Source organism: Lytechinus pictus, chromosome 12, assembly GCF_037042905.1.
Source record: "Lytechinus pictus isolate F3 Inbred chromosome 12, Lp3.0, whole genome shotgun sequence".
Taxonomy (NCBI): domain Eukaryota; kingdom Metazoa; phylum Echinodermata; class Echinoidea; order Temnopleuroida; family Toxopneustidae; genus Lytechinus; species Lytechinus pictus.
The window spans coordinates 24,662,356-24,732,843 of NC_087256.1; the positions used below are offsets into that span (position 1 = coordinate 24,662,356).

Below are 70,488 nucleotides of genomic sequence, written 5' to 3' on the forward strand. Positions count from 1 at the left end.
AAATATCGCTTTACGTGAAGTTATTTTGAAAACCACTTTCGTGTGATCAAGTGGGAACACTAGCAAAGCGATCTTCCAAACTGGTTTCCTGAATCTGTTTCCAGTAAACCAGTTTTAGAAAGCATAATGAGAACAGTGTCTTAGACTTTTTAGCTCGCTCCTTTAAAAACTGGATTCCCTGCAAAATCATTTGAAAGGTCAAACCCCTTTTGAAACCAATACAGAAATTAACTTTGTTTCATTTCTATAAATAGGCTGTTAGTTTTACTCTCTGTTTTCATGTTCTATACAAATAAACCTTATTGGTAGTTAGCCCTTTGCACAATGCAAACGAAATGTAATAAAGGAATTCTTTTGTTGTAAATGATCAAACACTGAAGACAAATTACCTTTCAATAAATTTTTAAGTCAAAGTCCAATGATCAAAGTCCGAAAAAAGAAGATATTGCAATGGTGTCATTTATAATAATCATGTGCATCCACTCAAGATCTATTTTATACCAAAAGGAAATAGCTATCCATAAGAAAGTAAATCAACCAAATGAAAAAAAAATCACATAAAAAAGAAGTCCACCTGAATCTAACTCAATATACACTGTAAAAACATTGTTAAAAATGTCAATGGCATTGTCTAATGGTGAGTTACAAATGCAAATGTGAAATTTCAAATTAAAACAGTAACATATGAATCATGACTGAAAATGCTATCACAAAATGTGATAAAAAGAATAACTAAGGGTGTCATGGTCCAGAGGAAAACGTCAAAAATTATACATTTGAAAACGTGATCAGCTAAGATTTTACAACCTTAATCATCGCGAATGCAACATAGAACACGATTGAGTATTGAAACGTCTTTAAATCTGCTCTCGCAGTGGAAGACTGCACAAGCATCATCAGAATTGACCTTTCTTGTAGTGGGTCTAACTGTGCAGTAAGCCACGTTAAACGAGAGCAGGAAATTTAAAGATGATCAACATATAATCGTGTTTGTGTCCTGTGTTTGTAATTGTGTATTCAATCATGATTCATGTTGCTGTTTAATATTGAAAATCAACACTGAACCCACCCCAAGCCTGTTACTCTAGAAACAACTATTGTTTAAAGTTTTAAACACGGATATTTGGTAGCCAAAGGACTGACTGCATGCGATCAGTTAAAGGTCAATTCCACCTAAGAAAAATGATGATTTTAATGATAGAGAAAAATCAAACTAGCATAACGCTGAAAATTTCATCAAAATCGGATGTAAAATAAGAAAGTTATGGCATTTTAAAGTTTTGCTTATTACTCACAAAACATTGATATGCACAACTCAGTGACATACAAATGAGTCGGTCGATGATGTCCATCACTCACTATTTCTTTTGTTTTTTATTGTTTGAATTATTAAATATTTCATTTTTTACAGATTCGACAATAAGGACCAACTTGACTGAACCATATAGTATCAAACAATGCTAATTCCACATGTTCAGGGAGTAAATTTTAATCATTGTATCACTTGACAATAAGGAGAAATTTTGAATATTTCATATAACAAAATACAAAAGAAATAGTGAGTGGGTAACGTCATCAGTCTCCTCATTTGCATACCGACCAGGATGTGCATATAACTGTTTTGTGAAATTAAGCAAAACTTTAAAATGTCATAACTTTTTATTTTACATCCCATTTTGATAAAAATTTTGGTGTTTATGCTTGTTGGATTTTTCTATTTTTATTCAAATCAACTTTCTTGTTGGGGTGGACTTGTCCTTTAACAAATGAAGTTCAAATGTGCACAATGCACACTGAAACCTTAGTATGATGACAAAGATGAATAAAAAAAAATTGTGACTCCCATTCAGGTGTGGATTTCTGATTTCTCTTATCAGACCAGATTATACTCCAAAGTTCAAAGTTCTGAAATATTGTATAGGTATACCTGACAGATGATAAAAAGTAGACTAAACAGGCATTGAAAACAGAGCAATTATCATTGTGGTGTTATGACCAAGTAATCCAAGGACACAATGGAGCAGCTATATAGACATAGCCATAGACAGGTATAAAATTGTCAATTCATCTACTGCCAACTCGTCCACTCCCCACATGGAGCCCATCAACATTTTGTCTAACAACCATTTGGTCGAATCATCAAATCTATGACCATTTCGTCTCATAACCAGTTGGTCTTATATATCCATTTTATTTTCATTCATTTTGCCCAATTAACACTTAGTCCAATTTAATAGACTGAATGGAATTGGACTAAATGGCTATTGGACAAACTGGTTATTAGACGAAATGGTGAGAGGATGCAATGGCAATTAGACCCTGTGGATAGTGGACGAACTGATGGTAGACCAATTGATAGTAGATGAGTTGGTAATTGGACGAAATGTCAGTAGACCGATTGAAAATAAACCCATAGACACAGGGTTATCAGACACTTATGGTTGAAAACATTCACATTCAAGCAATTCATTATAGTTAATATGCAAGTCAGAATTTACACCTTTCAAAAAAGCAACAGTGGAAAGTTGCAACTTGCAAAATATGTGTTCTGAAGCACAATTCTGCAAAACTATTCTGTATACACAAAAACGATGGATATCACAATTTCATTTGGTGAACGACATTATCAATGTGGACTGCCTCCAGTTTGGACATACAAAGACCGATAATTCCCAAGTCAAACCATAGAGTATAGTGATATGTCATGAAATCAGAGATCATTGATAACATTTTTCTTGAATGATCTTCTGTAGTACAGTGTTAATGTGAGCATATACTGTATATGAGATATGTTTGTTATTCCAGCTGAAGCTACAAAACCAATTCTTTTTCATTAAAATCTTATTGATAGGCATACATCTACATTGTTATGATGAAAAAAATAATAAAATGGTACTTAATGATATTTTGAAGCAATTTTTTAATGCTATATTAGAAGAATTTATGTCAAGAAGATTCAATATTTACCTGCAATTCATTGAACAGATTTGCTATTGATTGCATAAATATGTATATTACTTTATGAATATCTAAGTTGAATGTTCTCAATTATCATGTTGCAATTTATATAGATCTTGAAGTATTTATAAACAGGATGTACATCCTGAAAGATGCATAGAATTTAATCAAATTTCAAATTCAAATTTGTATTATTTCTACCAGATATAATTAGTTTATAAGCCATCAATTGCATGCACAGATGTATTTTAAAAAAATAAGCACAATTACATACAGGCTTATTTTCCTAGCAATTTAACCCAATGTATAAACATGAAATCTACATAGCTGCAGAAATATGGATTTTGGAAATAATTAAAAAGGAAAACAAAAACAGTGATTAGAGAAATAATTCTTAAGAAAAATTTCTTTGAACTTCCACCTCCTTTTCAGCCACTGATTTCATTACAAGTGTTATGAATACCATTATGTGATGGTATCCTTTCCCATTGCTGATACTATTATTTTTCCTCAATTAAATCAAATTTCAAAACATTTCTGTTCTTATCTGATATATTAGAAGAAAATTTACAATTACATCATGTTACCGGAAAAGAGAAGGGCAACAAAGTGAAACGTCTTAAACCACACTTGTCCGTGAAGTCGGGCCGACATGTTCGTATTGTTCTAGAGAAACTGTGTGGTATTTCCCTGTCAATGTCAGCTTGTATATTTAACTGCACTTCCTCTCTTTATCATTTTGTTGTTGTTGTTACTATTAAAAATTTTCCATTTCAGAAACCAGAAACTAAATATCACTTCCTTGTATACCAGTAGCTGGTCACATATAGCCAACATCATGATGTACAGGAAAACCACGGTATAATATTATTTCCATTTCCCTACACTTTTTCTGGTTTACTCTATAGTGTGTGGCGCAAAAAAGGAAAATTATGACCGACTGCCAAACACTAAGAAATTAAGAAGCGGTGTTGGCTATTTTACCCAACTGCTTAGAAATCATGAATGCTAATTAGTACGCAATGACGGTACTGATGGTTTGAGGTCCTATCCGAGGGACTTCATATGGATTCACTGCATTTCCAAGGGACACTAGAACATCAACTTGGCTTTAAACAGGGGAGTGTTTAGAAATATCCTGGTACCACTAATCAGCAACGTTAAAGCTCTGCCATATCTCAATATTCAATTTCTAAAAATATGTACTCTCCTATTTTTCTCTCTCAAAATCAAAGAATATTTGAGATAATGTATGAAGGCTCCGAAGAATGTTACAAACCAGCGAAGTAAATACGTGAGGGTCGCAGTCTATTTCATCCTCATTGCATCCTAAATTGCATGCTTTCGGGCAAGCATCTATCAAAGCGCTGCTACAAACAATACAATATTAAAAATCAATATTCTACATATAGCAGAATGTTATTTGCATCAACTACATAAGTGCTCGTTGTGCATATGGAAGAAATCACGGCCGTTCGCAACAGAGGGCAGGGTGAAGTTGCCCCATAGACATTTTTTACTGAAAATTTTCACAAAATTCTATAAAAGTATGGACAAAATCCTTCAATTTCACTTTATGGAATGCAAAAGTGCCCAAATATTCGCTCCCTCACTTTCAATTTTTTTTAAAGGTTTACGCGTCCTGCCCCCCCCCCCAAAAAAAAAAAAGCAGCAATCACCCAGTAATTATTTCCCTGTTATGAACTTATAAAACCTTACCTTTGTGGCAAATTTCTCTGCTTCTTCCCTGCATTGTTGTTCTATATCTAGCTTGGTCTGGACATCCACAAACTCTTGTACCACCTGACCAGATACTGGAAGGTGAAAAAAAACAAGTAAATAATTCTTAAGTTAATTAACAAGATAACAAGAAAGTAAATAAAATACAAATAAACAAGTAAACAACATTTATAAAGAAAGCAACTAAACACGTAAGAAGATAAATGTATACGTTTGAAAAGAATTTTGCAAACAAATTATAAGAGTGAACAAATTATGAAAACAAGAAAGAAAGTTATAAATCTAGTGAAATTATAAACATATAAATATACTAGAAAATAAATAAAACAACATAAACAAAACTATACTGTAGCTTAATTGATATAGTTTGAATACAAATTATATTACAAATCAACAAAACAGCAACTTTGATTTATGACAATATTGCACGTAAAATACCGAATGGTAATGATTGCCCAAGTACCAATCTATAAAGGAAAATCTGTCACTGAGATGAGAGGGCCACATGCAAGGTGGTGTTGAAGGGGTACTCCAGGCTGAAAACACTATTAATTGAACATTTAAAGAAAGATCAGACAAACAAAACACTCAAAAGTTGGACTGGGAATAACAAAGTTATGCCACTTTAAAGATTTGTATTATTTTGTTGAAACAGTTCTACTCATGTCTTCATGAATATGATGATGATTTGTGATGTCAGATTTTTCTTCCAGACCTATGGGCCCGTATTCTGAAGTCGGGTTTAAGTTAAACTCAGGTTTAAAGTTGTGGTGTAAGTATGGGAAGCCAAAAGTATCAAAATTTTTATTAAGTTGTATGTTTCTTATGTTTACTGTGCTCTTTCCTGATACATCGATGGTGAAGACAATCATCTATTATACTTCCTAGACAACTATGAATGATTTGAGAGCCAAATGAGCTGAAGTATGATATTTCTACTGTTAGTGATTTATGTAACAATTGGCTCGCCATACTTAAACCACAACTTTAAACCTGAGTTTAAGTTAAACCCGACTTCAGAATACGGGCCATGGAATATAACTGGTTTCCATGTAGCCCTTTTTTCCTTTTGGCTGCTATTACTCAACCTTTTTTTTTTTGCTTATATAGTTTGCCACTGCATTTGTTTTTCACCACTTTGTCTTATCCTTAAATTGTATTCATGTCTAAATTTTGTTATGACACAGTTATAAATTTGTCACATTGCAATGTACTTTAATGTCAAACTACAATTATGTTTATGTATTGTAAATTTATTTCGACTTTACAATAAATGCAGAAACTCCTGCAAAAAATATATGTATATACATATATATATATTTTATTAAATGAGCGACCTGACGATGTCATATTCCTACTTGTTTTTTATATCAAATTATGTATACTAAAAGTTTGTCTGACAAGAATTTAATTGGATTGACAACTGATTAAATGTATGATTAGATATTCATTGCTGCAGCTTATTTTATTATAAGGGAGACTTTCCATACCCACATGTATGAAAATATGAAATATTTATGGTGAATGCAATAACAAAAGAAAAAGCAAAGTGGAGACATGACATCATCAGCAGACCTAAAGAATATACCGACGACGTGCATATTACTGTTTTCACAAAATATTGCTAAACTAAAAATAAGATAACTTTGTTTTTCCAGATTTTGATGAAAACTTCAGCATAATGCTTGGTGAATTTTACTTTATTTATCTAGATATAATTAGTTTCAGCCCGGACCACCCCTTATACCCCTTTCATAAACCCAATTTTGCGGCTAATAGCAGCATAATTTGGTCGTAAAATCGGAGGACCAGAGTTATCCGCATTATTTTGATGCTGCAATTATCCGCATAATAGCAGCATCAGGACCAGATTTTTACTTTATGAACGCATTTCAAAGTAATGCAGATAATTGCCTTGGTGCGGTCACAAGGTCACGTTTTTCCAACACAACCGCATCGGAGGGGGTGTGTGCGGTTGCCATGACGATTATCCGCCTTTTTTCAGGATGGGCGCTCCTAAAAATAGTGCGGATTATTTTCGGAGTTTGTGAACGCAATTTTTATTGATTTATCCGCATTACTCTTAGGCGGCTAATTGGAGGATGGGTTTATGAAAGGGGTATTAGAGTTACAAATGAATTTAGATATGAATTTACACGCAGTACTGGGCCCCGTCTTACGAAGAGTTGAGATTGATCCGATCAATCGCAACTACGTCAGCAACAGCCACGTCAACATATAAAATGCATGTTTGTTCAATTTTTTTTCTAGATATGAATGTATATATCCATAAATTCATTGATTTCTTGACAATTTGGTGTGTTCTCCTTTGTTTACACAGGACATTTTACAAATTTCCTGTAGAAGAAATTATGACACTGATGGATTTCCATAGAGTTACGATTGACTGGATCAATCGTAACTCTTTGTAAGACGGGGCCCTGGTAACTCTTTCTTTTGCTATATGTAACTGACTTATATGCTTTTCACACTGCACTTTTTGTCCTTAACCCCGGGAAATCGGTGGGGCTAAGGGGGGGTCTTAGCCCCACCAATTTCCCGGGGTTAAGCTTAGCCCACTTCGTTTTCACACTACGTTTTAGCAAAGTGGGCTAGCACGGTAAATAGTCCGGTACTATCTGGCCCTGCAAAAAAGCAGGGTTAGCCGGCTTATTGTGGTGCTAGCACCACAATTGCGGTGCTAAGAGATGCAGTGTGAAACGAAACAGGGCTAAGCAAAAGCGGGGCTAAGCATTAGCCAATCACAGAAGTCGAAATTGCACATTAATCACGCTCTGTATGGTAAAGTCATCAATATTCATGAGCTGTGGGATAGTCCGGGGTTAAGGCGTTAACCCGGCTTAGCAGATAGTATGGGGTTAAGAAAGACAGTGTGAATAAAAAAAAAAGATAGTATGGGGTTAAGGATAGTCCGGGGTTAAGGATAGTATGGGGTTAAGGAAATGCAATGTGAAAAGCATATAAGAAAATGTTCCAGTCAAGTTGTGTTTGTAACTTTAACGACAGATGTATGAAACACCCTCCCAGAATGAAAACTGCTATTTCCTCCCTTCTAGTTGACACAGGTGATGAATAAAATCATAAAAGTGATGAATGAAATATTTTACTTCATATCAAAACAATCCAAAAAAAGAATAATCATACAGGTGTACTAGCATCTTTACTCATCCAATTATGTTGTGAAATGGTTATCTTAAATATGTAATCTAATAGCCACAATTTTGAAAGTCAATCCTATAAACATTCTCCTAAAAAATAGCAAATAATATGGAAAATAAACATGGCAAAATTTAGGCCTACACCTTTGTTGAACAAATCATGGAGTGAAACAAGATCAATATTTGGTGCCAGGTCCCTGCTCAAAAAAGGGGGATTTCCCCTAAATCAGCCAACTCGAATGTTTACCATCTTTCTCAGCATATACATATGCACACAACAAGGATATGGACCATTGAGAATGTCTACTAGATCAATACAAAGATCTATGGTCTACAGAACAATAGCTATATAGACAAAATGTCTGGCTGTGCCCAGTAATGGTCCTAGATAAATATATCCTTCTTGGAGTTCTACAAGCACTGTTTCCCCCCCTCAAAGTTAAATCGTATATATGCTCCTTTTTTTCTCTCTTTATCAAATAGAACATGGTTTTCACTGGTTCCTAGATAAATACATGCATATCCTTCTAGGAGGTTTTTTTTCTCTCAAAGTGTGGTCCTGTATGCTCCCTTTTTCTCTCTTTATTAAAAAGAACATGTATGGTTTTAATTGGAGACAGCTCAAACATGAAGAAATAGCTAATGGCTAACACTTGAAATATTCAAGGATGTAAATGTGTAAGAACTATTTTCAACCTTTGCCTAACGATCATTCATGATTTTATTTACTATTATGTACATGTCATGTACATCATGAACAATGCAAGTTTTCAAATTTACTTAAGCACAAGAGAAGTGAACACTAGATATATCATACTTCATAATCACATAAAGCAGAAATTTAAAAGGATTTCAGAATATAATATTTGCTTCCAGCCTTCTAGTATATGCAATCAATACATTGTAAGATTTGCTTTAAAATAGGGAATTTGTAAAGGGAAAAAAATTAACATTTCTGAAAGTTGGTGATAAATATCCTAAAATATTCAATTTAAATTTTCACATAGAATCAACAGATATGAAGGACATTTTTGTAAGATTGGGATGCTAGAATGTTGAAACTCCACCAAATATTAGGACAGGCTTTAACTTCAGACACCCAAGAATACCCATTCTTACGTATCAGCCTATCAATCATACCTGTTTGCCTGTCATGCAGTTTTGTTTGATTTTATCATTAGTTGACTTTAGAAATAACTGTGAATCAGAGACATACCAATGATAATCTTCAACTGATTCTGAAGGTAAATTGCCAATTCGTCTATTGTCAACTCGTCCACTCATCACGCGGTCTACCTTCATTTAGTCTAATACCATTTGGTCCAATCACTACTTCATCTAATCACCAGTTTGTCAATGACCATTTCGTCTCATAACCAGTTGGTCTAATAAGGTATGTAAATACCCATTTCATATTCATTCATTTCACCCAATAAACACTTAGTCCAATTAGACCAAATGGTACATGTATATGGACTACATGGCAATTGGACCAAATGATTATTATATGAAATGGTGAGTGGACAATATGGCGATTAGACCATGTGGATAGTGGATGAACTGATGGTAGACCAAATGATAGAAGACAAGTAGGTAATTGGACGAAATGGCATTAGAGCAATTGAAAATAAACCATTCTGAACTTCTTACAGGATACCGGTAATGAAAGGGACCCCAAATTGAAGTGCCTTGTTGTTGTGAATGGAAGAATTACCGGTACTAATTCCAGTAACATATTAACAAATTCATCTGTCGCTTTAATATACAAAGTGAACAAAAAAATAATATGTACATATTAAGATGAGATACTGGGAATATTTTTTTTATCTTTCAGTTTCACCAACAAATTTGTGCCATTTTTGTCACTATTCCAAAGAGGAAAAACAAATGTCCTTCATCTCATGTTTGGAGTCCATGTATTTCACTTTCTGTAGTTACTTTTTAATCATTTGTGAATTTATTAAACTCAATAGTTTGTGAGAAATAGCAGAATTTGATTTTGATTTTGAGTTGATTAGATTTGTTGGCTGATAGATTGGATTAACTGACTGCCTGACAGATCAATTACATGTAACTAGTAGGTTGATTGAATGATTGATTCATTAATTGATTGAAAGTTGGTTGATTTATTGGTTGATATGATTGATTATTGACTGACTGACTCATTCATTCATTTATTCATTCAGTCAGTCAGTCATTCATTGATAGATTAATTGATTGAAACAATTATCAATTGGTTATTTTGACATCATTCCACGTTATTCCATGTCATTTATTTACAGAGGTAAATATTTCAAATCAATCTGCAATGCCTAGAAGAATATATGATTAATAAGGAACTTCTGCCCAATCCCTTTGTGTTTGATTCAGGATAATTCCTTTACAAAATGAAGGAAAATACAACATCAACTTGAAGTGAGTGTTTTTGAAGGTCACAAATAATCAATACATAATTATGTGCTGCAATATTATCCTTGGCATTATAGTTTGGATAAGCTGCCAATATACAAATATGTAGCTGGGCTCTGTTTCATGATCTTCATCACACTAGTTTTCAAGTTAAAAAAAGTGATAGCTATCATAAGCTGCTCCTGAAATAATGGCATTTGATTAAATGTATGAAAATTTGTCACAGAAATCTAGAATTCTGTGTGTTATTAAAAAACAACATATCCAAACAATGTTAAAATAAGCATACAGGTGGATACATGTATATCTTCCAGTATTATATGACATATCAGCACCAATGCTGTTTAAGTTTAACCACAGTACTTCATAATCATTTCTCCACCAGCATTTATGCCCTAAATAAGAGGGATTTGAAATTAATCCTGTTTGGCTGTGGTTGATTAACAGTTAATTAAGCACATGATTGGAATTCAAGTTTTTGAGATTTAAATCTCAATCCAAATCCAGTGTTTTACTAGTCATTAACCAGTTGATCAGAATTCATTTCAAATCCTTATTTCAAATTTTCAGAGAATGAAACTCTTGAAACCAGTTGAATTTATCATACTAAAGAGAAAAATCAAAGAAACAGATCAATGAAAGTGGGAGGAAGACAGAATGTAGACCCTTCCATTGGCAATACGACCAAGATCTGTGATGTCACACACATACAACTTCCCCATTACTTAACTTTCACTTTAACATACTCTTTTATCTAGTCTCTTGCAAGATTGCAATAATATCATTATTTCCAATTACTAAAACTTATGCTCATATTATTCTTTAATTATTCTGCTTTCACTCAAGCTTATATGCTCCAAGGTTTTCAATCTCCTTTATAACTGCACCTGGTACGAAATGCACCTCCTGGGATCCATGCTTCGCAAAATAAATTCAGGGCTAGATTTGAACCCTAAACTTTGTCTGGCAGTAAAATGAATGAATCATAACAGTTAAAGAGATCATTTTAACTTCCCCCTTTTAAACCCTTGCCTTCGGGAAATTGAAGGTCCCTATTCAAAGCCTACAGGAGTTACAGAAATAAGTTTATCTTTAAAGGAGAATGAAACCCTTGAAACCAGCTGAATCCATATCAAAGAAAAAAAATTAAAGAAACATATTGTTGAAAGTTTGAGGAAGATTGAATGAATAATAAGAAAGTTATGAGCATTTGAATATTGAGATCACTAATGCCATGTAGATCCTCCCATTGGCAATGCGACCAAGATCTGTGATGTCACACACGTACAACTCCCTCATTGCTTTAGTACTTATTTCACTTATATTCTCACTTTTATAGAATCTATCACAAGGTGAGGTGTTCTCTTTATGAGAGGACAAGTACAGAGGTTTCACATTATATCATTGATGAATCGTTTGTCATATGATTAGAATGAGCAAAAAGAGATGTTTTGGGGTATATTTTCAGTGTCCAAAAGGGGAGAGTTGTTCATCTGTGATATCATAGATCTTGGTTGCGTTGCCAATGGGAGGATCTCCATAGCATTAGTGATTTTGACGTTCAAATGTTCATAACTCTTCTATTGCTAGTCCTATTTTACTCATTCTTTTGTTGATCTTATTCTTTGATTTTTCTGCTTTCACAAAAGCTAACTTGCTCCAAGAGTTTCATTCTCCTTTAACTGTAGAATGATAAATTTAGATTTAGTCTGAAATTGTATTTTATGTAATAACTATGGTTTGTTATACCACTCTTTAAAATGGAGCCCATGGAAGAACTGGGGAGCGTTTCATGAAAGGACTTGTCGGACAAAACGTTGGACAAGTCCAGTTTTATTAGACAGTTACCATAGTAATGGTGGTTAATAGCCAATCAAAATCAAGGAAAGTTGTTAGATCTGACAACTTGTCGGACAAAAATGTTGATGAAATGCTCCCTAGAGCTGTTATGCTATTAATAGCTCTGAAATGGGCTATTGTTAATGTCTTGTAAGTTTATATTGTGTATGTTATTGTAATTTTATGATTTCGGAAATAAAACCAACAAGTACACAGACTAAAAATGCTGTTTAAAATTTCATACAATTCTGTTTACATATGAACTTTATACAAATATGTTTTTTTTTAGATTAAATATAAACAATTAACCTTTGTTCTTTAAGATTTTTACACTTGTTTATATACTGTTAAACTACTGTAAAATTCACATAGTAATGCATGAAAATTTCAAACAGCATTTTAACGGGTATTAAATTGATGAATAACTAACCTGACTCGAGCTTGGATAGGATTTGTTTCGTTTGCTCAAGTTCCTCTACAAGTTGCTTGGTTTGCTCTTCCTTCTTACTGTACTGCCGCTGAAGTTCCTTATGCTCTGAAATGGCTGTAAAAACAAAGAAAACATGATTTTTTTTTAAAGACAGAATATTCAGTCACTCCTTTAAAATGCAATATTTTTATGTTCTGCAATGGATTATGCAATATATTCTGCAAGAGAGAGTGCTCATTAATTCCTTCAGTTTTAGGCCCGTATTCTGAACTCGGGTTAAGATTAGACCCCGGTTTAAAGTTGTGGTTTAACTATGGAAAGCCAATTGGAGCACAAACCCCTAACAGCACACATTCAATTTATTAAGTCATATGACAACCAACTTGTTCATAATTGTTTGGGAATGATAACTGAAGTATTTTTCTTCATAATGACAGCAAAATGAAACAAAATAGTAAAACATAAGAAATATACAATATAAACATAATTTTTTAACTTTTGGCTCCCCAAAATTTTAGCACAGCGTTAGACCGTGGTCTAATTTAAACCTGACTTCAGAATACGGGCCTTGGTGTCTTCTGGTCTCATAATAATAAAACTATTTTATTTATCATTCCCAACAGTTATGAGGAAGTGACCACCAAATGTGCTGTCAAATTGAATCTTTTGACCAGACTTTGAATTGACCGCGAGTTCAGAATATAGGCCAATGGGGGTAATGGCTATATATAACAAACAAACAAAACAAAAAATTTTGTAGACAAAATAATGATATGAAATCCTGTGAAATTTGAATTCTTTGTTCTGCAATGGCTGTAACAACAAACTTTGACCTATAGCCTTGAAAGTTTTTTTTCCAAACACTCATTAGACTAAACTTTCCATTCTATCTTCTTGTTTGTAATTCCTTCAAATGTTTTATTATATACATATATATATATATATATATATATATATAAATATATATATAAGCAAATAATGGTGTCCTGCGTCATCTGTTGAGTTGGCCTCGTTTCATCTCATCATATATATATATATATATACACTTATATTACATAGGTTTTGTAGATTCGAATCAGTGATAGGTCAATTCGCCATCACGTGACCATAGCTGCGAGGATCGCATTTGATATATTCTTGGTTTTTACGTCACCTCAGTGAATATAACTGCGTTGTATTGTCAATTGCGGCGTTATATTCACTAAGGTGACGTCACTCGCTGCTTACAAGTTGCATAATCAGGTAGTTTGACATACGCGCTAGTGTTAACGCGTCGATTGCATGAAGAACGCGCTTGATGTATTTTCAAAAAAATCTATTATGACGTAGTGGAACAGAGCTGTAGCAAGAATTTTGGGTTGGAGCCAGATGATGAATGCAATCTCCGATGGCGAATCCACATAGACTATACGATATAACAGATATTGCCTGGTCTATCGTTTAAATAAATAACATTTCAACTTCCCTCCGAAGCTATATTTTTATCTCGGGAGAATATTTTACCTCAGCGCTGCGCGCTTCGGGCAAAATATAATCCCTTGGGAAAAATATAACTCCGTCGAGGAGAGGAAATGTTATATTCAAACTATAGGTAGGCAACATCTGTATAATATAACCATAAACCTTAACTTGTCTTATGCCATCAACAATGCTTTGTGTCCTCTGGAAAAAGCGTTATATAAATCTAATTATTATTATTATTATATATATATATTACATATATGTTCTGCAATAGTAATAGAATTGTATGATAGTTCTGACTCCTTATACACGTATTATCTTTAATTTTTACAGTCTGCACTGGCTATATATTTTTTTTAAATCAACAAAGAATGTGTTTTAGTTGTTCAGTTGTTTCTCATTATACCAATTCTTTGCGCTACTTTAGATGGTGATATCATGCTATCAATTATGATTATGTACATTGTAGGATAGGGGCTCCATGTCCCACTGGCAGTACTTGCTATTTCTGTGGAGTCCTTTTACCAATGAAGTTTATATGACAATTTAGTTTACCCTGTATCAAATGTGTATTTTGAAATTATTTGGTAATAAATTCAGATCAGTTCAGTTCAGATTCTTAAACAAAACAAACATCAATCCCTTAAATAAAGGACTACTTATGTGATTGTTGGGAAACTCTATGTGTACATTTGTGGCTCATTGCATTCAGTGACTATTGTTATACATCTAACAGATGTAATTACATGAATATATGATTAATTATGAACACAATTGAGGCATGATTGTGTTCAAAGAGGATTTCCTTGTATAAACAATTTCCCTTATTTGTCTAAAGGGTGAAAACTGAAACAAAACTGACCATTAAAGTTTTATTGTTATTAAAAACAAGTGAAAGCATTGAGAGTCTATGGGAAATATTTCAAATTATGTGCACAAAGCAGTGAAAATGAGAGTGAAATTCAAAATCAATTTAAAGATAAAAGTGATATTAAATACTTCAATGGTTTACAACTAGATGGGTAATTACAAGTACATCGGCCTCCCACCTCAACTCTGGGTTAGGTGACACAGAGTGTAGTGACTGATCATTGGGATGATTTTTATAATTGATTGCATAGGACATAATATGAATTGATTATAAAATCCAACAGTACGATCAATTACTTAGCTTTGTGTGGAGAGGACCAGATTATGAAGCAGGCATTAATGTGAAAGCTATCAAAAACACGATACCACCTACTATTCTTTTGTAGTATAATTAGTCATCATCACTTGTATAGGTTCTCTAATACCATGACAGCGTATTGATTATAAATATCATGTTGCTAATCCTAAGTAATATACATGTAGGCCTACTATTTTAATATATATAGATGATTGTTCTACAAGACAAGGAAGTATTTCGTTTCTTATTCTCAGTGATATGTACATCTATAAGTGTGTCTACTTATGACAATGCTCGATTGCACCCCTTCTCCCAACTGCTTCCCGCTCCTCTCTCCCCCTCTCTCCCCCTCTCTTTCTATTCTCTCTCTGCCTGCATCACTGCTCTTCCTCTCCTCTTTTTCTCCCTTCTCCCCCACTGGCTCTCTCAGTGGTGTAACAAGCCAAACATTTTGAAGGGGCTAGATATGGCGTATCAGGCAAAATTCATTAAAAAAATTGCGAGCAGGCGAAAATTTCGACATTTTATTACAAAACTCAAATTTTCTGATAGACTTTGACATAACATTCAGAAAAAAACATCATGTTTCACCCTTCTCTCTTTCCTTTTTCTTTTTTTCTTTTTGGTCATTAAAACTTTTAAATTAGGGTCTATGGCCCTGAAGCCCCCCCTCCCCCCATCTGTACGCCATTGGGTTCTCTTGGCCTGGTGAGACATCACTTTATACACTACAAGTAACATGAATTTGTGGGCACAATCTTGTTTTTTTTTCTCACTCAAGGAATCACAACGATTCACATTACCATTGCAAGGACAATATACTGTTGGACGATACAAACTTGGTGCCTACTGTATATCAAGGTATTCCTTGCTCACTGAGCCTGGGAAGTGTAGGTTTGTAAAAAGCTTGATCATAAACGTCCCACCATGGATGGGTGGGTTCATTTAGGCAGACAAGCAGACTGATTCCTCTGAACACAACAAAAGCTTCCATATGGCACATCATATGTACTCAGTACCAGTGGCACAAAACATCCAACTCCACCCCTCCCTCTCTCCCCTCGCCCTTCCCTACAGAACCTGCCCCTCCCCCAGCCTTCCCAAGCACCCCCCCCCCCAAAAAAAAAATATATATATATAATTCCAATAATCCTACATCATGCAGCCACTACAATTCACGCTTCCATGCAACAGAGAGAACAAACATATTCCATTGACCACTACTCCACCAAGAAAGGAACTACATCTCAGGGGCAACAGCTAGCCGGGCCGGGGGAGTGGATGAGGGGGGGGGGGGTGGAGGGGCTTCAGCCAAAACAGTGAAATGTCATACCTTTTGTTATAATTTCTTATTCATTTTCAGTGTTTTATTTGTCAGATTTTACTCTCCCTGTTCAATAATTTTTGTACGTATCACTCAGCCTAGCTATAGGTGGAGACCTGGAAAACATCTGCAGTGTATATTAATGGAAGCCCGATATACCAGAAGACGACTCTAGAAGATCTCGGTGTGGTTTTTTTTCTCTCATCTTATTTCATTATCAACAATGAAATAAATCTAAAAGTTACAGTTAATGTACAAAATACATGAAAAAGCCGATCTACATCAGATGCTGTAGGCCTACTACTTTTAAAGCTGAAGTTGCAAACCCAAATGAAAATAAAATCTTCATCACCACCAAGATCACAATCGAAAGACATCAACATCATTATCTTCATAATATTCATTTAAATCAAATTCACCATCATTCCTCTTCTGTACAATTTAATTGTGATATGCGCTATACAAGAACTGTTTATTATTATTATTATTACGATGCACCTCCTCTTTCCCCTAATCATGGTTATGAAGACGGTTTAATAATTCTAAGTCGATGTCAATGTATCAACTACCACTACCAGTAACACAGCATTGCCATTAGCACCAAGTTTCAATAATCATCCTATTGAGATAATCCTACCTCAATCTGAGCAAGGTGGCAGAATGGCAATGGAATAAATTAACAAACTAATCATTAAAATAAACAAAAGTCAAAACACACAATTTCATTATCACGCACTAATTAGTTGCACTAGGTTTTAAAAAATCCATCTCATCTTACACCTGCAAGGACCACCATGTGAAAACGCGGAAGCTACATGTATTTATACCGGGGAATCACCGGGAGCCAACCCTGTTAGGAGTGCATGGTAGAAGGCCCAGATTGGTAGCATGACGCATTATTAACGTCCCTTGGCCTAGTAAATACAAACTCGATTACCTTTCTTTGCGACTTCTTTGATCTCTCTAACATCTTTAGCAGAATGATGAGGAGGGTGGCTATCATCCAAAGACTGTTTCCGAGCAGGTGGAGTTGGTTTTTTAGACATGGCGACAATTAGCTGGTATAAAAATCTCCAAAATGCGGAAGTTCACCTTAATAATTCCACAGTCCGATTTATACACCTGTGGCTCGGTTTGATCAAAGAGATTGGTTTCATATGAACTGCAGCTCGCTGCATGAGCTGCACTGATAAATCAAAAGACCAACCATAGAGCTATATAGCTCGATTAACCATAACAAACACTAGTTGCAGAACTTTGCGAAAGTCTTGGTTTGGCGACTAGTTCATTTTATGTTAGGGATATGATTCCGTGGGGATTCGAATCTGTAGCTTATTAGTACGTAATTATGTAAAATGAAATTCCAAAGTATTCAAATTTTCAAACCATAAAACAGTATTAGAAATAATATATAACCGAATATTAAGGGAAAAAAAACAGGTCTCATAATTCATAAATTAATTTTGTCCCTCACACTTAACATCCCCATCTGTAATAGAGTCTTCCACACGTGGAGCTAGCTAGCTAATAGCGCATAGCTGAGCGATCGAGAATGGTGGCGATGACAGTTGCGATCGTGAAAATCTAGAAAAAGATGTCTTTCTGTGAAACTTGTCGGGAGACTGTTCAATTTTACGAAAGTGATGGGTTGTTTTACTGTAGTCAGTGTGATGGCCAGTCTGAGGTACCTATTTAGCTTGTTATTATTGGTTTAAATGCATATTTAAGATCCTTGGTAAGGGACCAGAAATTTGGAGAGTAGCATCGGGACGGAAGGGTAATACCGCCCCGAAACTTAGGGGCTGATACTGGGATATTCCGCTGAGGAGTTAAATACTAACTCGCTACGGCTGATCAGTGATACTGTACAGTGTAGCTCAGTCATGGAGCTACAAGTAATTTACCATGGCATTACCAAGTACGATGACGGGTTGGGTTTTATTGCAAGATTTGTCTGTCGATTATAATCTTGAAAGAAAAAAAAATGAAAGATTTGTTTACTGTACGTTCTCTCCTGTCCTGTGTTTATTTGTTAGTGATGTTACTGTAGATCTGCAAGAATTCCCTTTCTCTTTTTCTTTTCCTTGCCCCTGCCATTTCTGATTGGGTGTTGGCTGACGCTGTGACCCAGCACTTTCTTTTTTGCTCCATGTATATACATGTCGATCTAGATCTACTGTACATTTTGGCTTTCTCTGCTTGAAGTTTGGAGGCCCTGACTAGTTCGCCTGTGGGTCATTGAAGCTCTCAGCTCAGCGGATTGCTGTGTGGTACGCTGACTTTGTGGGTCTCAGGGACATGGCGGGTGTACGTGGCCCTCAAGTGTGAATATGCATGCCGGGCAAGAGGGATTTTATTATCAAATGAATTTGGTTTTTCTCTCATTAAAAATAATGTTAATCCTCTATAGAGTCATAGAAGATGCTGCTATAATAAATTGCATCATAATGATAATATAGAATTTGTATCCACCTTGCTAGGTGCTCATTCACTCCTATATTACCCCGGCTAAGCTAGTCTACCAATTCCAGTGAGCACAGCTTTTTCAGGAAATACTTCCTGTTGGTACCCATTCACCTCACCTGGGTCGAGTGCAGCACAAGGTGGGTAAATTTCTTGCTGAAGGAAAACACGACATGGCTTGGAATCGAACCCACGTCCTTAAGATTGAAAGACGAGTCTTAACCACTAGACCACGATGCCCCCATCTGCATAATGCAGGAGAGACTAGCCAGGAGGCTCCTAGAGAATAAAAATCATTCACTAGCATGTGCTTACTCTCCGGCACACGTTAGTGAATGATTTTTTTCTCTCTAGGAGCCTCCTGGCTAGGAGAGACTGCCAGAAGCTTGCCATTTGTCTGACAATATAAATTGTAAGTCAATGATGAATATACATGTATACGTGTACATTGTAGGCCTACATTGTATCTATTTTCATATTTCCGAAATGTTTAACTCATGTCGTTAGTCCTCAGACAGACTTTTTGTTTGAGTACTTTTAAAGGGGAATCCAGCCTTGGCCATAAAATGTTGTGTTGGGAAGGAGAAAAATAAATTAAACAGAATGGTGAAAGTTTGAAAGAAACCGGACAATCAATAGGAAAGTTATAGCTGTTTTAAAATTGAGATCACTAATACTATGTAGATTTCAAATTGGCAACTGGGGAAGTAAATTATGACAAGGGACAAGGACAACTTTCCCATAGGCCATGTACTTTATTATCAGGGAATTGTGGTTTTCTCCTAAGTACCCATTCCCCTGGGGCAGTAATCTAAATATAACCCAGGTAGTATATTGTTTTATGTCCTCATGAAAGAAAATATAATTTGAAATAAAACTTTTAGGAAAGATGACATTTTAGCCATAATATGTATTGGAGTACATGAAAGAGTAGTCCTTGCCTTTAATTACATCACTATGACATTCCATATGCGGCCAATTTGAAGTCTCAAAAATTTCTTGTTGTTTGTCCAATATTGTTCAAACTTTCAACTTGTCCGATTTTTTCTTTTCCATATAAAAACAAGTTTTTATTTGGGTTGGATTCCCCTTTAATTTGAACTTGTTCTCCTGTCATCAGACCATGCAGGTGATGGAGTACTCTCATTTTGAGAGTCAACCAAGCCAGAGTAGTTACACTATGAGAGCAAGAACCATCAAAAGATCAACAGCTTCTAAAACCAAGGTTCCCAAGCCAGGTGAGACCGGCGGAATATTTCGTCAAACATCTTCTCAGTGATTCTTCACTGGCTGCTCATACTCGAATGTTTCTTACCTAAATAATTAGTCAATTTTTATCCTTATTTTCTTTTTATCATAAACTTGCTAATTAGGCCATCAATGATACACTGTACTTCACAGCCTGTTCATAATTTTTTTCATAGTTTAAAGGCACATTTCTGAGGGGCAGTGCACTTTTATTTTGCGTCCTCTGCATGTGCGCATTGAGATCTTGCGCGACCATCACTGCATGTGATAGAGACAGAGGAGCTCAAAACTCATTCATTATAACTCTAAGGGCTGAAGCAATCAGCAAAAGACAAAAATTCCACCATTGCAGGTGATAAGTGACCTGATTGATGGGGATGCTATATTGACCTTCCACCAATCTTCCAACAAGATTCTTGATAATATGGAATATAATCACAGGTTTGAGTGATAACGAATAAAAATATCTAAAAAAATGAATAAAGCTGAAATTAAAAGAGTTTCTATACTTTTGGACAGAGAAAAGCTAAAATAGGCTGAAATCAAGCTATTTTTTGTCTAAGCTGAACTCTCACACCTCTGCATAATTCTGTGTATGTTCATAGAACAGGCCAAAAAAAAAATCATTTTTAATTGTCGGGGGCTACTTTTGACAACTTTAATAGTACATGTACCTGAATCTGCAATGTTGAAGCTTTAACACTGCAACAAAAAGGGATTTTACTGGGCTCCTTTTTGTGTCGCTTTTCCGACAGCGGCGGCGGCGTCAACACCAAATCTTAACCAAAGGTTAAGTTTTTGAAATGACATCATAACTCACAAAGTATATGGACCTAGTTCATAAAACTCGGACATAAGGGTAATCAAGTATTACTGAACATCCTGCCGTGGTTTCAGGTCACATGATTAAGTTCAAAGTTCATTTATGGTCAATGAACTTTGGGAATGTTAAAGGTATTTGTTGAATTGCCATTGTAACTGTGAAAGTTTATATATCTAGTTTATAAAACTGAGACATTAGAGTAATCAACTATCACTGAACTAGTGCTGCAAGTCAGGCGCCATGTTCGGGTTCGGTTCGGTTCGGCAAGGTTCGGCAGAAATTTGCCGAACATTGGTTCGGTTCGGGGTTCGTATACCGGTAATGATAGACTGATAAAGCTATAGTTCATCAGGTATACATAGCGCGTACCGGTAGACAATTTGTACTTGATTGACTGCATGTGCTCGCGCGTACCTCTGTCACATCAAACCATTTTATCTCTATCTTGTTGACATGAAACTATGAAAGTTATAGCGCTCAACGAATCAACTGTTATCTCGAATTTGATTATCTGATGACAGATTTATTGGGTAACTCACAGTTCTAAAATGGCGACTCTTCCTAGTCGTCCATACCTGGACCACACTTTGGATACTTGCCAAATTAACTACGCTCGCGATCGCACTCGTACCCGTACCAGCTAGGCCAGCGCATGCAGTCCCCTTGTAGCGGGACTCTGAGCTCATGAATATTTATATATACAGTCCGGCCAAACGTGATTGGCAATTGCATCACATACGAGGCGGCCAGCGCCAGTGCAGTGCACTGAACTAGGCATAGTAGGGCCAGGGGCGTGTCGAAGAAAGCGTGCTTATGTAATGCGCCTTTCGCTAATTGGCTCGATGGGTGAACTAAACCACCAATCGCATGTCGCTGATTGTCGCATCGGTACATACAGCCACGTGCTTTGTCTGCTCGCGAAACTCAGCTCACTTGATTGAAGAGCAATTCCCGAGATTTCTATGATTTCATTGGTCAGATTTCATTCGACCATGAACATACAGACCAAGTGGGATGCAAAGTTTTACGACTGTAATGGGACAGGGGGAGTAGAGTGATCATCGAATTGTTTATGGTTAATTTGAGAAGTTGAAAGGAGGGGAAAAAAGTAAAGATTGGGGGTCATTTTCCCCCAAGAGATGAATGTTTCCGCATGGCTTTATCTTCATTCAACTTGTCAACGAGGGGAAGTGGATCTTGCTATATGCTATACCGTAATCATTCATGAGTGTTTGATTTTTATTTTCATCTGATTGTTAATAATAAAAAAGATAACTTCACCTCATCTCATTTCTATATTATTTGTTTTGCGTCTCTCCTTTTCATCTCTAACAGTCACTCACTTTATTTCCCACTTTCACTGGATCTCTCGTTTTCAAAACTCTTTACTTCTCTCTAAAATCATGAAAACTAGACAGTACTGTAGCGAGCCGACACCTCAATAATAATGTAAATCATCTCAATCAGATCTTTATTCTCCGCCGCAACAATACACGAGTTACGATCTTAATCACATCGTATCGTAATTCGTAATATTAATGGTACTTCATCTTTCACTTTCGGTTTATTGAGCTCGTTCATTCAAAATACTTTGAAGATTTTCAAACAAGAATCTTGTTCGCCACCTAAAAACAACAATATTTTAGATAATTAGATTTAACCAATGAACACTCATACAGTTTTGGTTTTCTTTACCATGCTTCGGCGATTCGGCCACAGAGCGAGAGATGATGAAAGCCAGTAAAATGATTATAGCGCAAGCTCGCGCAACATCATTCATCGGATCTCCTTTCTTAATCAGGGCCGTAAAAACCACAATGTCAACATGAAAATGAAAACAAAATCTAGTAACCGCAAAATAAGCGCATACTTCCAACATACAATTGCAAAGAAGATTAAATAGAGAATGCGCAAATATAATGATTAGAAAGGGTGTAAACTTATAAATTTGTTAGCTGAAACCCGTTTTTTTTTTTTTTTTGCCGAACTTCCGAACCAAGTCTTAGTGTTCGGTTCGGTTCTGTTCGGTTCGGAAGTGCCATGTTCGGCGAACTACCGTTCGGTTCGGCGGTTCGGCTACAGCACTACACTGAACATCCTGTGCGAGTTTCAAGTCACATGACCAAGGTCAAAGGTAATTTAAGGTCAATGAACTTTGGCAAAGTAGGGGGTATTTGTTGAAATACATGTACCATCATAACTTTGAAAGTTTATGATAATAATAGTTGGTTCTTGTATAAACACATTATGAATAACGTCTCTATGTGCTTCGAAAGGACTCGGATATTATTACCCCGGCTGTAGCTCAAGCAGCTAGCTTACAGCGCTCGGCATTTCAAGGAATAAATTCCTGCTAGGTACCCATTCACCTCACCTGGGATGAGTGCAGCACAATGTGGATAAATTTCTTGCTGAAGGAAACTACAGCATGGCTGGGATTTGAACCCACGACCCTCTGTTTCAAAGTCCAGAGACTAATCCACTGGGCCACAACGACTATGGATCTGATTCATAAAACTTGGACATAAGAGTAATCAAGTATCACTGAACATCCTGCCTGAGTTTCAGGTCACATGACCAAGGTCAAAGGTCATTTAGGGTCAATGAATTTGGTCATGTTGAGAGTATAAATTGTTAAATTGGTATCATAACTTAGAAAGTTTATGGATCTAGTTCATGAAACATAGACATAAGGGTAATCAAGTTTAAATGATTGTTTTGCACACATCTTAGATCACATGATCATGGTCAAAGATTATTTTGGGTTAATGGACATACTGTAGTATTGAATGTTTTCTTTTGTGAATACCGGTAATTATTCAAAAGCTGTTTTCAAAGTCAGCACTGCTGCTATATCGAATCGTGTAATGCAGGCGAGACTGCCAGAGGCGTTCCACGTGTTTGATTTTCCAGGGCTATTTTGAGCATTTTGGGGGCGAAATCACCCCCAGCCCTTGTGTAATTTTTCCCCCATCATATACATGTACATGTGACCGTTGTTCTCTTCAGTCTTCTTGCCCTCTATTCAGGCAAGATTTTTTTTTTCATTTTGGAGGGCTACATTTCACATTTTACTCCATTAATCTTCTACAATGGATAAGCTTTAACTGTACAATGAATGGGAATTTTCCAGGGCCCCATCTTTCAAAGAGTTGCGATTGATTTAATCAACCTCAACTATATGGAAATCCATCAATATATCATAATTTGCACGATGTCCTTTGTAAACAAAGAGAAGCACACTGAATTTTCGAGAAAACGATAGATGTATGATCCAGAAAATATTTTGAACAAACATGCATTTAAGATGTTGGCGATGCTGGCTTTCCATAGTTGTGGTCGATCGGATCAATCGCAACTCTTTGTGAGATGGGGCCCAGGGTTCCGTTTTGAGTTTCCAGGGCCCTGTCTTACAAAGAGTTACAATCGATCCAATCAATCGTAATTCTATGGAAATCCATCAGTGTCATAATTTTTCTACATGAAATTTGCAAAATATTCTTTGTAAACAAAGGCATACACATCAAATTGTCAAGAAAACAATGAATTTATGTAATGTACATCATATCTAGAAAACATTTTGAACAAACATGCATTTTACATGCGGGCGTTGCTGGCTTTCCATAGTTGTGATTGATCGGATCAATTGCAGCACTTTGTAAGACGGGCCCCAGGGCTCTTTTGAGCATTTCAAGTGTGATATTGCCCCGAGCCCCAGTGTGATTTTTTCCCCCTGCGTTCTGTTCTTGTTAGACGAAACACCAGATGAACCTGGAGAAGAAGATGACACCTGGTCGTTTGCCGAGGTCTTCCAGCTAATCCTCAAGAAACAGGTCGACGCCCTCATCAAACTGGGTATCACAAATAAACTCAAGGTGAGTGCTAAGATAGGATATTACAAAGAAAATGGCCTACACAGCTCCTAAATACTCCAGAAATAGGATTCTTCATTCTAAATCTACAAGGAGAGAATACATTGTTCATGATAGAAGAAAAAGAAAAAAAAATTATTGAAAATATGTTTATTTCTTTTTAACAATTGTAATGAAGGAATAATGGATGGAATTGATGGATGTGGTACATTTTATTTTTTTGTTTCTGTGTTCAATAACATGATGAAAAACATATAGTAATACAGAAAAAAGTGCATTAGAACACAGGCCTTAAATTTCTATATTTTCAGGGTAAGGCCACTTTTAAGAAGTGCAAATGTTTTATTAAAGGGCAGCAAGTCCAAGATGATGTCCCCTCAGATGACAAGAATTCATCATTACGAACCGCTTAGCCTTCTATAACCAAAACCCTGTTTTCTATGTTTTTGCAATGCTCTCACTTTGAAAAGGTTCCAAAAGTTTTGGAGAGGTCAGACGTGTTTTAAAAGTGCTCTGACATTTTGTGCAATTTTGCCGTGTTTCCTGACATTTTGTGAAAACGATTTATATGGTTGTATCAGAAACTGGATAGCGGATATCAAGGATATACTCATTTTTCAATTGGATAACTTATTTGGATATTATCGAACGTTTTTTGCTTGAAATTTCGATCATTTTGAAGAGGAAAGTGTCAATAAACTTCTAAAAATAACTTCATTTACGCGTCATTGCCTAGCAACGCATCATTAAACGCATACTGGCCTGGATGGAACGCATCACTGGTATCTCTTTGCGCAACCATTCTTTGTGCGCGTAATTCTAATTATTTCCTGTCATTGTGACGTCAACGATGTCTGGGAAGAGAAAGTCGTCGAAAAACAACTCTGGTGATAACGTAGAGACGAATGAGAGCTATCTTCTATCACTAATCAAGGATGAGCTAGGGAAACTCTCCAATTCCTTGAATGCTAAGCTGACCGTTTTGGAGCAGTCGATCGACAGTGTACGAGAGGGACAAAGTAGCATTGTCAACTCGCTGTCGTTCCTCAACGAGAAATTTGAGGAAATGAAGTTGAAGGCCGAGAAGATTGAAAAGGAGAACAGAGAACTGAGGGAGCAGAACATCTGTCTTCAGAAGAGGTTCAGTGAGTTGACCTTCCAGCTTAACGATCTTGACCAGTACCACAGGAGAGTCAACTTGGAGGTGGCAGGTGTACCAGAACGACCGGGAGAGGTTCCTGAAAGGATCATACTCAATATTGCAAAACACATCAGCCCAGAGCTTGCAGCATCCGACTTCGATGTGGTTCATCGGCTGGGTTCCAAGCGCCAAGCTGATAACAGAGCCCGTCCAATCATCGTGCGATTCACCACAAGACGTGCTCGGAACATCATGTATGATGGAAGAAGAAAGCTGAAGACCCTCAGCACAAAAGATCTTGGATACAACAGCGATGGCAAGATCTACCTCAATGAAAACTTGATCGCTTCCACTAAGGAGCTAATGAAAGATCTCAACAAGGCCCGCCGAGATGCCGGATACAAGTTCTTGTGGACCCAGAATGGCCGAATCTATGTAAGGAAGGATGAGAAGTGTCAACCCATCATCATTCATTCCAGAGAGGACTTTTCCAAACTGTAGTAGGACTATCCTTCATCCATTCCATGTTATTCGATTTTCCAGTATTCTTTTCATTTATTATGAAATTCTCGTCCCAAAATTTTTCGCATTGTTCAATATCTGTGTTATTTTCCGTGGTATATTTTGCATTCCTTCACTGCCCTTTCAATAATGTTTCAATACCAGACATTTTATGGAGGTCATTTTACTTATTTTTGTGTGCAAATATTCTTCATCGCCCGTTAATAATTGTATTAGATAATCTTTATTTTGTTAACTATTACAACTGTAGTATTTTCCGAACTCGAATTTTGGGTCATGATGGTATCAAATCTAAAAAATGCTTTATATGCTTAGCTTACAAAGATTTTGTTTTAAAATGGCAATATATTATATTTCATAATGGTGGATAATATGCGTGATTTCCCCTTTTATCATCTGAATAATGATGATTTCTTATTACTAAATCATCAAGATAAAAGCAATGTTATCTCAAATCATCATACTCCATTTGATAGATTTTCTACTGATATTCTTACAAATAATTTTGATGAACTTCAAGTTGAATTTGATATTCATGATAAAGCATACAATCTTTCCTCTTCTCCATATTATACAGAAAATTCATTCAAAGACTATGCTAAATTGATTGGAGAAGATGATGTTTTTATTTTGCATTTGAATATAAGAAGCGCTAACCAAAACTTCGAGAAATTACGATTATTATTAGAAAATACACAGTTTGCCAATCCCCCAATTATTGCTCTTACTGAAACTTGGTTCACGGAAACCCCGAATTCCTTATGCACCCTCCCGAATTATGATATTGTTATAAACAATAGGAAAAATAAAATTGGAGGTGGACTAGCATTATATATTCCGTCTTCATTTGATTATGCAATTAGACATGAATTTGAATATATGAATGAAATCATCGAATCCTTATTTGTAGAAGTAAAAATTCAGAAAGATAAGAAAACTCTAATAGGTGTCATCTACAGACCTCCTCAAACTTCTTGTATAGAAGATTTTTTACTTGCTACTAATGAACTTTTGCAAAACGGAGAATTGATAAATAACAATTGTATCATCACTGGTGATTTCAATATTAATCTCTTGACCAGTAATCACTCTTTAACAAATGATTTCCTTGAATTAATGTTATCTTCTACTTTTTTGCCTATTATTTCTAGACCAACCCGTATTACTGATCATTCTGCTACGCTTATAGATAATATATTCTGTAACTCTCATCCTCTTCCGAAAGCTGGCATTGTAACGACAGACATATCCGATCATTTTCTTATTTTTACCCATATCCAAACAATGCAATCACTCGCAAAAATGGAAAAGAAATATAGGATCTGTCGCAACTTTAGTGATAAAAATATTGAACGCCTTCAAGAAGATTTAAGCTCTGTTGATTGGTCTGACGTTTATAACTCGAATGTGAATGTCGATGACTCATTTGACATATTTTTGAAATCTTTCAATGACTGCTTAGATTCTTGTGTTCCTTTAAAGAAATATCGAAATTACGATTATAAACGTGTTCCAAAGCTCCCATGGGTTTCAAAATTGATATTAAGGTCTATAAATCGGAAAAATAATCTGTATGTTTCTTATATATCAAATCCAAATGATATTTCAAGGAATAGATACACGTCTTATAAAAATACCTTAACAACTACTCTCCGAATAGCAAAAAAGAGGTTTTATTCAGAAAAATTAAATTCATATAAAAACGACCTTAAAAATACATGGAAAACAATAAATGGGGCCCTAAACAAAATTAACAAATCTAGTGCTGTTCATAAATTATGTGTAGATGGAAATATGGTTGAAGATACTCATTCTATAGCAAATGAATTTAATACATATTTCTCTCAAACTGGACCAAAGTTAGCTGGAAATATTATGCCTGTAGAAAATTCGTTTAAGGACTTTTTGGATAAACAAAATGAAAGTTCAATATTTCTTACTCCAGTTCATAGAGAATAATTACTTGAGATTGTATTTAATTTGAAAGCAGAAAAGACTCCCGGTTATGATGGCATTACAAATAGAGTTGTGAAAAACATTATACATTCTCTTGCTGATCCTCTGCTTCATATATTTAATTTATCGTTGCAGCTTGGCCAGGTCCCAAAGAAGATGAAAATAGCTAAAGTTATACCCATTTTCAAGAAGGGAGACCAATTAATTACTAGTAATTACCGCCCAATATCTTTGTTAACTTCGTTCTCAAAAATTCTTGAAAGGATAATTTATAAAAGGACAATTGCTTTCCTTAAGAAATATAGTATTATATGTGATAATCAATTCGGTTTTAGAGAAAAACATAATACAACTCATGCTATATTGACATTAATAAATAAAATATCTACTTCTTTTGACGATTCTGATCACACCGTAGGGTTATTCCTCGACTTCTCAAAAGCGTTTGATACAATAGATCATGAAATACTATTATGTAAGCTATCAAATTACGGTATCAGAGGGACAGCTTTACAATGGTTTAGGAGTTATCTTACTGATAGAATTCAGTTTGTTACAGTAAATGAATCAGAATCTCCAACAAGGCCAGTTTCCTGTGGAATTCCACAAGGTAGTATTCTTGGCCCTTTGCTATTTGTACTTTATGTTAATGATATGAAAAATTCATCTCATGTTCTCTCATTTATTCTCTTTGCTGATGATTCCAATATTTTCTTTACACATCATGATCCACATGTACTTGTGAGCACTATGAATGCAGAATTTAAAAAAGTAACAAACTGGATTAAAGCCAACAAACTGTCATTGAATCTGCAAAAAACTAATTATATGCTTTTTAGTCATTCATTGAAACATCTACCGCATCAAATACTTTTAGATAATACTGAAATCAAAGAAGTACAAACAACAAAATTCTTAGGTCTTACTATTGATCACAAGCTTACGTGGAATGCTCATATCAACAATATTTGCAAAACTGTGGCAAGAAATATTGGAGTCATCAATAAGCTTAAAAACGCTCTTCCAGCACAGGCGCTATCCATGTTGTATTGTGCATTAATTCTACCATATCTTAATTATGGAATTCTGGCATGGGGTAATGCCTCTCAAACGAGACTCAATAATGTCTTGCTACTTCAGAAAAAAGTACTGAGAATAATATGCAATATGTCCTTTAGAGCTCATACAGATGAATTGTTTCGTCATAAACGTATCCTTAAAGTCAATGACCTGTACCGCTTGCAACTATTCCAATTCATGTATCAGCTAGATAGAAATAGTGTACCTAATGTCCTACAAAAGAAATTTATGAGAAACAATACTTTACATTCATATAATACGAGACATTCAAATGACTATCACTTACCCAAAAGTAGAACAGTATTTTCTAGCAAAACTGTATTTTTCACAGGACCAAAACTCTGGAATTCTCTGGACAGAGTAATAAAAGAGGCAGCTAATCTAAACCGATTTAAATTACTCATCAAAAAATTTATTCTGAATTCTTATTGATTCAATCAAATATTTTGTGAACCTCATACTTACCCACGGTAGTATTGATTATTTTAAAGTCAATATTCAATTTTGTATATAGTGTAAATACATTTGTGTTACAGTGTTTATATATAATTTTATAGAATTTTGCTGATTATCTTACTCTACTTATATCATATTACCCTTGTATAAAATTTTGATAGGGGGTCTACATTTTACAAGCTTTGCTTTTTAGTAGGCCCCTCCACTTTTTTCATTTCATTGCTACGTTTCAATCCTGTGTGTTATGCATTTTTTTTCAGTGTTAAAATGATTTATTATAAATGTACTTTGATGATTGTGGAATATGAATATATCAATAAATAAAAAAATAAAAAATTGTATCCCCCGAACAGAGTTCGGAGGATTTGTATCCCCCGAACAGAGTTCGGAGGATACTACATGTATGGATTTGGCCTCGTCGCGCGCCGCGTCCGCCACCGCAGAGATTTCCTTGTGAGCGCTCTATCAGCTGCATTTATTCTCCGATCATCTTCAAATTTGGCATGAAGGTCCATTATGGTTAAGCAAAACCACCTATTGATTTTAGTGTGGGCGGAGACATCGTTGCCATGGTAACAAGTTTTTGTGGAAATAACAGAGATGTCCTTGTGAGCGCTTGACCAGATGCATTTCTTCTACGATCATTTTCAAATGTGGCATGAAGGTTCATTATGGTAAAGCAAAGCCGCGTATTGATTTTGGTGTGGGCGGAGACTTCGTTGCCATGGTAACAAGAGTTTTTGAGGAAATAGCAGAGATGTCCTTGTGAGTGCTCTACTGGCTGCATTCTTCTCCGATCATCTTCAAATTTATCATGAAGGTCCATTACGGTAAAACAAAGCCGCCTAATGATTTTGGAGTGGGTGGAGACAGGGTTGCCATGGTAACCATATTTTTGTGGAAAATTTGGTAAAACCTGTAATTTCTGCTTTTTTCCAGATTGTCATAACAGTTGGCACACAGAAGCAATATTAGAAGGTGAAGCGAATATGCCTATCATTTTTGGTGGGGGTCTTAGGGTTAGGTTTACAAAATATATCCAGATTACTCTATGATTGTATTCCCCAACAGGTGACACTAGACAATACTTTAGGTTATGCAGAGTCATGCTGCTACGTCATATTATTGTCATCAAATTTGGTATCCACAGGCAAAATGTGGGCAGGGTCGGCATGGTCGCCATGACAATTGTATTTATTTGTCAAATTTCCGTGTGAGCTCTATATATTGCAATGACGGATGACACGGTGGGTTCGGGGGATACATGTGCTCGGCCGCGTGACCCGCCGAGCATCTCTAGTTAATTTCATTTTTTAATTCCACTTATTCATAATGCTAACAAGGATTTGAAACATATATAAACATATCTGAAAATGTGGAATTTTGTGAACACATCAAAAATATTTGAGCATATTAAAACTTTCTCAAGAGAGAATGATGATTGAATGCTCGACCAACAATGAAACATAATATGACAAGCTATGCAATGATAAAGGCACCCAAAAGGAATTGTATTACACTTTTGTTTTATTTTATCAAAAAGCTATATTTCATTTTCCCTTTTATTACACAGGAAGTGGTGGAGGTGATGTGGTTTCGATATCTTCGAAATTCAAAATGGGCTTTTGTCCCGAAACAATCGAACCGACTGCAACTGAAAGGCAAGAATGGAAAATCCGGGAAAAGTAAGTTTTCCCTTATTAAAGTTTGTGAACAGTTCCTAAAATTATTCATCAGGGCAAGCCCAGGAATTATAGGACATTTCCAAACTTTATTTTGGCTCTATCTCCAATTCAGATAATTTTTGTTGTGGTTGAAATTCACAAAGAAGTTGTAAATTTATGCAAAGGGGTTACCTCCGCAACAGAAAAAAAATTGGCCCCAAATGTCCTTTTACACGAGAATTCAAACCATACAACATTTTAGCCATATGGGACTATATAGGTTTTTTACACTTTGGTAGAAAACTTTTGTACCTTTTTTGTATGTTTCAATAAGATAATCTGAAGGCCATGATGTCACACTTAATTGGACTATATATGTCTGAAAATAAGTTTCCAAAATGATTGAAAATTCTATAAAAGGATATTGAAGCATCTTAAAATAGGAGCCAATCTGAGACCAACAATGACCAAAAGTGTGTGTGTAATAAATCGTGGAATTGCCTATCAATGTTTTTACAGAACGATAATGTGCCACACATTTTTTGTTTGACAAAGGCGCTGGAGCATTTGGACTTCCAGCTCAAGGGGAAATCCAGCATGATTTTGAGATGATAATTAACCAGAAAAATTAGAAAAACTTTGAATGAGGGTTCAGTGAAAAATCTATCAAAGATAGTAATCTATGTCATCATATGCGAACACATATCCTGTAAACGACATTATTCTCAGTAAATTGAAAATCAGTTTCCTGTTCATTAGATAATCAGACATAATATTTCCTTCCCTTTCTATGAATGAAATACTGTATATTCATTGAAATAGTCGCAAGTGGACTTACCCACTAAGAAAATTTCAGAAGTGTTTCTTATATTTACATGAAATATTTACAAGATACAAAATGGTTTGGTCTCAGTTAGACAGAAACTTAGTTTGGCATTTCAAATCGTAACTTTCAGACCTATATCATTAAAATACCTAACTATACCGACGAGGCCCCCTCCCCTCCTGTGGTTAATTGAAAATATTACAATTAATAAGTGATAATCATTGAATTTCCTGATCATTATTGTTGTTATCATCATTTGCTTTTCATTCTCAGTATTATTACTTTAATTCTACTGCTGCTATTGGGGGGTGTTAGAAGAAAATGTGTGCAGTCGATTACAAATTTTGATGCAAATTTACAAGTGATGGATCAATCATCAATTTCAACTATTAAAGATAAATTCCAGTAGTTGCAGTAAACACTGATTTCATGAGAAAGTCTGTAAAACCAGGCTTAATTGTCAGTATATCATCGAGGATCTAGATCTGGTACAGTTACATAAACTGAACTTTGTGAAATCTTGAAATCTACGCTGAATAATGTTCAGACTGAGCTTCCCCAACACAGATAAGCGCACGTGGGACAGTGTATAATTATTGCTTTGAGCGTCGGGCCCGACGCTCTACCCGAATCCTGTGCTTATTTGCTGATTTCTCAGCAATTACACAATTTTTTCCAGAATCCTTTGGCACATGCGTTTTATTTATACAAACAGACACTTTGGTGGTCATTTCATTGGATTCTGTATGAACTCATTTTGATATCGTTACTGTAGGATTGTTATTTTGTCATTTACCTATTTTGTTTATTTCCTTTGACTTGTGTTTTCTTCAGGTGTTTTACATTTATGTTCTGTCTAGACTTTAGTTCATTTGCATTTCTTTTCAGTACTGCCCTTGCAGTCTGGACTTAGGTTATTTGAGTTTAATGATATTCAGTTGTCATTCATTCATTCTACTCTGAATGCCTTTCCTGTGTTTCTCTTGTCATCTTCATTCCTTCTCTATTCTTTCTTCAGGTGTTACACTCATTCCATCCCTCACCTGACTCCTTAGTTTCTACTTCCATTATTACATAATCACCAGACATCTTTGTCATCTCATCTCATTCCTTATTGGTTTATCTTATGAATTGGGTTCTTACATTTTAGTTCGATCCTTCCATTTTCTTTAGTTTGATTGGTTGCTATTTCTAATTTAAATATTTATGTAAATTATAGAATGATTTGATTTTAGCTGAGGCAAAGCAGCCCAGATATTAAACAGTGCACTACCAGACTTCTTCGGTTTAAGTTCTCTTCGTTTTGCGTCTGTTTCACTTATATTCCCCCTTCAGCATGATTGATTGAGTTTGTTGATTTAGAACTTCATTTATTTTCTACCTCCAAACATATAATTATCTCAACCTTACAACTGGTGGCAGCGTCGGTTCGACACCTTCACGCTATTCTTCAACTTTCCTCGGTTCCACGATTCAGTTTTGTCTGCATGCTCATCCTTTATCATCTGCTTTAGGAATAAACTTTTACGAACCTCGTCTGTCTTTTGGTCTACCCGGTGCTTTCCAACAGCCATTCGTCTTTCTGCTCAACTTACCTGGTGAGTGACGACTCCTGTTTAGTCCTGAGTACATAAACCTGCAGTACCTGGTCGAAGTGAAACCGCAATCATCTCTGAACTATATCCCGAATACCTATATTTGTCTGCTACTGCCTCTTTATTCAGCCTGAAGACTCTCTTCACATCTTTAAGAGACTCTACTCCTTTCCACCTAAACATTTATTTTGCCACCATAACAATTTGCTGTGATTTCAGATCACTATGTCACGCAACTATTCTTCGGACACTAATGCCATGCTATCACGTCTAGATAGTTTGGAACGAGCCCTTCAACAACTTCAAGGCAATGTTACCCAACTTCAGGCATTGTTGTCCACATCTGCCCGATCATCTCCAACTCATGTTGCCGCAATGATGTGCAATAAGACAACACAGACAGAGCCGTCTCGTGTGTCTGCGCCAATGGACCTTGATAATCTCAACCACAAAGTAAGTGAATGTCAGAATGAGGACAGAAATATTTCAATGCTGAAGTACTTCCTAGAACATGACATTAAACCCAAGACCAAGGAGATTGCTGATTTTGAGCCCCAAATGCGTCGACTTCTCTGGCAATACCAACGTTTCTTCCTGAAGGACGGCAAACTTTTCCGCAAACGAATGGCCTCTGATCGCATAACTGAACACCACCAATTCGTCGTTCCAGCAAACATGATTCCTGATGTCCTGAATACTTTCCATCCTCTGGATAATCACACGACATTAGAATGCTCAATTTCCACCATCTCTGAGCACTTCTTCTGGCCTAGCATGAAGCGAGACACTACTCAATTCGCAAGAACATGCAGCGCTTGTCAACTAGCACAAAGTCACGAATCATCAGCCAAACTGGACCAGATGCCAGCATCAGCCATCCGCACCGCAGTTTGCGCCATAACCGAACTAACGAAAGATTTCATCAGACGCACAGATCCACCTAGAAGTTTGAGACAGAAACGACATCGCAAGAATCGGCACAACAACAACAACAACTTTCGCAAACCACCAGCAGATCTCCAACCACCACGTTCACCTCCGAGAGATTACCAGCCGCAATCACCAGAGAACCCCTGGAAAGATCTCTCTCACATGCGCTCTTATTTCGCTCATCCAGACCATGACACATCCTCATCGCCAAGAGACTACCACCATTCGCGATTAACTCGTACAAGGGACTATCGCCACTATCATTCGCCACCAAGATACCGAGATTACTCACCTTCAAGAGAACTGTATCCTGAGAACCATACCATCAACTCATCAGATAGATGGAGAGACTCTTATATCAACCCACCAGATAGATTCAGAGACTCATCTTCCATGTATACTTACCAACATTCCTCTCATGAACATTTCCCAGTTTGAACAATTACTCTTGAAATGAGAAACTCTTTAGTGAACTCGGTGCTCATATGTCATTTGCAAACTCTTCAAAATTTCAAGTCTTAATGATCATTGGTATGATTTTCTGATTCTATATATATATATATATAAATGTGCAATTTTACAAGAAAACATTTTGCTTAAGAACCTTTTTTCAGAAGGTGCCAAGCATTTCATGTGCATTTACGTCTATTTTACTATGAAAGCAAATATATCTCGAGATGTTATGTATTTTTTATGTTATCAAAATGCTTCAATAAAACCTTTTACAAGGGCATCATATATAAAAAAAAAATTGAACTTCAACTGAAAATTTCAATTTTTCTTATACAGTACATAAATAGTCATATACAAAATTTTGAATTTGCCCCCCCCCCACCAAAAACCATCAAAAACTATGTTTTATTGTCAAAATAATTCTCGTCTATTTTCACCTTCATTACAGCTCTTAAATCAAGTTTACTGAAGCATTCACTTTTGAAAAGTTTTGAAAACATTTTTGTGCTTACATGTATATCTCAAAGTTACAAAATTTCTTTATATGTCATTGATATGTTCATTGCATGCATAATGTTTGTGTTATAGAAAAGCTGTTTATCATAAACCATTCTAAATGAATAGCAAAATTTATTAATCAATTGAAAATATGCTCTTAAACATATATGCCCCCCCAAAAAAAAAAAAAAAATGTCTTCATGAACAAATATTTGTATAACCACAAGTTTATGAACTGATGCCAGCTGACATTTTGGGCATAAAATAATAGGAAAGTTTTGAAACATGTATTTTGCTGTTGGAATACATTTACTGTTAATAAAAGAGGTAAATTTTTACATATTCTTTTGTAATAGTAAATGATCTACTCTTAATATGTTCAAGATTATGATTGTTCTAAAAAAAAAATCCTTTTTGGCTACTCAATGCAAATAAGTTTAAAATTCTTCTGGGTTTTTCAAATTTAATTTTTTTGGACACATTTGTAATAATATGTTGTAAATAATGAATTATATCATGTGATTTTTGTTTGAATATTATGTAAATAATGTTAGATGTTAAAATTGTTAAAATCTGGTTTTGCAGAAACTGATATTCATTATAGTTCTTTGATTTGAAAATTGAGGACAATTTTTTGGAAGGAAAAAGTTTATGTAGGATTGTTATTTTGTCATTTACCTATTTTGTTTATTTCCTTTGACTTGTGTTTTCTTCAGGTGTTTTACATTTATGTTCTGTCTAGACTTTAGTTCATTTGCATTTCTTTTCAGTACTGCCCTTGCAGTCTGGACTTAGGTTATTTGAGTTTAATGATATTCAGTTGTCATTCATTCATTCTACTCTGAATGCCTTTCCTGTGTTTCTCTTGTCATCTTCATTCCTTCTCTATTCTTTCTTCAGGTGTTACACTCATTCCATCCCTCACCTGACTCCTTAGTTTCTACTTCCATTATTACATAATCACCAGACATCTTTGTCATCTCATCTCATTCCTTATTGGTTTATCTTATGAATTGGGTTCTTACATTTTAGTTCGATCCTTCCATTTTCTTTAGTTTGATTGGTTGCTATTTCTAATTTAAATATTTATGTAAATTATAGAATGATTTGATTTTAGCTGAGGCAAAGCAGCCCAGATATTAAACAGTGCACTACCAGACTTCTTCGGTTTAAGTTCTCTTCGTTTTGCGTCTGTTTCACTTATATTCCCCCTTCAGCATGATTGATTGAGTTTGTTGATTTAGAACTTCATTTATTTTCTACCTCCAAACATATAATTATCTCAACCTTACATTACCAAAACTAGCATTTACCTTTAAAGCAAATTATGGATTTATATTTGTTGATGCAAGAAGCAGACCATCAATCGATTGTAAATTTGCAATGAAAGACATGGTTTTCAATTTGGTGGACTCACAGTGCGGTGCGCCATCTATCGGTTGCAACGGACAGGCCGAAATTCGCAATGCCTCATGGGGAAAAAGTCGACATCTGTTGCGCCCATTAGTACTCAAGTGCATGCATGCATGCGGTTATTCAGCGCAGGCCGACGTGGCTCGACTGGATATGCTGTTTACTAGGGTCCAGGAGGTGGGAGAGAAATTTGGCCTCGTATTTCTTTGCAAAATTTAGACCGTTCTTGGTAAATTCTAGCTATATGGTTTTTGTTTTTGAAGAATCATAGTCACAATATAGTACACTAGCACTGTGCGCTGCCTCTGCCTGCGCCTGCGCGCTATGTTGACCCCGAAGTTAGAAATTTGGCCTGTTTGCTGCAACTGATAGATGGCGCACCGTATCGTCAATCTAACAAAATGATTTGGAGTCCTACAATTGACTTGATATCAATTGCAAAGTTCTTGCAACATCCCATAAACCTTACTTCAACATGCTATTGTTAATTATTGTTTCATCATTGTTTTTTTATTCTTCAGAGAAAAATTCAACCTTGAACAAGGATGAACAGGAAGAAGTGGACATGGTATGTACTATGTTTATCAGGTCGATTCCTTGACCGGCTTTCATATGATTTTTCCTCCAAGTGCGAAATATGTCCGCTCAATATTGCACATTTGGCATTTGATTGTTGTCAGATGTCATTTCTGAGCTCGGTAAAATATGGACGCATCGTGGTCTTGTGGTTTTGATTCTCGCCCTTTAAGCAGAGGGTTGTGAGTTCGAATCCTAGCCATGGCGTGTTTTCCTTCAGCAAGAAATGTATCCACACTGTGCTGCACTCGACCCAGGTGAGATGAATGGGTACCCGGCAGGATTAATTCCTTGAATGCACTGAGCGCCGGTGATGGTAGCTCGAGCTAAAGCTTTGGTAATAATAGCAGCGCTTTGTATCCTCAGGCAAAAAGCGCTATATAAAAAAAGCTATTATTGTTATTATTATATAATTCTCTGTGAATAGTATACAAATAATGCATGCAGCCGAGTGCGTTAGTGGAAATGCAGAGCACGCGAGGTTTCTTTAGATAGGAGTCGCACTTTGCACGAGCCGCTTGCGGCGAGTGCCCAGTGTGCTCCATCTGAAGAAACTAATACAGCTATTTTATAATATTCAAATAATGCTCAAATATCTTATACTTCAGCTGTGGCCAATATACGAGGGGAAGAGTTGGGGGGTCAATGTTTGACATTTGACATCAGTTGATAATATTTTCCAGATTACATTTGTGAGTTGGATTGCAGTAAGGGGATAAATGTCTTAGCTGCATGAACTTATCTCACAGATTTCACTGGTATTTTTTTAACAAGGTTCATAATCTGAAACAAAAAAAGAAAGAATTGTTTTTATGTCATGAGGGGTAATATATTTACCAATTATCTATTTTCTGAACAATATTTCAATATCTTGATCATATAATACAACCATTGCAAGTTACTTCTGTGACTCGCAATTCGTATTAGATCAAGTCATTCATAACTATCTTGGAATGAAAACTAATATAATCTCCTCCATCGAAAGAGAACAGAGTAAACATACATTCACACCAAAATATTTATGTTTCCAGCATCCAATAATGTTAGTTCAGAGATAGACCAATGGAAATAAAGTTAAACTGGACTTAACATGATGTTGCCGAGTGCTGAGTCCCACTATGTCTGAATGGGACTTGAATCTTTGTGGCAGGAAGTCGTTCTGATTATTCTCATTATTGGTTACCAACGAGCTGGCCTGGGTCCAGGTCAGCCATTAGTGTATTCCTTAGGATGAAGAGGCTCTCAAATTGATCTCATTACCTGTATTGCTAATGAATGTGATTTACCACTTAGAGATGGTCACTGAATGAAAGTTCCGTCCACGTGTATATGTGGACATTGTTCACAACAAGTATTCAGTGTGGGTTTATTACACTGATATTTCTCCCTAGAGATTGAATATTTATATTATACTGGATATATATTCCAAAAGTTCGGGAAAATATTCCACGAGTCGCAGATGAGTCGAATATTGGCCCTAACGAGCGGAATATTTCTGGTATTTCATGAAATAAAGCCATCTAATATAATCATTATCATCTATCCCACCCCCCCCCCAAAAAAAAAAGAGGGAGCAATTTGATTTAACAAGTCATATCACTTATCACACTATGCCAGTATCACTTCATAGGATCAAATTTGGTCGTTAACATGCGACTTGCATGTAGTTCATTATGACGTCATTTGTGCATTATGCTGCGCATCGCATTGCTTTCATTGTTGTACGCGTTGTATATTTCACGCATTCGCGCACGCGCCCCAAACTGTTGAATATGCTCTCATATTCAATAGCAAATTTTGTACAGGAGCCTATGGGATATTCGTCGGATTTCCATCCTTTTTAGGGATACGCTTCGATACTGCATGGGCAAATGGTGCAGACCAAAATTTGTGTTCTTAATGCATTGCTAAAACACTCTATATAGATGATAATACTTTCATTTCCCAGATGGAGTTATATTCCCCCCCCCCCCCCCCCCGGGATTATATTTTGCTCGAAGGGCACAGCACTGAGGGAAAATATTCTCCTGAGGGTAAAAGCATATCTTCGGAAAGGAGTTGGAGTGTTATTCATTAAACAGATGACCAGGCAATATCTGTATAATTATTTCTATGTAGATTTACCATCATATTGCTTTATGATGAATTCACAATGCTCGCTTCAGCTCTCCACCCAAGTCATAATAGAAATATACAGCAAGTGCATTCTTCATGAAATCGGTATATACACACATAATGCACAGCAATTATACCAACTGAGTACGCATCAACTCCGATGCTGTTTACAATACAACGCAGTTATATTCAGTGAGGTGACGTCAAAACCTAAAATATAACTAATGTGATCCTTGCAGTTATGGTGATTTGATTGAGTATTGACCTATCACCGATTCAAATATACATACTGGTATCCTATGTTATATTGATTCTTATTCTTATTGTTGATGATAATAATAATATACCGCTCTCGCTCATATCAGACTATGATAACACCCCTCTGTGCTTGCAAATGACTGGGAAAAGGAAAGTATTTCATGGATTGAATCCTGCTACATGTAGATCCCTAATTCTTCCTATCATTCTCTTTTTCGTTACTTTTAATTTTGTTTAGTTAGCTATATTTCTTTCTATCTATCTTTTTCTCTCTCTGATTCTTTTTCTTTTTTAGCCAGTCTGTTTATGAAATAAATGTCTGCATATTTATCAAAACAATTTACCATATTTCTTCTTTCTTTCTCTCCTTCCCCTTATCCTGCATATTTCTTCTTTTTATCTTCTAATTCTCTCATGTTCTTCCTTGATTCCATCCTTCTTCTTTTTTTTGTCTGTTTTTCTTTGGCAACCTGTTTTTTGCATGGAGCAGAGCAGTAGTACACAATGGGTGATTTCAAGTTCGGTGTTCGGTGTTGGTGTTGAGAGCGTAAAAGGTCGCTGAACCGAGCTCCAACACCGAGCTGGGTTCAGAGGAATGATACCGATTGCGTTATCGATAGCACATGACGTCACGCCTCTGCGCTGCGCATGCGCTGCTAAATCATCTCAACTTCACGCGAGAAGTCTCGACGACGTAAATGAAATCGGAGAGAAATGCATTAAATTCTCATCGTACAGCTTACCGATGCTTTAACTAATTCAAGAATTCGAATACAACTCAAATGATTTGTACTCATCTTAACTGTAAAAGCTAATTTAACGGGGATGTTTCATCTTGTTCGCCGCCTGTTCACAAGCTTGAGATTGCCAACACCAACACCGAACTTGAAATCATGATTTTCCCAATCCCTGGGGGTTGGTGTTGGTGAATTGCGAAATTGCAGTGCTGGGTTCAGCAGACTACATTCAACACCAGCCTTCGACCCGAACTGCCGGAAATAATCATATTTTCCGAGGTCAATCCCAACACCAGCCTGATTTCAAGTACGGTGCTGGTGTTGTCACAACACCAACACCAGATTTCAACATTGTACTTGAAATCACCCATTGTGGTAATTGTTTTTTTCAGGGTCTGGACAGTTTCATGAAACTTGTTACAATAACAAATTTGTTAAAATCATATGATTTTATTGGGTAATAGTAAACTTGTTATGTTAAAGGTACTAAAAGAAAGTAATTGCAGCAAACAATTATTTCAAAAAATGCATTTAAAATCAAATTTAATTAACACCGTATGACCATAGATCTAGATCTGGTAAATTGAAATCTACTCATCTTTGTGAAATCATGAAATCTTAGCTGAAAACCGATAATTCTGATGATAAACTAACACAAAAAGGCATATGTGAGACAGTGTATATATATATATATATATATATATATCACTTGGAAAAAATACCCGACATTTTATGGAATTGCGTGCTTATTTTACTAATTTCTCAGCAATTACACATTTTTTTTCCAGAGCCATTTGGCACATATTTTTTATTTATACATACCAACACACTTGGGTGGTAATTTTATTGGATTCTGTTTGAACTCATTTTGAGATAGTTACCACAACAGGTATTTATCTTTAACAAGTCTTCATGAATCCGTACCCAGATCAAGTGAAAGACTTACCTTCCATGCCTCCATGAATGAATGCAGATGGATAAAATCCTTTCTTCCAAAGATTTGAATGGTAGTTCTTGATTTCCTGTTGAATAGACATGATGGCAATAACTCTCAGATCAACCGATAAATTCGAAATAAGAGCACACAGTTTCTCAAGGTTTGACCCCTTACAGGGTAAGGTTTTTCTGCTCCTTATATCAAATAAACAAGATTTTTATGCAAGTATGTATGGGTTCATTCTCCGTATTGTATCAGGTTTTCAGTACTATCCAGGCTCTAATGATGCCAAGAAACTGCTGATCAAATATATCAATTTCCAGTGAGGATATCCTTCCATTGATTGCCCATGATCATGCTCTTTTGCATCTCCTAACGTTGTTCTCTCCTAACTTTTTTTCTCTGAACTGGAAAATCCTTGGGAGTTCCAGAACTTGGTGATCTTTCAATTTTAGCCAACGGTTCTAATTTGTAGGAAATATTTTCCTCCTTTCAAACATCCGACGACCATAAATTGCTGCTTTGTTAGACTAATTCCATACAAATATTGCTGCAAGTTAAAGAGTTAAACTTCCGAGGTCTATGTTGTTTATTTATATAAATTTACTCGTTTTGTAGGAATATAATTCTAGTGAATGTAAAGTATATAAATCTGACTTTCTTTTCCCTTTTGGTTTGAGCAGATCAGATGTTGATTATCTAGTTTCTGCAACGGTTCTAAATCTATTTTTTTCTGAAAGCTTATCCAGCTTTCATATCATCAAGACCCATTTCCATTTCTGTTCTGCATTAAAATTTGACTTTTTGGCAAACTCCTTGTCAGGTTGTTGTCAGGAAACAAGTCAATTATCCAGTTCTTGCCATGGTGCCTCTGTTTGAACCGTCTCATCTCCTTGTTTCAAGTAATAGCTTTCCTTTTTGAGGCAGGATGATCACTTCTCTGGCTCTGCAATGTCGTCATTCTCAGGTTCTTGTGTTTTCAGATCAGGCCCAAGTTTCCTTTACTTTCAGTAAAATCATAAGTATTATCCTTGTTTGGAGTACAAATTGTAAAACGGCAATTACACTCTTGTCAACTGAAAACATGAAGATCGTAGGATAGCCAAAAATAAATTTTCTTCAACTCTAATATCACATAGGAAAAAAATATGATATCCTTGTCAAGGCTTACAGGGACCTGTTTCCCTGTGCGAAGTGTCGGATCCAACAAGTGAACCTTTAATGCGCTCTCTACAAAGAAATTGGGCTAGTCAGGAAATTCGATCAAAGGTCTTCAGCGCAATGAAAATGACCATTTTGGGGGCTATCCAGATCTTCATACCAAACTGGTTGAGCTTTAATAGTCTTTTTTATCCAGTCATTCTTCATTAATAACAACTGGTAACAACATATTCCTTAGAATTATTGGTAAGTCAGAGGTGTCAATGTAATTGTTGTATTTTCAACTGTTCCTATTGATGATTCAAACCTTCATCACTGTTCGTCTCAAATATCTTCCTTACGATGTGAACTAGGCCGGATTAAGTCTTTGAGTTGGTCTTCAAGCTCGTTTTCTGGTAGTTGACAGGTATTTCTTTGTAGTGGTGCGGGTCCGATGGTGACGCCGGAGTGAGTAAAGCCCTTGTCTGATGACTAGCTGCCTCGTAACAAGCTAGTGTAACATTACGTTGCGGATACCTCCATTCTAGGGAGTGGAGCTGGCCGAGTGGGAGTAGGAAGAGTGCGATTATGATCAGCAAGGTTGCTTTGAAAACTTGAATCACGCTTTTTTTAATTAGATAATTAGCTGTTTCAACGATAATGCTTAGTAGGTTGATAGGCGAATTCTTAATCTGCAAGGTTGAAATGCATTTTGGTTTTAATAGATAATGGAACTGCTTTTAAAGAGAGGGTTCAGGTGAGATGTTATTGCATGCTGTGTTGGGTCTGAGAATGAGACTTAGGGTGTGCTTGTGCTTCCATTGCGGGGACAGAAATAGCAATTTCAAACGTCGTTTCAAAACATTGATCGCAAACGTGGTTGTGCTCTTTATGCATAATTTTTTAGAGGCGAAATCGCGATCTGCAGCTTTTCAAACGTTGTTTCAAAACATTGATCGCAAACGTGGTTGTGCTCTTTATGCATAATTTTTTAGAGGCGAAATCGCGATCTGCAGCTGGCTTCGCATTGTAATTTTCGTTGAGCTGGAAAGCAAGATCAAATTGGGCACTCCCTTTTTCAATTATTTTTTTTTGAGTGCTGTAATGGTCAACTATTATTTAAACTTCAAACGTTTTCTGATCTTTTAGTAATTTCATGGAGCTACCGGTACTTGACATAGCCATAGAATTTCCACCGTGATGAGGATAATTAAAGACAAACTAAAAAAATATTAAAGTATACATATAAAGAAAATAATATGACATCTATTTGTTTATACTACTGGGGCTTCTGGCTCAGCGATGTCTCCTCATCATTACTCATGTTCCGGGTTCTTTAAAATCCCTCAACGTTAAACGTGATTACAAATTAGAGGAGTGGTAATAGTGATAGTACTTAACTTAATAATCACACATGCAAATCTACATTGGTCTTTTTTAGAACCACGAGATGAGAGGTAATTCCGTGGAGGTAACTCCCAGTTAGAACCATGCAACTTTATTTGCACGCAGATTTTCATCTCAATGAAAGCATGTACAAAATGACGTCATTTAAACACGTTTACGAACGTGGTCCTGTTTATACTTCCCCAGAAACCCTGATTCTGATCAAACAACATTTTGAAACATACCCTTTTGTGAGCTTATGATCGGCGTTCTGAAATGTTTAAGTGAAAGTAAGCATGGATGCAAGCATGTTTTGGACTAATCACGTACATGTATGAAAACACTGATTCTGGCCTGAAAAGTGGAAGCATAAACACACCCTAAGACTGAGACAGCAGCACCCATCACAGAGAAATAGACCCCATTCTCAGTATACTTTCCTGAACTGGTTTCCCCTAGAGAGTTTCAGTGCTAAAATTCTGGATGAATGCATTAAAATTTGGAGAAACATCCTGGTCAATGCAATTTAAGATTAAATTGAAGTCACTTTTCATCTTGAATTATGTTTGACTTTATTTACTTGTTTTTTTCTGTTTTTGTGTTTTCGGGGGGGGGGGGTTACTCTCAGTCAAAGTCCAGGCTGTACAAATATGAAATATTCCAAATACTTAAAGCGCCTGTATGAAAAACCTGTATACTGCCCTCTTTAGTTCTGATGAGTTCTCTCGGCTTTTCAGTTCCTTTCTCTTTCTTTTTCCCAAGGCCCTCTCCAGGGCCCTCCCCACTCCATGCCTCTCTCCTCCCTCTCATTATGCCCCCCCCCCCTCTTTCCTTCTTTTTCTTTTCACTTTTTTCTCTTTTACTGTACCCACCCGTTTCATTTTTCATCTTTTCTTGATTAGACAATTTGATTCATTTTCAATATTTCATCCCCTCCCACTCTCCCTTTTATCTTCTTCCTGCCATTTTCTTTTCCTTTTTGCTCCTTCTTCACTGTCTATTCTTCTTGTTTTGTCTTATTTTCCTCTTTATTTTCTTCTTTTCCTACTTCTCCTGTTTCTCCTCATACTTCTCTCTTTTTCTTTTCTTCTGTTTCTTCTTTTTTCTTCTCCTACCACTTCTTTTTTTTTTCTTTTCCTATTTGTTCTTGTTTTTCTCTTTTTCTTCTACTTCTTCTTCATCTTCTTCAATTTCATTTTCATTTTTCTTCTTTGTATTCTTCATCTTCTATTTTTCTCTTTCTCCTCCTTCTCCTTCTCCCCCTCCCCTTCCCCCTCTCCTTTGTCTTCTCCTTTTCCATCTCCATCTCTTTCTTCTCCTTCGCATTCCCCTTCCAATTCCCCCTTCTCCTTCCCCTCCCCCTTCTTCTTGTCCCACTCTTTTCCTTCTCTTCCTTTTCACCCTCCTCCTCACTCTCCTTCTCCTTCTCATTCTCCTTCCCTTTCCCCTTCTCCTTCCTTTTCACATTCTTCTTCTCCTCCTCCTTCGTCGTCTTCTTCTTCTCCTTTCTCTCCATCTTCTCTTTCCTCATTCTCCTCTTATTTTTTTCTAGTTTCTGTCATATTCTGTCTTAAAGTATAAAAATGTGGACTGAAATAAGAATTGATCTAAAGGAAAACATATTCCACACATTTGGATATCATTTATTGGTTTATATTGTATTGAATGAAGAGACCTTCCATGCACCAGTCCTTTTCCTTTATGTTGTATAACAACCAAAATTCTCTATGCATTATAAAGTAATGGCTGAGATAGTTTTGAAGAAGAAAAAAACATGTTCAAACTTTTGTTAAAAACAGGTACCTCAATTTCCTTTAAAAGTGGAATTGGTACCTTTTGGACCTAAACTCTTCACATGTTCTCTCTTCTGCAAATTATTCAAAAGTCTAAGATGACATTGTTAAAAATTACAAAGCAACAGTAAATAACATTATTCAAGAGTTTTATGAAGAAAGTGTTGTTAAATATTTTTATCCGAGACAAACTAACATTCTCTTTTTACAAGTGTTGAAAAATGAATAGCACTTGCAGATTATTTTTGGGGTCCTTTTTATTTTAAATTATCATTGAAATTAAAAAGGGTTCATCATTTTAAATCATATCGCTTATTGTATTCCATTGAAGTGTAGAAATGATGTATTTTATATCAGTATTGCCATTTTGAATTCAAATTTGGCTGTTTTCAACATGATTTACCAAAGTTCTTTTCTTTTTTTAAATCTTAACATCTAACTGACATTCTAACCAGCGATCCTACTATAACAAGATAAAGATTATATACATGTTTGGTGTATAAAAAAACATTAAATACATGAATCCATAAATAATGTGAAAAATTAAAAATGAACTATGTTACACTTATTCAACAGTTATACCTTGGTCACATTTGCTCTACGGCGGCCGTACGGCGAGTCGAAAACAGCCGTTTTAATCATTTTTATTCAAACTACCTATATATAGCTGGTACAAAAATGTCAAAACGGCTGTTTTCGACTCGCCGTACGGCCACCGTAGAACAAATGTGACCAAGGTATTACACATTTATTCAAGAGTCCAATTGAAAGATGATCATAAAATCAGGGACAATGGAAATCAAGATGGCTGTAGTCAGATTAGTTTTCTATATACAAGATCTATGAACTATAAAACATTGGCTTCTACTTGTTACAGTAACATCTTCAAAAGAACTATTGCAAGTTAAGAAAGTAATTTTCTTTTCAGCATCTATCAAGAATTCAATGAGGTTGAAAGTTGTTTTTAAATTTAAGTCAGTTTTATTTACTTGCATGTAGCTAGTATAACATGTAAAAAAGGATAGAAAATAAATATAGTTGAGCAGAGCGTGCTTTAATTTTGTTCATAAACTGATGTGGTAAATAAATCATATACAAATTTACTTGCGCAAGACATTCAGTAGCAAAAAGAACAAACCAACTCCTATCATTATTGTGTAACTTCTTTAAATCAAAGTAACAAACATAACTTAAATCTACAACCTTCTTATGACATTCCTTGCAGTTACATCATGAGATTTCTACACGAGGTAAGAAAGAAAGAGAATGAAAATATTGCCATAATTCACAACATGAGAGTGAATGCTTGATATTTGAGGAAGAGAATGATTAAAGATACATATTTGTGCTTTGTGTCATCAAAGAGAATTCACAAAATCAGTATAGACGAAATCCAGTGAAGGAATTATAGTTAGATGGTCCAAAGTCTCTATTTTCTGTGATTTGCACCCAGACATCATCGTTTTCCTCTAAATCAAGAATTGCAAAGTTTCCCAGTCTCGAGTCCACTGTGGACATTGCCGTTAAAGCAGTTTCATAGTTTTTTATAAGACTGGCCTTTTCCGCTCGAAAATTGTGGTATCCACCGAAAAATTGGAAAGTGAAGGCGTAAAGCCCCGCAGCCTTGCAGGTGAATTTGCCAGTGTCCTGATTGTAGCCTTCTCCGGAGTTACTGACAATTGTTTGGAAGACAATAGGTGTGTTGGCTGTTGGGAAGCGGGTGGCGTTGATTACGGTGAAAGCTACGCGAAGTTCTGGAGGAAGTGCGTGATTTGCTGGTCCTTGGATCCCTGGAAGGCCTCTGGGTCCGCGTAGTCCTTTCATGCCTGGTTCTCCTGGTATGCCCCTTTCTCCTGGATCACCTTTTATTCCTCCAAAGTCTCCCTTATCTCCTTTCATTCCCGGTGGACCTTCAGGTCCTCTATTACCCTTTGGTCCCTTGGATCCACGGCGTCCAACCAATCCCTGCTGGCCCCCGTTCCCGCCGTCCCCTTTCATGCCGGGTTCTCCTTTGATGCCAGGGTTTCCTGGTAGACCGTTGTGTCCTGGTGTTCCTGGGATCCCAGGCATTCCTGGGAACCCGCAGCAGCTTCTTCCACAGGCCTGCTGCTGATGAAGCATTTCCTGGTGCATTGAAACCTGCTGCTGCTGTTGCTGAAGCTGTTGATTTTGATGCTCTTGATGATGATGTGTCTGTTGCTCCTGTTGATTGTTCAATTGTTTGTGGCTCTCGTTCAATTCCTCAAGTTCTTCAGTGATTAGCTCCATATCATCTGGCTCACCTACTGTAGCCTCCGGTCCTTGAGGATATCCTTGTGCAGCATGGGTGGGTGGAAGGGTTGTAGGAATACCTGTTGGAGGTTGGGTTGTTGACAAGGTCAATGAAACCAGACCGAGAGTCAGTACAGCTGTCATTAGTGAAGCGATGTCCATTTTGATGAACCAGTGTTTCCAGATGAACCTTCAAACAAAATAAAGAACAGATTTTATTGAAAAGTAAACATCTTACTTAACAGGGGCCACTGTTTTTAAAAGGTGTACACCTTGCTCTTTTACATTAGCTTGTAAAAAGTATTTGATTTTTTAACAGTCTAGTGTACATGGTGCGAGGAAAGGGTACTACCTATCACGGTAGAATATTTGAAACATTGTTCAGGGTTGGGAAAGGTCATTCTGAGATCAAAGAAAGATAACTTGTTTAGGGTGCTTTTTAAAAGTCTATGTAAGAGCATGGTGTCCACCTAATAACAGCAATTATTTGTTATCGTCCTGTGGTTATGTCCCTGATTAAAAAGTTAATGATTCCCCAATTCCCCAAGTATGTCATTTCCTAAATTTCGGAGAAGGAATGATAATTTATTTCAATCATCTTCTCTCTTTGCTGTCTTACATATTTTTACTCTAGTCTGTAAGCAAGTAGAGAACAATTAGAATTGATTTGGACTAAAAGTGTAAGGCAATGAAAATAGCCTTCATTTTTTTTTATACATGATTCTCCTAAAGAGAGGGAAAATGAACAGATTCATTTTGATTATTTTCATTCATCTTATTAATTATAAGTTGGTTTCTAGAGAGAGACGAGATCTGGTTTGTTTTGATAACTTTTGTTCAAAATGATTTGTCACAATTTCTTGTCAGAAATCGTCTCTCGATTAAATTTTAATTTCAGATACAATGGCATTAATCAGAAAATAAAGAACTGATTTTGGGTGTTGGAAAAACAAGTGAAGAGAGGGGGAAAAAACGGTAAATTTTTCATTCTGTCTTATTGATTAAAAGTGGTTGCTAGAGAGAAGAGATCAGGTTTAAGTTGATAATTTTCCTTTACAATGATTTGTCACAATTTTCTTTGTTAGAAATTGTCTCTCAATTAAATTTCAATCTGAAAATATGACGACATTAATCAGAAAATTGAGGGCTGGTTTTGGGTGTTGGAAAAACACGTGAAGCATGAAAGGAATTGCAAAACCACACCATGTCACCCTGAATCTTTCATGCTTGGAATCTAAGTTATTGGATAGACATCGTCATGGATACCAGTAAGGTTTTCTGCTCTTTCGTCCGATATTATAACAGGCTAGATGATTTATTAAGTTCATCTGCACTTAAAGGTTAGCATATCCTTTTTTAAACTCTCAAAGGAAGCATTGGATATGAATATAATTATGATGTTTAGTTATTTGGAAACTTGGTACCCATGTTGTGCAGATTGGTATTGATAACATGTTACAAGTTTCTTATATAAACTACTGAAAAGGTGCAACCCAACTGGCTCAGGACAAATTTTTCATAGAAATTGATAACAAGATTATTTAGTAGATTTCTGCTTTCAATTTCATAAAGGTGTTCATCAATAACGAATGCAATATTTCTGCAACATTTTTTGAGAAACAAAATATCTTTTTTCTGTCAACTATTTCATTTCAAAATTTGATATGAATTTCAGGAACAAACTTGGAATCCACAAATTTCTTCCGAAACAACCGATTTCATATACTTTTTAACTCAAGTTTAATGCTCCATGAAAATAATTGTCACTCAAAGATACAATACTAGACTCATGTAGCAAAAAGTATTTTCCAAGCATGTCTTAGACAATAGTCAAATGTCGTACTTCATGCTATATATTGAACATCCCAACCAACTGAATTCAGTTATGCAAACATATATAGAATTTGGGTCATAAGCGTCTGCACCATAATGTTCTTCCGAACAAGTGTGTACAGTATACGATATACATACACCATGCTTCAACATGATTCACATGTATTCAAACAAAGCGGACAGAAGTGTATTTTTATTTCCAAAATATACTCGGCTTGCAGCTCTGTCACTTTGCCAATAAAACTTTGCAATATAATGCCTTTATAGCTTTCAAGCATGAAAAAGATGTAGAGCATTTTTTTAATGCTCTAGATTAAGGCACCATAACAGATTACATACCAATGTTTGTTAAAGTATCTTTAAACTGAATACTTGCAAATTTGTTCAGGCTTGGAAAAAAAAAATTTCACTCTTTTTTAGTTTGCAGCATAGTATAATAATAATGTGCTTTTTCATTCCAAATGAAATTTAATATCATACTTAAAACACTTGGGATCTAGAAGGAGCGCTGTTCATTAATGTGCCATGTTGGATAAAACTTAAATATTAATTGCATGCTATCTTTAGATATTAATTAAAGTCGAGGTTATAGTGATTACCTATAGCTGCATGAAAACAGATTGTGTCTGTATGATTATGTTTACCTGTTTTGGAGGGGGGGGCATTTAACAAAAAACCTGTTAACCCTGGGGGGGCATGAAAATGTTTTAAAATGTTATTTTGTTGTTTTGGTTGGCTTGATTGAAGGAGATGTGGGGAGTAATTTCCCTCTCCTCAAATATAAAAAATACTTGCACATTTATACATGTATATCACCACCAACAATTTCAATCACTTTTTTTTTTGCAAATTTAATGTGTAGAAGTCTTTTGAACTGCCATGTCAGATTGTGCCCCCTCCAGATAAAAAATGTGAGATTGATTATAAATAATAAATAAATTAATAAATGGATGGATGGATGGATGGATGGATGGATAGATAGATAAATAAATAAGTAAATGAGTGAGTGATTGAGGGAGGGAGGGAGGGAATGATAATAGATATGAATAACAATAGAAATAAATTATGAATATATTAAAAGATAAGAGAAATTAAAAATTAATTAGACTCATTCTGGTTTTGATTGATACTGAAATCACACAATACATGGGCACAGGTTGGTTGGTATTAGCGGTTTTGCATGTGATATATGCACTTTTAATACTGGTTTAATTTGTTTTCAATAGATTATCGGGTTTTTGTGTTGGGTTGGCTTGACTAACTTTCAAATTCACAAGCGTATATTTTGATACTTAAAATGAAGTTCTCATCAGGCATATCATAAATGATTTTCCATTGTGGTACACCACAACAGTTTCAGATGCCATATGTGAACAGAGGTCTGACAGGATTGGTTTGAGGTCTTCTTAATGATACTCTATCGATTGATAGACTTATCATGCTATATGACTTCATATCAATTGCTGCACTACAGTTATTGCATCGGCCAGTTAAGAGCAATTATGTCATTACAAACCATCAGCGATGAATGATTGGTATTATGAAGGGTGGAGGTAGAACATTCCCATAGCTGGCAAAGACTCCTTCTGTCACAGTGCTCTAAGTGTATTTTAGGGTGATGTTCTTAAAGCAAGTTGTTGCTCACCCATCTTTCCTCATCATCACCCCTATCAGTCCTTTACACATTTGAGCAGCTTCTGATATTCTAATATAATATTTAGCAAAATTTTACCTTCATCTGTATGAATAATGAATGTACAATGACGACATGATAGGCAATTCACACACAGAAAATCGTGATTCAAAAAGTTACTTCTTAAATAGCGGACAATTGTGTGCGATTTTGATTGCAATGTGATTCTTAAACTAATTAGTGCATTTTTAAGGAGCCTGATGACATTTTACACTTTTTGCACTCCGAAAGCATGCTAATAATGCCCTTGTCAGACTTAGAGGGCCTTCAGTACACAAGGCATGAGTAGGCTGCAATTCAGACCCTTTACTCGAGTGAAGGGTTTGCACAGCAGACTAAGAATGACATAGTCTGCAGGCACAGACCCTGATTGAAACTTTGATCAACAAGTGTGTCTCCACGCAAAGACTAGCAAATACAACACTTGCTGTTTCAATTCCTGAGCGAGAGGGCCTTCAGTACACAAGGCATGAGTAGGCTGCAATTCAGACCCTTTACTCGAGTGAAGGGTTTGCACAGCAGACTAAGAATGACATAGTCTGCAGGCACAGACCCTTATTGAAACTTTGATCAACAAGTGTGTCTCCACGCAAAGACTAGCAAATACAAAACTTGCTGTTTCGATTCCTGAGCGAGAGGGCCTTCAGTACACAAGGCATGAGTAGGCTGCAATTCAGACCCTTTACTCGAGTGAAGGGTTTGCACAGCAGACTAAACAGCAAGTTTTGTATTTGCTTTGTATTGACACACTTGTTGATCAAAGTTTCAATCAGGGTCTGTGCCTGCTGACTACTAGTATGTCATTCTTATGAAAAATCTGATTGAATAAAGAAAATTTTGTGTGGGTGTACCCAAATCCATCCCATCTCCATCTCACAGAAATCAGGCTCTTGAATGATACCAACATTGAAGTATGGAGGTATAATGAAACCCTGAGGGATATAATTTGCCAGACTTACTTGAATTTCAGATCATTTTTTTAGGAAATTATTAATATGCTTGATTAAAATACTTGATTTTAGGACTTTTTGAATGTACAGTGTAACAAATTTAGTGTGAAAAACGCATTCTTTCACTCATATATGGAAATATTGATACATTTTTACTCCAATTTATTTTGAGCTAAATAAAAAGACCCAAAGTGGGAGGTAAATTTGAGTGTTGATGGAATTTATGTATCGAGAAGGTGAAACAATTTAACCTATCATAGTGCTTGTAGTTTTATTGATAAATTAATTCCACCTGTCAAACCTCCAATCATCACACTCTATCTACAACAGCTGATCAGCTGGATAGTCGTGGTATATAAGTAAAATGGTTGCTAACTTCAGCCATCTGTAACCATTGGCCCTATGCTATAGACACACTAATTGGCCGATCAGCGCTGACTGAAGATCTTAGCAAATTGGCAGTGACAGTATGGTCGTGCACTGCAGGAATTCATTAAGGCGTTGCCACTCCGATGGGTTACTAGGCCAGGGTGATTTCACGCTTCTTATAACAGTTTATCTTCTCTTGATAGCGAAGTACCTGGGGAATAAGCATCGTACGAGATTAGGGTGGTTGAGATGTGGCGGACGATTTTTATTAAGATAGGGAGGGGATGGTTAAAGACTAATATAGCTAAATAGACAAGTTCAGAGTTAATTTTGGTCAGAGTGACCTCAGTTCATCATGGAGAAGGGTTAGTTGATGGGTCAGTTTGTATCGCAGTTGGACTCACACAATTAAAGCCAAACTTGATATTGAGAAGTTGCAGTGAGCAAGAGAGTCCACTGAGAGATTATGTAATCAAGATGAATCAATGTCGTACAGAGTAAGTTCTGACTTACATTTTAAGCAAATCAAATGTGAGTCAAAATATAAAAAAAACATTCAAGTAATGCTGAAAATCGCCAAATCAACATGGACAGGTGCTGGAGAAAAAAATACATCTGTCATATGATAAAATGCCTGTTTATTTTCAATATCCGCTGCCACATTGCACTGCATTGTGCACAGAAACTGCAAATGATTTAATCGATCATCAAATTGTGCAAGGTTTTCACTCACTGTTAGCATGGATGACAATACAAACGATTTTCTTGCAGCAAAAATAGTTTGGATTGTTGCAGAATCAATCAATGTAATTTTGATTGCCGGGCCCACAGTATTCTGTGGCAGAGTGGTCTAAGGCACTTGTTTGGAGACCCGAGGATTGGGGGTTCGATTCCCGACACGGCACTAATGCCCTTGAGCAAGGCATTTTATCCAAATTGCTATTTTATCATACATTCTGATCCAGACTATTTGAGGGTGAATGCTGGAATGCATGATAGCATTATGCAAGATGCTATGAAGATCTTTAAAAGACAAATGGGTCTTCAACAGTTAACATCATTATGGCAGTGATATATATACATCACAGCATATAGGACCTACCATATAGGGGGCCTACAGTATCTGTTAATGTTGATCGATATAACATGAAGAATATATTTCAATTGACCTTTTAAAGGTCAAGTCCACTCCAGAAAAATGTTGATTTGAATAAATAGAGAAAAATCAAACTAGTGAAAAATAAGCAAAACTTTAAAGTGTCATAACTTTCTTATTTTACATCCGATTTTGATGAAATTTTCAGTGTTATGTTTGTTGGATTTTTCTCTTTTTATTCAAATCAACTTTTTGTTGGGGTTGACTTGTCCTTTAAATAATAAATTGAGTTCACTCTGATCCTCCTACATTCCTCTCACATTATTTCCAGAAGACCAACCAAGCAAATAAATTTCCTTTGGATCGTCAATATTTTAGCTTTTTTAGTCTATATCTATGTAACCCATGGCCAATCATTCATGTCCAGTAGCAAGGGTCTCCTACCAGGGATTCACCTTGGAATGGACTCATTTTTTCTCCCTACTCTCCCATGGAGTATGTCAGCAGGTTCTCCTCATGAAACTAGACCAATCTCTCATTATGTTCTATGAAGGAAGAGGCAAGGGGTTCAGCATCCCTGTTACCACATTCAAGGGGTGCAAAAGTTGATAGTGAGAAAGGAAGAGAACAAGAAAGTTTTTATCTAAAGAGGGGTTCATGAAAGGACCTATCCGATATTTTATCACCCAGGCTCCATTTTATTGGACAGTTACCATAGGAACAGTGCTTCTCAGCCAATCAAAATCAAAGAAAGCTGTCAGATTGGACATTTTGTCAGACAAATGGTGAAGCCCTCATTTTGATTTGCTGCCTAAGCCCTGTTGTCACAAACTGGTTGTCATATAGATCTTGCAGAATGGATTATGAAAACTACATGTTGATCATTTGCATCGTTCCTAAGAAGTCAGGGAAACCCCTCTTTCTATTAATCAAAGTTTGTGTCGTGCCATTTCTAAGAAAAGCAAGGCCCGTTACTTGTTCTGCATGTGCGGAATCCCTCCTCACCACCCAGTCTTATTGATTAATATCTAGTCTGTAATATTGGTGAAGTTAACGGAAGTTCATCCACATGTCTATGTCATTACATGGTGGGTGAATACATCCATTCTCTTAATATCTCCAAACTCTTGGAATAAAATCAGACAATTTCTAGGAAGTGTCATTCCAAGGTCTATGTTTTGAACATGAAAATAAAAGTGAACTCCAATAAAGTGCTTTGATCTGATATAGCCAACCAAAAGAATATTAGATTTTCCAATTGTTTTGTGATGGATATTAAAAATGGCCAGTTTTAAATGATTGAATTTCACATTACTTCATACTCTAATGCATGTACCTGCTTTCCTCCAAAATTTTTCACAGCATGGATACATTATTTGGGATGTGGGTCACTCATAAAATGCAGAATGTGTAGGATAGGAGATGTTGGGTAGGATTCCATTTCATGGATCTTTAAAGTGCCTTCTATCCTAAACATTAAAATTAGTTAATTGTAAGTTAAGAATTTTATTTTTCATGGCAATAGGCAAAATTTCATGTAACATGTAATGCCAATGTTTTATACATGTAAATGTCCCATATTATTACCCTGGCTTTAGCACAGCTGCCAATAAGGGACTTTCAAGCACTTCAGGGAAATAAGGAATATATTATTCAATTTTTTAAATCTTATCTTCTTCTCTAAACAAATATGATTATCCAATAAGACTTTAACGGAAGTCCCCTACATAAATAAAATCAATATACCCGAAGATGCCCTTAAAAAAATGATAATTGAATATTAAGATGGGGAAGTTGAAGTAATTAAATTTTTGTTGGTCCATGTATTTATTGTATTGATCAGCATTGCACAGATGCCGTATGGGGAAAACTAAATAGATAGATGATTTAGAGGTATATAACCTTCTTAGATAGGATATATATCATTACTAACTCAGCAGGTTGCCACGGAAACTATAATTTGCCTTCCATCTATTATGTATGTATTATCGGATATTTACATGGATGTTGTTAGGATGTTGAAGATTAGACTGTACAAACCTGTATCTAAATTATTCAGTGAAATGTGGAACTAATATTCCACTTGGTCTAATTTGTGCTGTACATGATCTACTTCAACTGAGTTCTGAAAGAAACTGGTCAACCTTTTACAAGGACACTACACAAATTCCACACAGTCAAAGTGAACTATATTTTTAGTTTACACAGGCTAGCTTCAATGATCTTTGCTAAGCACATGCCGATAATTAAGAGATTGGTTCAATCACAGAGAGGCTCTAGCCCCCAAATCAATTGGTTTCTGAATCTTAAGTCACAAAATGGCAAAAAGTAAGACCAATGAAAATGAGATAGGAGTAAGTATTTTTGGATTAAGATGCTCATTCTGTCAACAGTTCATGACCACTATTTTTATAGCTAAAAGTATTTTGAATTGACTACAAATAGAGTGACTTGATGATGAATACAAATTAAGATTTATCTCCTGTATGGAGACAAAGCAATAGCTTTGTCAAGGCCATATGTAATATTAGTAGATCATTCACTCTCAGAAGTAATTGATGTTTCCTTGAATCAAGCACATCATTTTCAAAAGGAGAAGAGGAACATATTTTTAGATGAATATGATGTGTTTAACTCGTGAACATTGGACAGCATTTTTTTTGGTAATCATTTGGGTGTGTAACTATCAAAATAATTTATTGAAAAGATGCAATTTTGTAACTCAACTAAGAGATGATTTTTTTATACTTTACCATCGATTAAATTCATTGGAGGAGGGGTCTGAACTTTATTCCTGAAAGATATCATCGGTAGGGCTAACCTCGCATCTCAAAATTAAGACAATTTGGGAAAGTTTAGTAGTAAAGACCTTCATCTTTTTTTTTAATTATGCAATTGTGCAAACCTCTTATTGTCCAAAACCAGTCTCCTCATTCTTGAATAGTTTTCTTGTAAGGCAAAAGAAGATTGTTACTTTTGGCACAACTATGAAATAAAGCTTTTCTGAACTGTTATAAAAAAAAATTTGATGCAAGGTCTTAACAGCCCATTCTCCAAAAAGACTCGATATACTCTGATGTGTGAGTACACCTGACATCTGCAGTATCTCAAGTTAAAATGGTTTTAAAAATTCTAATTAAGTTGCGTGAGATAAGGTGTGACAGACACTCTAGTCTGTTAAATGTATCATGTCGTCCTTCTCAGTCGGAAGTCTGTGATGCCTCATATTTTAGCAGGAAATATTAAGTTTTCTGATTTAATTCTCAAAGATGTTTGAGGTGAACTAATGGAATTCCTTAGTCTGCTTGATAGAGTTAGGTTATGAAAGTCCTTTGGAGGTGAAACTGGGTTAATTCCGACAAAAAAAACCCACCCATCTTGGTTTTCTGATAATTCTGATCCTACTTGGGTAGATATCTCTTAAAGTATTTATTCTTCAGTAATGCTCCATATTAATGATAAACAAATATTGAATGTTTATGAGTGCAATGGACAGAATACTTCATGAGGTGAAAGATGAAAAGATCCATTCAACGAGGCGTAGCCGAGTTTAATGGATCATTCATTTCGTCTTTCACCGAATGAAGTATTCTGTCCATTGACATTTAAAACTAGATTTTTTTGTAGGAAATTTCTCAATTTCGATGCAAAATATGATCATACAGTGCGAGCTTGGTCTTTGTCGTGTGCAATGGACAAAATCGTATGGATCCTAAATTGCACGGTCAATGACGTCATTGTAAAATGGTCTGAATGATCGATATCAAACAACCAATCAAATGCCAAGGATCTATCTAGCTGTCATATAGGAGCCAATATTTAAACATTTTGTAGAGCTTCAAGCCCTTTTCCACTCATTGCAGTCACCTGCATATCATATTTTGCCCCATACCTGATGGATGAATGGATGAACAAATGAATGAATGGATGAAAAGTGATATAAGTGATAAAAGTGATATAATATACAAATATATGAATATATTACGAATTTCAATAAAAGAAAGGGATGAATCGATAATGAATGCATGAAAGAATAAATGAATGAATGAATGAATGCGTGAGTGAGTGTGTATGTGTATATGTGAGGGTGGGAGGGTGTGTGAGTGAATGAGGGGTGAGTGAGTGAGTGAGTGAATGAGTGTGTGAGTGAGTGAGTGAGTGAGTGAGTGTGTGTGTGAGTGAGTGAGTGAAGAGATGAATGAATACAGAAATCATTCATAAATGGAAATAATGTCAAATTTATAGATGAATGAATGGATCAAATAATCAATAATAATATTTTCAATAAAAACCTGGATGAAATGATAATGAATGAATGAATGAATGAATGAGTGAGTGAGTGAGTGAGTGAGTGAGTGAGTGAGTGAGTGAGTGAGTGGGTGGGTGGGTGGGTGGGTGAGTGTGTATGTATGTGTGTGTGAAGGTGGGAGGGTGTGTGAGTGAGTGAGTGAGGGATGAGTGAGTGAGTGAATTAATGAGTGAGTGAGGGGTGCGTGAGTGAATGAGTGTGTGAGTGAGTGAGTGAAGAAATTAATGAATACAGAAATCATTCATAAATTGAAATTATGTCAAATTAATAGATGAATGAATTGATCAAATAATCATTCAATTCATCAACCAAATTTAAATGAAACAAATGAAGATAATAGTCATTGTACTGTATATTTAACAAATAATTCACCTTGATATTGCACTTATATTAACCTTGAGAAAAAATGTTGGATATTTGTAGAATCCAATGCCAAGATTTTTTTACATTAGGCTGACATGTAGGCCTAGATAGTTGAATCCTCCCAGCCCAAATATGCTGGAGGTATGAAAATAGTATCAGCGAAGCTTGTCCGAGGTGTTTTGGCAGCTGCCATCCAGATATGAGATGACGAGATATGTCTAAGCCATCCAAAGCTTTTCAATCCTTTAAACATTCTCCATGTTGTAACATCTCTACATCAAATTAATTCTTGGGTGCATTCACACATTTTTTTTCTGAAGGGGGATGGGGGCAGAATAATCTTTTTTTTAATTGTTTACTTCAAAAGTTTAGTCCTTTTTCAAAAAGCCGAAGTTGAGTTGGGATGCAACCCACAAATTTGCTCATTAATTGCGTCTTTATAATTAAAAATAACCATCAAGCTTATTTTCATGGAAATATTCTGGATTGTAAATTGTACAATAATTTAAAAAAATAAAATGGGCTGGTGTAAATGGACTATTCGAGCAAAGGCCTGAGCTAGATTGAAATCAATTAGGCTTTAGCTAATGAGAGTGTGATATAAGAAAAGGTCCATTTACCAGAGTGAACATTCTCAACCAGCCGTTTTTAAGAGAGCCCATACTAGGACGCTAACCTCCACTTGCCGAAGTGCATAAATAATGAATATATTGACCAATTAATACAGTACCTCACTATCTTACATGTTTCAGAGATTTTTTTTGGGGGGGAGGGAGATCAGGTTTTCATTCTTGTGGTATAACCTGCAAAATAAACTGCAGATAGAGTATTACAAAAAATCTCTAACTAGTTGTAATAGACAAAGTTTGCTAGATCAGAAACAGGAGAATTGCAAAATGTTGGGATGTAAAAAGAATTTTCCGAGGGGGTGGGGGAGGCGCATCGTACAAATTTTTTTGAAGAGTGAGGGGGCAAAGTGAACAAGTTTGTCATGGGGGCGCTTTTCCATGACTAAGTAAAGTGATATTGAAGGATTTTGTGCACACTTTTGGTGAGTTTTGTAAAAAATAAAAAAAATCAGTACAAAGTTGTCTTTTTTTGTAGGGGGGGGGGGGGCTGCTGTGTATGGCCATACTTTGTATGCTGGTTTACAAACCTTGGGTTTTTACTCCTTACTATATAAATATCTGGTTTATTTCCAATTCGTCTAATGCCAATTCGTCTAATTGCCAACTCGTCTACTCTTATTTGGTCTACCATCAGTTCGTCCACTCACCACATGGTCTACTTTCATTTCGTCTAATGCCATTCTGTCTAATAACTAGTTGGTCCAATAGCCATTTAGTCCATATACCATTTGGTCTAATTAAATTTAAGTGATAATTGTGCAAAATGAAGGAAAAGAAAATGGGTATTACACCAATTTTTATTAGATGAAATGGTAATAGACGAACTGGTGATTAGATGAAGTGATGATTGGACCAAATGGTTATTGGACCAAATAGTTGTTAGACGAAATGTTGATGGACGGAATGGCATTAGACTAAATGAAGGTAGACCATGTGGTGAGTGGACGAGTTGGCAGAAGACGAATTGGCAATTTACCAAATATCTTACTATAATGATCTTCCTCGCTATTATGGAAACTACTGTAAAAATATTGATTTTGATTGGCGGCGCACCCTGTTTCCATGGTAGCTAAAATCAATAGTGAAAATTAATATTAGTAATTGTTTTATGCAGCAGGTACCTGGTAATTCTAGCTGACTTGCTCCATGTTGGAAACAACTTTTAACTCTATACAATTTACAGTAAGATAAGTAAGATTTCTTGTACTATTTTAAGTTTTGCTATCCTGCAATTGTAGTCAACATGTCAGTCATTTGTTCAGATAATTATATCAGTCAATTTGTAGTCCTGCATCTTCTTGTCAAGTTCATACAAAAGGCAGTGCTGCACCAGCCTGAGTTTGCTCAATCTAAAGATTTTAGCCCGATCGGCCCTCTTCGCGATTAATCTCGAGATTCAAGAAACCCCATCTCCACCAGCGCAAGAAGAGCAATTCATGCTTGAGCGAGGCATCGATGCATTGTGGTTTGACGCGGCGGATAAATAATCCAGAGTGCGTCTGCACCCGCGAATTAGAGGGATAATTCATAAATAGCGCGCTATTTTGCAAATATTCCCGAGTTGACTTGGGATTGCATGCAATCTCAAGATTAATCCAGCGAACTAGCGGGATGATTGCGTCACTATTACAAATAATCTGGGGATTGTTCAGATCGGGATAATTTGCCGGATCAGAAATAGCGCAATTGTTTGAAAACTCGGGCTGGTGCAGATGGCTCTAGAGAGTCCAACAGCATGGTGGTATTAAAAACAGAGCGATGAAATCATAGATCTTGATTAGCTCCCTCTGATATTAATTTTGACAAGTTTATTACATAACAGAGAAGCCAGCTGCCAACAAGCTTCATTCCTGTTTACAATCAACAGGGATATTCAGCACTAGACAGCTGTACCAGTTAGACATGCCAACCGTTCCCTTAATTTTAGAGTATTTGTTCCTCTTTTTTGCTATGAGTACACCAATACTTTTTTTGTATGATTTGTTACCTTTTTTAAAATTTCCAATCATGGAGTATGTAATATACACAGCTCGTGACACTAGCGCCGATCCGACGGTCCCAGACCGGTAAAAATCACTGTCAGGCCAGTAACTAGTTGCATGAAAAGAACAAATTATTGCCTACGAGCACATGTTTAAGATGTTGAATTATCAAGTTTTCAAGTACTGTACAGTCATTTCACATGTTTTTTCACCGATCTCACTACAACAGGCTGGCGATAGTTATGTTGAGACAAATTTTGAAAAATACTCTTTTTTTGTCAGAAAATACTTTTTTCGTTCTAAGAATATTTTTTTTTGTAGAAAGTTGGCAGGTCTGCAGTTATACCACTACTTGGACAGACAAAACCTACTTCCAAAAAAATAAGGCTGTGTTTATGCTTTCATTGTGGAGACAGAATCAGCGTTTTGAAATGCTGTTTCAGAACGCTGATTGCAGACGTGGCTCTGGGAGTGCTGTTTATGCATAATTTTTCAGAGGCAAAATCCTTTATTATTTGTGCTATTTTACGGTTTCTTTTAAAAGAGCATTTGCTAAATAGACAATAGACCTACTGTTAACTATTGGTAAAAATAGTAGAGAAAATAATAAATGATATTGGTAAAGTTTTGAGGAAAATCCATTAAAGATCATCAGAATTTCATTTTTTTATTTATGATGTCATATGCGAGCAGCTTGCCATATATCCTAAATAAAAAATCAATGAACTATCATTTTATAAAAAAATTTAACATGGTTTTTTTGTACCTTCAGTATATCAACAGACAAATTATTTCACTCCTGCTTATGAAATAATTGTTTTAGTCATCATTAGCCATTAAAGAATTGAAATTTGTGCATTTTGTATAACATTACACATGGAACAGCTGCTCGTAATAGTCGTATATGACATCACAAATCCAAAAATTAAAATTTTAATAGATTTTGTTTAATCTTAAATGCATTTTCTTCAAACTTCCAACAATATTTATTGTTATTTTTCTGGTATATTTTTACAACAAACTTTTCTTCAGAGTAAACTTCCACTTTGATATCTGAACATATTTACTATTTTTATTTTCTTTAATGCTCCAGTAACCTCAAACCACTTTTTATTAAACTTATTTTGAAATACTTATATATATATATGTACAGAAGAGGGGGGTCTGATTAGAAAATATCAATTAATTTCAAAAACTTGATTAATTTTACAAACTTTGCCAAGAACCAGAGTTACTGGGATTCTACCACTAGATTTAGAAAGATAAGTAAAAAAAAAACGTTACCTGCAGCGTCAGACAATCCAACTCTGTGAGACTCGCTGAGATGGAATTAATGATAAAATCAGGTAGAGAATTATGTCCTAACTCATGAATGATAAATATCAGCGCTGTTCTTCGGAATCCCTGCAGCTTTCCCCAATGACAAACACATGAATGACGGAACTATTAATATCCCAGCTACAGCTGTAACGCAGATTCCCCCTTGTTTGATTTCTCAGGGGTTTGATGTGTCAGTGAGTTCTACCCATCGGGGGAGAGGATGAGCGATGCGATAACCATCCTGGTTCTACCAGTTTCCGAAGCACAATGTTACATCCGAGTCAATTATCGCAGATGCTTCAGTCTTGAAATGCGGTGCGAGAATCCACTTTGTGTCTATTAAATTTGAGAAAATACAAGGTTCGTTGACTGCTTTAATCTGTGTTGGGTTAGACTTAGAGAAAGGTTTCCTCTCCTTGTTTGCTACTGTGTCTTCCTGTCGATAGGAAAAGAGAAGGCCTATCTATTCAAGATTTGATGTCTCTTGATTAAACCATGGACCTACTATGATTAAACCAGGGTTGGTGATGAGACCCTCATAACTTCAGAAGATTTGGAGTCAATCCCAAAGATCTAGTAGCGAGGGTATAAATGAAAACCAGCCAAGTGATCACGCGCAATTCTGAGGAGATCACCATCTCTCTCACTTACTCTCTCTTTCTTTCACTTCCTTACGCACACTATACATACATGAATATTCATGAGTATGAATGATGTCAGCAGCTTAGCAGCCAATGAGAGTTCATCCCAGTGTAGAAAGTTTGAAGGCTGAGGTCTTTGATAATCTTTGCTCATGTAGTAGCATCTAGATGAGTTATGACTTGATGTAAAATATTTCTCCCTCTCTCTCTCTCTCTCTTCCTCTTTCTTAACTTGAAAAGTGCAATAACTGATAATTGATATTGTCCTCTTTTGGGGATATTCTGAAATGCTCGAGATTACCATGACATTCTACCAACAGCTATAGGTGAAATCATTGCATTTCAAATTAATCATGCTCTATTTTCACGAGGGTGCGTTAATTGATAAGCGTCATAAAGTAACAGGGCGGTGATTTTAAAGGAATACTTTAATAATTTTTAGATGAATTACAATGATGAGTGATTTTACAGTATGATGAAGCATGGCCATATATTTTGAAAACTGCTCAAAATTCACCAAAACTTGCTGCCAAAAGTGTGCACAAAATCCTCCAATTCCACTTTAGAAAATGCGAATGCATATGGGGTTTAGCTATGATCAATTTGAATGTATTTCTTATGACCTATATCCTACCTATATTATTCATATACTGATTTGCTTGTTCAAAATCAAGAAATCCATTCCTACCCAACTCGACAAGTACACAATTTCCACATTTCCCCAGTGCGCACTGTTCTTGCCCTTAAATCATTTACTTTTACAGGGCCTTCCTTTTGGAATAATTTAGACACCCATATAATTGAGGCGCCCTCTTTATATTCTTTTAAATGTAGGCTGAAAATATTTCTTTTACAATCGTATGCTAGTGGGTAAGCGCCTTGCTCGAGTGACTATCATGTAGAACTCTTTATAATGTATTATTTTTCTACATTTGATTTATCTCACTTCATTGCGTTAGGAGTTTTTAATCCTTGATTATTTTCTTCTGGGAACCTATATGTCTACAAGCTTTGCTTTTTAATAGGTTCCTCATATTTCACGATATTGTATTTCTTTGTAAAACACTACAACTATGTATTTTTTGTCATCTTCTCATAATTATGTTCAAGATGTATGTTTTTGTGGAATGTGAAACAATAAATCAAAAATCAAATCAAATATACAAGTATACTTTTTTCATTCATTCATTTATTATTTTTTAATTTAACTTTATTTCATTTTATCTATAAACACCAAATTCATCAGTGTCAAGTTTCCTCTCATGAGTTCATGTTTTTGTAATTAATGAATTATAAAGTGATGAATTTATCTGAACAAATAGTCCAGATTGTGTTTTTTTTTTTAGATTCTAAAGGGGGACGACACTTCCTAATTCATCCTCATGACAAATAAGAAATGATTTTTTTTATTTGGTTCAAAAGATTCTAAAAGGGGGATGGCACTGCCTAATTCATCCTCCTGACAAATTAGATTTTTAGTGATTTTTTTTTTGGTTCAAAAGAGGTTGGGTATGCAAACTTCTCCCCTGAGTCTTTAAGCTTACTTGATTGTGGATGTCATTTGTCATCAAGTTTATTATCATAGACTGGGAGAGGAAATATCCACTATTCGCGGAAACGTCAGCAAAGAAAAGTACATTCCTCCCTCTCACTGCAGATGAGGGGAGGAATGCAGCCTGATTCTTATGACGATTAACAAGTACCTATTTATTAGTACACAGTCATTTCTCTCACATAATTCCATTATTACTTTTGAAAGATCTTTAATTCCTATATACCTTCTTCTAATAATTGCTCAAGTTTGAATAGATAAACCTGTAGATGGTTTGATTAAAACTTGACATCAAGCAAATAACAATCTTTGTAATATTTTGTGAAGTGCAAAAAGAAATTTGTCCTTAGACCAAGAAATTAGACTTCTTTTTTTTTTGCAGGTGTTTCTGCATTTATTGAAAATATATGAAACACAGTAATCGTAAATAATATAAAGAAATACAAAAATAAATGAAAGAATTACAAATTGTGACGATTACATAATAGAAGAATAATTTACATAGATATACATGTAAGCAATAATATATAAAATAAAATGCAGTGGCAAGCTATCGTAAGCAAAATGCTTGAGAGAATAGCAGCCAGGACAAGTCCACCCCAACAAAAAGTTGATTTGAATGAAAAGAGAAAAATCCAACAAGCATAACACTGAAAATTTCATCAAAATCGGATGTAAAATAAGAAAAATATGACATTTTAAAGTTTCGCTTAATTTCACAAAACAGTTGTGAAATGCACATCCTGGTCGGTATGCACATCCTGGTCGGTATGCAAATGAAGAGACTGATGACGTCATCCACTCACTATTTCTTTTATATTTTTTTATATGAAATATGAAATATTCTAATTTTCTCCTCATTGTCAAGTGAAACAAAGATTAATTCCTCCTGAACATGTGAAATTAGCATTGCTTGATACTATATGGTCCAGTCAAGTTGGTCCTTATTGTCAAATCCGTAAAAAACGAAATATTGTATAATTCAAACAATAAAAAACAAAAGAAATAGTGTGAGGGACATCATCGACTGTCTCATCTGCATGTCACTGAGTTGTGCATATCACTGTTTTGTGAAAAATAAGCAAAACTTTAAAATGTCATAACTCTTATTTTACATCCGATTTTGATGAAATTTTCAGCGTAATGCTAGTTTGATTTTTCTCTATTTATTCATATCGACATTTTCTGGGGTGGACTTGACCTTTAAAAAAATCATGAAAATATAAAGCTAAACCTTTTGAACATAGAACGTACCAAATTACATGATTTGTGATTTTGATCCTTCACTTTTGTTTTCTCAATATTAATTTACAAGAAATGTCTCATAGTTATTAGTTCCATTCAATTAGTAATTCATTAAAGAGAAAAATCCAACGAGCATAACACTGACAATTTCATTAAAATGGGATGTAAAATAAGAAAGTTATGACATTTGTAATTTTTGCTTAATTTCATTTTGCATCCTGTTCGATATAGGTAAATGAGGGGACTGATGATACCCCACTCACTGTTTCTTTTGTATTTTATTATATGAAATATGAAATTTTTCTCCTTATTGTACATGTAAAACAAAATTTAATTCCTCCCTAAACATGTGGAATTGCCATTGTTTAAACATTTTATGGTTCAGTCAAGTTTGTCCCTATTCTCAAATCTGTAAAAAAAATAATGTATAATTCAAACAATTTAAAAAAAAGATAAGTAGTGAGTGAGGGACATCATCAACTCTCTCATTTGCATGTCACTACATCGTGCATATAACTGTTTTGTGAAAAATAAGTGAAACTTTAAAATGTCCTGACTTTCTTATTTTACATCCGATTTTGATGAAAATTCCAGCATTATGCTTGTTTGATCTTTCTCTATTGATTCCAATCAATATTTTCCAGGGGTGGACTTGGCCTTCAAACATTTTGTGACACAAAAGCAAAATATTTCCCTTAATTTTTTTAGAAGGCGAATCATGGAATAATTAGCCGTCATATATTTTCGCTGTTGTGCCCCGTTGTAGAGTGCAAATGAAGAGAAACGGCCCAATTTAAACGTTGTCACTTCCCTCATAACAACATTATTATGATGTTTGCAACATGTCATGTGTAATGCCTCTTTCCTTCCCTTACTTTTGTGTTCTTCTCATGCAACATTCACTTTTTGCTAATTGGAGGATGAGTCAAATCTACTCAAAATGTGGAGCAAATGGCCTTTAAAGGACAAGTCCACCCCAACAAACGGTTGATTTCAATGAAAAGAGAAAATTCCAGCAAGCACAATGCTGACAATTTTATCATAATTGGATGTTAATAAGAAAGTTATGACATTTTTAAGTTTCACTTGATTTTCACAAATAAGTTTTGGGATGGACTTGACCTTCAAAGTGGTTATACTAGTTGAGAACAAATTTTAGTTTGTGAGATATATTCAAATGAAAGCAGATAGTGAGGGAAACATTGTTGCATATTTGGCTAATGGTTGGGTGATGATTATTTTGCTTGATTGTGAATAAAACATTTTCTGGGCCCTGCAACAAAGCATTGGTTTTTACAATCAACTAAGTTTTGATGCCTGATTTGATTATGTTTTTACAATACTACTCAGTTTTTAAATTGATTATATATTTATAGTTGGCCTATATGGTCATTTTTGTGCCCATTTCAGTAGATTCAAACATTGATTTTTGTTTCTTTCATTTTTTTTTATCCTGGCACATAAGCTTCTTGAAAGATATGATTAGAAGCATTATGAAACCTTGGTAAACAAAATTCCTTCATACCTCAGAAATCAGTTTTGGAGGCAGCGTAGCTCAGTCGGTTAGAGCGCATGTTTCGGATAAGATCGTAGATCTCAACGTGAGGGGTTCGAGTCCCGCTCATGCCGAAACGCGTCTTAACAAAAAAAAAGTCTTGATGCTATAGCGTTGTGTGTTAGCGTGCCTCACCACTGTATTCAGTGCAGGTGTGAATACAGTTGGAAAACACTCCGTCCATCGGAAAGGACGCAAATGTTGGTCCCGTGTATAGGAGAGGTACAACCTATGCACGTTAAAACCAATACACTATTCGTCAAAGAGTAGGGTGTTCACCCGGTGTATTGCACCTGCCGGTCCCGGCAAAATCCAGGTCAAGTACCCGATGCGTTTATGCCCAGAAGGGCCCTGCATCGTATACATCCAGATCCAGATCAGCTGTAAAATAAAAAGATTTTCAACTTTGAGTAGTTTTGTTCTGGATTATTACATGTGGTCTTTTATACCCCTTTCATAAACCCATCCTCCAATTAGCCGCCTAAGAGTAATGCGGATAATTCAATAAAAATTGCGTTCACAAACTCTGAAAATAATCCGCACTATTTTTACGAGCGCCCGTCCTGAAAAAGGCGGATAATCATCATGACAACTGCACACGCCCCCTCCAATGCGGTTGTGTTGGAAAAGGGTGACCTTGTGACCGCACCATGGCAATTATCTGCATTATTTGGAAATGAGTTCATAAAGTCAAAATCTGGTCCCGATGCCGCTATTATGCGGATAATTGCAGCATCAAAATAATGCGGATAACTCTGGTCCTCCTCCGATTTTACGACCAAATTATGCTGCTATTAGCCGCATAATTGGGTTTATGAAAGGGGTATCACTCCCACTCAGTGGTATAGCACGGATGGTTAGGGTGATGATGGGGGGTGGATGGGGGGGGCACAACGATGACGCAAATCTCTAGGCTTCAGAGGCATAAACAGTTGATTGGTATAACAATTAGTTACTTGTCAGCAGGCACAGATCCTGATCTAATCTTTTATCAACAAATGGGTCTTCCCACAAGACTAACTGAAATGGAACTTGGTGTTTCAATTTCATGGACTTTCTGTGCACAAGTCATTGGCAGGGACTTCAGGCTGCATTTTCAGGCCACTTTCCTCCAGTGAAGAGTCTGCACATCAAGCTAATGCGATACTGCGGCAGCTGTTATCACATCCTAATGATCAGGGCCTTTTATATTGCTTTATTTGAATTAAAATGAGCTATTATAATAATAATATTCCGCATTTATATAGCGCTTAATACATCGGAACGACGTCTCAAAGCGCTTTACAGACATATTATTACCCCGGTCATCGGATCCTTGCATGCCCGCATACAATGTATGCACCTTCTCCACTCCCTGGGGAGCATTCCAACAAGAGTTCCAAGACTCAATTGCTAGGCATACTACATGTAGGCTTTCACATCCTATCGGGTAACCATTTAACACCTGGGTGGAGAGTGGCAAAGTGTGGATTAATGCCTTGCCAAAGGACGCTAGGCCATGGTGGGATTCGAACACGCGACCCTCTGATTACAAGGCGAGAGTCAGAACCGCTACACCACGATGCTTCCATTAAGAAGGACAAGGGTGCACCACAAGTATGTTGGTACTTATGCTTCCCTCATGCACGCCCCCCCCCCCATTGCACCTGCCCCATTTCTTACACCATCGCATCCCAGCCAGAACCAGTGAGATCATAATAGCTGTGTGATCTCTGTCAGCAGGCCGATTTGCCTGAGATTTAGAGCACATTTTCATGGTCATTACATGATAGATTTCAAGCATAGTTGATCCCAAATCACTCGTGAAACCTCCCTTCCATACAATCAGCATGAATCAACCCCATATGACTGCCATTTGTTGCCATGGTAACTACACCAAATATGAATGTCAAGTCACAATTTATGGTTGCAGAAGAGATCATAAGCACCTTATGGGGTGATAGAACTGAGAAGAGATCACTTTGAGTGTTTTTCATCCAATACAAGGTCAAAAAAATATCAAGGGGGTTTGACAAGAATTTTTAAATATTTCAGTTGATTACTTCAGAGAAATTTGTGGAGATAAAATGGTTTGGAAATTCAGACGTTTAAAAGGAAAGTATTCTGATTTGGTTCTAACAAGGGTGTGCTATTGAAGTCTCGCAACAAGACCCATTGTAATGGTCATTCTGATGAAAAAGAATAGGGGAGAGGGTAAGCAAAAGGACTCATTTTCACTTTTTTAATAAAAACGGCGATCACTTAAGATAGGCTTAATGTAAAAGTTTTTCAGCCCATGCTTAGCATTTTT

General features: G+C 35.9%; 3 protein-coding genes across 3 annotated transcripts; 1 reads left to right on the forward strand and 2 right to left on the reverse strand.

The window, feature by feature from the left end:
* Nucleotides 1–3,707: 3,707 nt before the first annotated feature.
* On the reverse strand, nucleotides 3,708–17,672 carry LOC129272609 (uncharacterized). The gene is made up of 3 exons (XM_054909728.2): nucleotides 17,446–17,672; nucleotides 12,556–12,669; nucleotides 3,708–4,772 (listed from the first exon to the last, which is right to left on the reverse strand). The coding sequence occupies exons 1-3, from the start codon at nucleotides 17,552–17,554 to the stop codon at nucleotides 4,645–4,647; spliced, it is 351 nt and encodes a 116-aa protein (XP_054765703.2). The 5' UTR covers nucleotides 17,555–17,672; the 3' UTR covers nucleotides 3,708–4,644.
* Nucleotides 17,673–18,042: 370 nt separating this feature from the next.
* LOC129272608 (TATA box-binding protein-associated factor RNA polymerase I subunit B-like) lies at nucleotides 18,043–39,581 on the forward strand. Its single transcript, XM_064107780.1, has 5 exons — nucleotides 18,043–18,192; nucleotides 20,092–20,209; nucleotides 24,796–24,917; nucleotides 31,643–31,754; nucleotides 37,970–39,581. The coding sequence occupies exons 1-5, from the start codon at nucleotides 18,103–18,105 to the stop codon at nucleotides 38,047–38,049; spliced, it is 522 nt and encodes a 173-aa protein (XP_063963850.1). The 5' UTR covers nucleotides 18,043–18,102; the 3' UTR covers nucleotides 38,050–39,581.
* A 6,622-nt stretch (nucleotides 39,582–46,203) lies between these two features.
* Nucleotides 46,204–48,850, reverse strand: LOC129273059 (collagen alpha-1(X) chain-like). Its single transcript, XM_064107839.1, has 2 exons — nucleotides 47,137–48,850; nucleotides 46,204–46,972 (listed from the first exon to the last, which is right to left on the reverse strand). The coding sequence occupies exon 1, from the start codon at nucleotides 48,821–48,823 to the stop codon at nucleotides 47,768–47,770; it is 1,056 nt and encodes a 351-aa protein (XP_063963909.1). The 5' UTR covers nucleotides 48,824–48,850; the 3' UTR covers nucleotides 46,204–46,972; nucleotides 47,137–47,767.
* Nucleotides 48,851–70,488: the final 21,638 nt, after the last annotated feature.

What these genes read in the sequence shown, in the direction of transcription:
- LOC129272608 (XM_064107780.1), top strand. Translation starts at nt 18,103, where the DNA reads ATGTCTTTCTGTGAAACTTGTCGGGAGACTGTTCAATTTTACGAAAGT. An exon ending in AACCAAGGTTCCCAAGCCAG is followed by an intron (nt 20,210 to 24,795) that starts GTGAGACCGGCG and finishes TGTTCTTGTTAG; the next exon opens with ACGAAACACCAGATGAACCT. An exon ending in GTATCACAAATAAACTCAAG is followed by an intron (nt 24,918 to 31,642) that starts GTGAGTGCTAAG and finishes TTTATTACACAG; the next exon opens with GAAGTGGTGGAGGTGATGTG.
- LOC129273059 (XM_064107839.1), bottom strand. Translation starts at nt 48,823, where the DNA reads ATGGACATCGCTTCACTAATGACAGCTGTACTGACTCTCGGTCTGGTT.
- LOC129272609 (XM_054909728.2), bottom strand. Translation starts at nt 17,554, where the DNA reads ATGTCTAAAAAACCAACTCCACCTGCTCGGAAACAGTCTTTGGATGAT. An exon ending in CAAAGAAGTCGCAAAGAAAG is followed by an intron (nt 12,670 to 17,445) that starts GTAATCGAGTTT and finishes TTGTTTTTACAG; the next exon opens with CCATTTCAGAGCATAAGGAA. An exon ending in CCTATCCAAGCTCGAGTCAG is followed by an intron (nt 4,773 to 12,555) that starts GTTAGTTATTCA and finishes TTCACCTTCCAG; the next exon opens with TATCTGGTCAGGTGGTACAA.